General features: G+C 38.4%; 1 protein-coding gene across 4 annotated transcripts; it reads left to right on the top strand.

Moving 5' to 3' along the window:
• Positions 1-22,205: 22,205 nt before the first annotated feature.
• Positions 22,206-36,722, top strand: LOC149154621 (ran-binding protein 1 homolog c-like). Of its 4 annotated transcripts, none has more exons than XR_016262720.1 (5): positions 22,208-22,613; positions 23,406-23,506; positions 36,036-36,122; positions 36,216-36,308; positions 36,491-36,551. XR_016262720.1 is itself a non-coding variant. In XM_089440219.1 (4 exons), the coding sequence occupies exons 1-3, from the start codon at positions 22,438-22,440 to the stop codon at positions 36,281-36,283; spliced, it is 345 nt and encodes a 114-aa protein (XP_089296345.1). In that variant the 5' UTR covers positions 22,206-22,437; the 3' UTR covers positions 36,284-36,308; positions 36,491-36,722. The 4 variants fall into 4 exon arrangements, 2 of the variants coding, with proteins under 2 accessions (XP_089296345.1, XP_089296344.1); XR_016262719.1 differs by having other exon boundaries at positions 36,481-36,551; XM_089440219.1 differs by lacking the exon at positions 36,036-36,122 and having other exon boundaries at positions 22,206-22,613; positions 36,491-36,722.
• Positions 36,723-72,089: the final 35,367 nt, after the last annotated feature.

Genomic DNA, 72,089 nt, shown 5'->3' with positions numbered 1-72,089 from the left:
GTGCCATATTAATTGTGTGGCAAATAATTCATATGTCATAAAATTATAATATAAAACATTACAATGTCTAGTATATTAAAAAAAAAATTACACAAAGGCTTAACTATGAGTGCAAAAGATTCCTAAAAAAAAATCTTTATTTTATATTTTTAAGTTATGATTAAAATTGTGAAGACAAAAGAGAAAATACTTTGACTATTCATTAATTTGCATTTTTTTAGAAACTATTGCGAAAGTTCATTAAAGTTTTGTAAAATTAAATATTAAACTTAATTTTTTAGAAATTGAAAATTATTTTTTGAATTTTTAAAATTTGAATATCTAATTTTTTTATTGTGGATGACTAATTTTATGTGGTTTAAAAGCAATTTTTTTAATTAAAATTTGTTAAAAATAAATAAAAATAAAAACCTATAATCGCCGCTAAGTGTCCTCATAAATTATTTTTCGAACAAAAAAAATCGAAATTTATGGTTTTTCATAATTAATATTTTTTCCAAAAAAAAAAAATTGTCATTATGTTTTGAGCTTTTACTAACCATGGAAACTGGTAGATTTAAAAAACAAAAGTAGCAATGCTGCATGTTACATTGGCTTTCCCCTTTTCTTCATTTTTTTCCTTGACTTTTATTATTGAATTGACTTGGTTCAATCATTTTCCTAAATAAACATTACATATATTATATATTTTCACAATTCAATTTTAAATCATGATGCAATATAAAAAAATAAAATATAATTCAACATTACAATAAATAAGGGCTACATAGTAGCTAGTACCTGCCGCATAGCTTAAATATAGCTTAATTAATAAAAAATAATAATAAATACAAAGATTTCATCACAAAAATAAAACAATATTGTTGAATGTCATCACCTAAAATTAAGAAATATGATTAATATTGTTTATATTAACATACATATATTATCCCCTGATCGGGGTGTGAGCTAGCCCCATTGGGCTTTCCCGGCCCAGCGTTTAATGTGTATCCATCAGTTTTTTCCGGCCACCTTACACATGCATGTTGCACTTGGAGAGGTGGCGGTTCACATGCTATTTAAATAACCTTGCTTGAGGGTGGCAACGTTATTATGAAAATTGTAAAGGCGAGATTTCCCTCCGGCTTGTTGGGTAAGTTAGTATGCGACCTTAGGTTTCTATGGATTTGGTATGAGATGGTGGTTCTGAGCAGCTGGTGGTGGTCATCTACTCTAGATTTTGGGAGTGCTCACTAGTATGTTTCAAGCCTTAATTTAGAAACTTTTGTTTGTATGGATTAGTTTATTCTCCCTTCGATCTATGAGATGCATGGGTCTGTGGTTTGGTGGGATTGGAATTGGAATTGCCTAAAGCATAGCCTCGATGGGTTTCTAGTTTGGGTTGAGTCTATCATTCGGTATATCCCTGTGTTTATAGTGTACGGCATCTAGTTGTCCCGCATTGTCTCTCACGGTGTCTGGTTGGTAGAGGGCTTTATATGTGGTGGTACGCCCTGCTCGAGTAAGAATGAACTAGAAATGGTTTGGGTATGTGGGAAATTTTGTTTGGTTTTAGGGTATGCAAGCTTTGCGCGAGATCGAAGTCGAGCCTTGGTTGTATGTAACCCCAGCCATGTCTTGTGTTGTCATAAGACCACTGTTAGAAGAGCCCTGGTGGACCTTTTTAGGGTCAGTCAGGACTTGTTGGATAGAGTCTATCAGGTTTAGCATTCTTGTTTGGTTGTGGGGCAATCATGGTTTCGAGGTTGGTATTGGTTTAATCCCTGTCATCATAGACTTTCTTTTGGGCAAGAGGGTTTGGTTTATGTAGTTTGGGTTCTCTGTATGGAGTCTTGATGGAAGGGGTCTGGTGGACGATGGGCTCAGCATAGCCGTTGGCTCAAATTTATCTCCAGTTCTCTGTGCAACCTTCTACTGATGGAATTGATAAACTATGGGACATGCCTGGATAATTCATAGCTCTTGAATATGGATGGTATGGTCAGTCAATTCAAGCCCCTTAGTGGGAAAAGGTGGAATATGGATCAAAGTGGCATCATTAATCTGTGTTTGCAGTTGCTTGACAGTAAAATTTAGATAGGGTTCCTTACTTGGTTGGTTCCATTTGATGTTGATTTAATAGGTCCACAGTATTGGAGTGACCCTTGGTAGCGTCGGGCATCCAAGCTGCTACCATGTTTGAGTCAATCTCCAAAGTTAGACGTAGAGCACTCTTTGTCAGGTAGCAGAAAAATCATGGTATGGGCAACTGGTACTGGTAAGAATGGTCATGGGGGGCATGGTTGTGGGAAGCAGAGGAAGGCCTCTACTTCGCCGACTAGTCAACCCAGCTCTTCTAGTGGAACGAGTCGAGGTTGCAAGCCCACCTCTCGTATAATTTAGGAAGCCACTCAAGCATATCATGATAGAGTTCAAACCCGGTCAAGCAACTTATAGCAGCTTAGGATGCTGAGATTCGACAGACCATGGAGGATTTTGAACTTGATATCAACGAGTGGCAAACTATGATCTCGGACCCAGACCACACTCATGGTAGAACATCTCAATGCAGGCAAACAATCCATTTGTTCTGGATGATGAAGAGCATTATGGCAAAAGATCTAGAGCAATTTCCTCCTAACATGCATTTGGCTCCTCAAGGTCACTCGGCTTACACCAAAGAATTTAAAAAAATATAATTTCAATTACAGTAGCAGAATAGTCGGCTTAGTCGAATAGATCAACATATCCCTTGCATACCCCACATAGAGCAGCCAGGTTCCACTGTGAAGGATCTTGCACCGGTGGTTTTAGCTGATGATCAGTAGTGAGATTGCATCCTTGCTTCTAGTTTTGCATGATATAGTTCCAAGTTTTTAGGCTTATTATCAGTTACGTTTATGGTTATTTAGAAAATAGGAAGAACAAAGACTCTCAGGATTACATAGCGTGGCTGGTTAGACTTCTTTTTTTTTTATGGAAGGCATATTTTGCGGTTAGGTGGCCAACAGACCTGGTTTCCCTCTTGGCAGGTTGAGGCCACCTAACTCCTAGATATATGGCTGTAACCTGCTTTATTTTCGAAAATTAATGGAAATGTACCACCAAGCTTACAAAAAAAAACATACATATATCTATGTGTGTGTGTTTTATTTTTATTAATATATAAAATTATTTATAATTAAATTTAATAAAATATGTTTTAATATAATAACAAGTCATTTTAAATTAAAAATATTGTGAAAAAACTATAATTGATGAAAATAAAGATAATAGAAAAAAAACAAAATAAAAAATCAAAAAGTTAAATTAAAAAAAAAACAACAACAACAACAAAAAACAAAAAATTAGTAACTAATAGAAATGGAAGTTGCTAAACAACCCATAATAAGACTTCAACCAATCACCTTACAAATAAATAAATTTAAATAATAACAAAAATTGAGTTCCTAATGTTAAACTATGCATAAGCATCATAAATTTTTGATCAAAGATAAACTAATACACAGTCAAAGGCAAAACTGAATGTGTTATACCATGGCACGTATAATAAGATTTTCTCTTTTGCCTTCACAATTTTAATCATTATTTAAAAATATAAGATAGAATAAAATAAAAATTAGCAATTTTTTGCACTCACACTTAGGCCTTTGTGTAACTAATTTTTTTATTTTAATATACTAGACATTGTAATTTTTTATATTAGATATTTTATTACATATGAATTATTTGTCACACAATTAAGACATCATGGGACACTTCATATTAATTTGAATTTTTCGACATAGAAATTCTACCATAGATTATTTATTTTTTGTTGAATTAGGATGAGTATAAATTTAAAGTTAAATAAATAGTTTGTTACAATAATTAGCTTTTTAAGAAATTATTTATTTTATTTATATCATATATATACATTATTTAATATAAAGATACCAGACATTGTATTTTCTCCTCTTTATTTGGTCTCATAAGCTAAAGATGGAATAAAATGTGCATAAGCACATTTCAATAAACACTTAACTTTTGTAACAAACGATAATGTTGGGGCTAATGTTTCATCCAAAATTATCTGTGCACCTATTTCTATTTTTCTCCAAGATTATTTAGGCCATTAATTGCATCCCTACAACATATTTAAATGTCTTTCATTATTAGATTCATGAATTTGTTCATGCATTTAATAATTTCTATCAATTACTTTTTGCATAAGAGGCAGGTACTAAGTAGCAGCGCTGGATATTAAAGTGATTGAACCAAGTTCATTCAATAATAAAAATCAGCAAGGGAAAAATATGAAGAAAATCAGTAAGGAAAAAAACAGTGTAATATGCAGCATTACTGCGTTTGTTTTTAAAATCTCTCAGTTTTCGTGGTTAGTAAAAACTCGAAATGTAATGGAAATTTTTTTTTTTTAAGAAAATATTAATTATGGAAAAATATTTCATCCCACTTACAGTGTTGAGTTACCTTATTGTGCAAATATTCCATCTATGGTCCTCTTCATTGCTACTTAATGCTCACGTTAGATGATGGGAGATTCATTAAGGCCCTCCTTCTAACAAGTCTTGACCCATCAACTTCAACACATTATCTGGGTTCGAGATTAGAGATCTTTTTAGTACCTTGAGGCTTGCATGCCTTGATAGAAATTTCTCTCGCCAATAAATAGTGTGTATACATCAATGTCCCTTGTTTGTTGGATCTTCTAGGTGGCTCGACTCCAACTCATCTATTCATACCTGGTAAGACATACTTGGTCATCTTGACTCTCATTGACATTAATGGTGAGTAGTCTTGTGTTGGTTAATGACATTCATTAATGAATGGTAATCGAACAATTTATTTATATGTTTGACATCAACAAAATTTATTTATATAAACAAGAATTATTCCACGATACGGATATCAATGAAGACTATATGATTTAAACAGCTTGCAACAATGTTCAAATAAATCAGATTCAGATTCCAAGTTTAGTAATAGTAGCTTGGTTCCAGTAATAAGAAGGCACAAAGATTCCAATTTCAAATTTCATCCATTATTAATAGAGCCAAGAGATGAAAAAGCAGATCAAATTCTTTCACTTCACATTCCATGATCCAATAGTAATAACCAAGATATCACAGATGCATAGCTTATTGACTTTTTAGGTAGGTGAAATTATGTTGTTTTCTAATCTTTAATCATTAATTCCTTGAATGTTAAAATATATGTATTTGAAAATTTTCCCATGTAATATTTCTCTCCCCATTTCCAAAACACAGAAAACACCTTTAGTTTGGCGGGGGAGGGGGGGGGGGGGGGGTGGGTGGGTGGTATCCATTACCATTTTTCATTTCCATATTCTATAACCTTATACATTTTTTACCAACATGCTTCTCCCATCTGAATATTGCTACTCTTTGATTCAAATATTGATATGTTTTGAAATATTCAGATTATGAGGAAGGATCGTTTCATGTATATGAACAGGTCTTCATTTTGAATGCATTTTTCAAGTATTCTTTGTTGCAGTAAGAAGAAGAGTAAAAGAAAAGTGTTGTCACACAAGAACCAACACTTGAAATACTTATATTTGTCACACAAGAACCAACCATAAGAGTTGTCACTTAGATCTCAAAAAAAAAGAAGACTCTCCAACACATCAAGATCTTGAGAAAAAAAAATAAAAAATGAAGAAGACTTTGAAAGTCTTGGAGGTATCTTAAAGTCATAAAAATGACTTGTTGACAAATATTACACACCTCAAGGCTACATAAAAGGGACTACAGAAAACAAGATGACTTCAATCCATGATAATCAATGCAAAGTTGCATGAGGACGTGCAACATCTTCAGTTGGGAGGAATGTTGGGCCTCCAAAATGTCATCCATTTCACTCTCTTTTCTTCCATTTTCCTTTAGTATTTACCATATTCCGCAACTCCATAACCATGAACTCAGACCATATTTATGATTAAATATAGCTTTAGACATATTATTTTCCAATACATTTATTTTGGTATTTTGAGTGAATTTATGGTTAAATATTAGAAAAATAACATGTACTCACTTATATCTAAAATTTGGATGAGTTTTGTGATGTGTGTAGGCCTATTTGAAGATTCTAGCATAGTCATATTTGGCCTCTAAGTCTCAAATTCGATTTTTCTCTTCAAACTTTTGAAGATTTGAGGAAGATTTGTGACCATTGATCAAGCACAACTAATGGAGAAGAATCATGGAAATTTTCATAAGTGTCTCATATCAAAGCTATGAGAGATTTGTGAGAGGATATGAAGAGATGCTACTTGCTAGATCTTAACACATGGTTGTAACCACATGAGATATTTGTGGATCTAGGAGAGATTTGTGGATCTACATTTATGAAATAATTATCTTAGTTTTTGTATAGATAGGAGTGTCTTCTCCTCTCAAAGTGTGTGTTAAGTTTGGGAATGCTAAAGCTCTGCTTATGATTGATGTTATGAATATTATTAATGTCAATCCTTTGATATGGTTATGATTTTATGATGAGATATTGTGTTTGATCAAATAGCTTCCTGAAATTTCCACCTCTCATGCACTCTAGGATGGCCACTTGATGAGTATGGGGTGTATTTTAATGTTTCATTTTTGCAAGATAGATTAGTTTCTTTTATGCTCATTTTATGCAATGTTTATTTCAAGTCCTTTGATTAGATTCTTTGTCGCCCATTCCATTTATGTTCTTTTCCATGTCAAGCACGTTCATTTTATTTGCATATAATACTTCATAGCATAGTTTTCATGCACAAGCATTCATAGGAAAATTATGGTTTTAATTTATGAATGAAATCTAAGCTTTGGAGACACATTGAGTTCTTGAATTGCTTTACAGTCTTCAATGCCTTCATAGATTAAATTTACAAGCTTTCATAGACTAGATTTACTCGCCTTCCTAGATTAACGATTTCCATGCTTTAATAGACTAAAGTTCAATTGCTTTCATAGATTAAGTTTACATGCTTTTATAGATTAGATTTACTTGATTTTGTAGATTAATTTTCCAATTCTTTCCTAGATTAAGTTCAAATGCTTTCATTAGATTAAAATTTCGTTGCTTTCCTAGAATAAATTGTCTTTGCTTTCATTAGATTAAAATATTGCCTTTGCTTTTACTGCTTGTTAGGAAAAATACTGAGAGGGGGGGTGAATCAGTATTTGAAAAGCTCACAATAATAAAAAAAATTTCTGAAATATGTACGCAACTTTACTAAACCCAATTTGCATATGTACGCAACTGTTGTAAAAGAAACTAGTGTATGCTTAGTAAACTTGTAAAACAGTAATTCCTTATCTATTAAACTTAAACCAGAATGTAAGAGATTTATCAGGCATTTGATAAGCAGTAAGTAGGTGCAGTAAGAACATAATAAAGTATCACACATAAGTAACACACATGAACACCAGGATTTAAGGTGGAAACCCAATGTGGGAGAAAACCATCGTTGTTGTCATCTCAGTCTTCAAACTTATTAATATCAAAAACTTCTTACATTCTTGTACTGGTGCAGACTCATGCCAGTACGTAGGTACCCACCTACTGAAGGCTACAACCTTCACTCGTTCTCTAGCTCCTACTGGAAGGGAGCTCCAACCCTCTGATTTGATGACCAACTACTATTGGTAGAAAGCTTCGACTTCCTCATTTGAAGGCTTAAACTCTCAGCAACATCTGTGGACCATGTTTCATAAATTTTCACACTGGATCCACCTGCTGTAATACATCACAACTTGTAGATCAACTGAAGCAAACACCAACTTAGCTCAAGCATAATAGTAAGATCATTGTAACCAGAATACATAACTGAACTCAAAATATTGCATCAACACAGAGAATCAACTGCAACCCTGATCATTCATATGCCAACATGTATATGCTACTTCAATTAAGGCAACCCATGTGTATACATGCTTTTCTATGGGCAACCTGCATACATATCTCAATATACTAAAAAATTGTAATTCTAAATCAGACACAAAGTTGACTAGAGTTATTCTGAAATATTTTGTTAGCTTACAGAACCCTCATACAATTAGCAGCATCAACAATCTTTTCAACCAATCAATATGTAACCAAATTCAACTTCATCATTCAATCAATTCTACTTCAAACATTATCACTCAACCCAGATCAACATGAGGACATTATTGACAGACAGAAGAGATACAGCAGCACTCATCAAGTTGATGATTCATTTATGAATAGAAACCCTTCCTTTATGTACATGACTTTGAAGAAATGAACTTGCATGTATACGCGACCTCACTGAGACCAACCTGCGTACAGATCTGCAAATTTTGACCTAAAATTGCATAGCTCTTTAGAACTTCAGAAAGACCTAGATCATAATATTCAGAGATAAAAACATGTGCCAATACTTAGATCTAGTCAATCCATGAGCAGATCATACAATGAAAATTCATTTCAGGTCTCATGATCCTGATCCATCATTTTATTCATCGGTGCATAATTATTTCATATCTATGTGTCAACTATGGCCCTTACAATGAAAATATACTTCAAATTGAAGTATTCATTAAAAACCCTTTCACATGCACACTTAGCACTTTGATCTTCACCTCCTTATATAGTTAGAGCCTTAGCCAATACCATGAGTCAAAACTACACTAGTGTCGGTGGTAATCTTGGACGGGATCAAGTAACCATTACTGTGCTCAATATTGTGGGCTAAAGCTCCGCAAGTTACAAAAAATTTATTGAAGACAAGTTGCTACTTAAAAAGGGTCCAAACCTTTCCTTATGTCCATTCCTTGGTGCTTATTCGAATTGTTGATCTAGGGTACTATTTGCTTGGTTTATATTTTAGTTTGAGGATAAGCATTGCTATTATTAGTTACCAATATTATGGGTTGTGCATTCTTCATATAAATACCATGTTTATGATTATTTAAGACTAAGTGGTGGGTGTTGTTCATTTCCTAAGTTTTACCAGTCATCTATACCTATGTATCCAAGGGGAGTGTAATAATATTATTTGTTGTTATATTTCTCTTACTATTGTTGAATATGCTCTTTTAGTGGGGTTAAGTTCCAAATTCATTTTGGGGATAGTTAGTGAGCCCATCGACAGGCTAAATCCATCTCTTTTTATTTCCAAGACTGTGTTTTTCCATCAAAACTAAGGATCAAGTTGTTGTAGCAAAGAATTATGGGTTTATCATTGGATGGGATATTGTTATTCTAAAGATTATAATGGGTTGCTAAAGTTGTATCAAGTTTTTCTTTAAATCTCATTGAGTATTGTAATTGTCCCAAAGATGTTAATATAATAATTAATTGCCTGTCATGTTAGTTACTTCTATAAGTGTTTTACCTTATTTGCCAATTGCTGACAAAGGATTGAAATTGCCCTTTCTAACTTGGGTAGAAAATGTGACAAATATTTGCATAATTTATTGGAGGACCAAACCTTAGCTAAGTTTTTATGGTGGACAAAATACCAATACCTGAAGATAAGAATTTAACTGGAGATCTCTTGTTGAAGCTTCTGGTAAATATCTACCAGGTTAAGTCTCTCCTTGAGACTGAGATATTCATGCAAAACACATTCCCTTTTTAGAAGCTGAATTCATTACTATGAATTACATCATATGATTAATATATATCATTATACCAATTTGTGTGATTCTGAGCAATTTCTTTGGTATAGACCCAATCATTTCACTGAGTCTATTTGTGCCCTGTATCTTATTATATAAGCCCTGTGATATTTACATAATGGTTATGTTGGGGTTAGGTGCATGTTGTGATTAAGAAAGATTGCTACGAGTTGTTATAGTAGTATGTATAACATTTCTATTATATTTTCATAGCCTTGTATATGTTGTTTTTAGTACAATGTATGTAGGTTTTAACCCCGTACAGAAATTACCTGCATATGAATTCTAAAACATATTGTTACACAAAATATTGTCACCATGACTATTTGCAGTCAGTATGGGTCTATCATCATTCATACTGTCCTCCTTAGCAAGTCTCAAACCTCAGCTCTTCATGTCAAGCTTTAAAAATGAGAGAAAGTCCTTAAAAATCAATAAAGCTCTGTTTCCGCACTTTCTCTTACTGTTACCTGCGGTCCCGCACACCTTGTTCATGTTACTGCGGACCTGCCCACTCTGTCTCTAAAGGAGTGGGTGCGGACCCCTGTGAAAGTAAAAAAGGTGCAAGTTTATTCTTAAAAAATCACTTGTGGTTAATTCTGGATGATTCTAGAAGGAATCTTGACGTGGATGGTTCGCTCCTAGGTGGTTCTTGCATCCCAAAACTAACGGAGCTAATCCCTTGATGAGAGGAGCTTATCCCTTTGAAGGAGGGCTTTATCCCTTTGAAGGTGGACATAGTAACTTCCCTCCATTGCACTATAAATTAAGGCATTGGGCTGGTTGCTAGGGAGGTTAGAAGCTGAACATTTTTTAGGGTAAATGTTGTTGGAATTGAGACTTCCTAGTTAAGCTTGAGAGGAGAGATTACATACCTTTTGGCTTCATTGGGAAGAGAGTGAAACTTGCCAAAGTAGAGGAGATTCTTGCTGGACCCTGGGAGGAGCTTGTACAGCATCAAGGCACCAAGGTTGTAAAGTTATTCTTTGATTAAAGTTAATACAATCATATTCATTTTTCTCAACAAATTGTCTTGTATAGTTTGTTTCATGAATTCCTTGATCATCATAATAAATATGCTTTATTATATTGGATTTTTAGGTGCTATTTAATGTGTGTGCTTACTTGTGTTTATAGATTCCGTACAAGGGAGCTCATTTGGATCAATGGAGCGTGGCTTCCACAAACTTGCACTGTACCCAAGGTAGGCCTAAAACACTTGTTTGCCTTTACTTATAAATTGCATATTTAGAGAAAGATAGAATTTGTTTCGTTTGCTTGTCGCTAGATATCATTAGATACTAGAGAGGTCGGTCTTGTCCGCAAGAACGACTTATCCGGCTGACAAAATGGCAACTCCGCTAGGGACTTGAATTTTTTATTTTTCCTTTGCTTTTACTTTGACTTGAGAAACTGTGTCTTTGTTTCTAGTTTTTGGCTTGAAGTGTGTGGGATTGGGTAGGTTTAGTAGATCTTGAATTATTTTTTTTTCATACTTTTGGGAGAGGACCGCACCCTCTGCTTGTAACACAGTATGGACATACCCACACTTTTGCTTTACACACAGAGCGGTACCGCACCTGGGTAAACTGGCGGCCTGCGGACCTTGTCAAAATTTTGAAAAACTTGAAATTTTCTCATTCAGTCAGCTTAGGTTTTGTTTATGTGTTTTTAGCCTCTTCCTAGATCTGCATGTGACTTGTCAGGAACTTTTCTTAGGTTAATTCCATTGGCATTAGGGTTTTAGGTGAAATTCCTAGAAGTTTTGTGTGCCGGGCTTGATTTTCATTTTGGTCTTGTAGTAACTCAGAGCTTAGAAGCCTTAGAAACCTCAGATCACCTTGGTTTTTGCTAGCCTTCTTATGAGTCTGACCATTTTGTAAAATTTTCCTTTGTTGAGGAATCCATCTTGTTTTTTCTCTTTGCGAAACTTCGAAAGGACTCGTGTTGAAAGTTTTGGATTTCATTTTTAGAAAAGAAAACAAAAATTGGTTGTTTTTTGACTGATTTGTGATTCTGGACAAATTGGTCCTTAGTTTGCTTATAACTAAGTAAAACATCCTTGAAAAGAAATCTTGTAAGCTTTTACTTCAAATAGCTTTTTAGAATTTATAGATCTCAAGATTAGATTTTTCAATAGTTTTGAGTGTTTTATAAAAATAAAAAATAAAATCTCTTTTGAAAAAGTTTGTTTTGTAGTATTTGAGTGTTTGAAAGAAAAGGGAAATTTTCGTGAACATAACTAGTTGTCTCGTTTTTTAGTGTATTGGAAAAGACAAAAAACTCTTCTTTTGATTTGTTTGTTAAGGAAAGATTTGTTTTTACAAGCATTTGCATTCTCAACTCTCTCTTTAGCTAGAAATTCATTGAAGGGAAAAGATTGCTTATCATCTTAAGTGCATTTTTTAGTGATTTGGAGTCGAGTCTTCACACCATAAGTTTCATCTCCGCACCTTTTGACTTAAGAAAAAACCAATAAAAATAACGCTTAAAGTAAAATCTATCTAGTAATCTTTTTATTTCTAGGGCTCTTTATCACCAACATAGCTTAGGCTAGTATCTTGGAGTAGGGAGTAATTAACTCTCCAAGATAGTAAAACAAACAAGTAGCTGTATCTTGCGGTAGGAGATAAATTCCAATTGTTACATCTATGCTCTGGGAAAGCTCCTCTTAAAGGAGAAGCATGAGATCATATCTGAACTAGTGTGGGAATCAATCCTTCCTCATTGGGAATGATAGAAGATATTCACATATTAAAAACGGTAAACCTCGGATTGACCATTATCGAGGAGCCTGGGGTCACTTGTTGGTAAACCTTGGATTATGTCAAGGAGCCTTCAAGGGGATTGAGCTTGCTACTCTGCCCTTGCGTGCGTATCGGATCGTAGACTGTTCCCCCAGGTATATTTGTTTCCGTTGGTAACCATAGTGACCATATTCTATAGGATTCTTTCCTAAGGTGACGGTGGAGGGAAGATCCCACTGTACCTGGAGCAGACGTCTGCTAGACTCACTTGGATTTTCTGGGGGGTTCTCTTCACTCGAGACGATTTAGTGGAGAAACTTGTGCCAGTCTATTCATTAAGCAGGTTGCCAGGGTAACTGTTCCAACCGCCATTTCTGTATTGAATTTTGCGACGTTCGATTTCATCACCAACTAGTGTTTTCGGTACGAAAAGTTATTGTTTGTGTGTGGTTTGATCTCCTAGATTCTTTAGGCGTGTGTTTCAAAATTGTTTGGTTCTTTAGAGACTTTAGGTGGTTTTCATTGAGATTTTTCTTTGTTTGCGTGTTAAGTAGTTAAAATATTTAATCGTGGTTGAATTACTGAGGAAGTCCCGTAGACTTTGGGGCCGACCTCCTGAGTTTTCACCGAGCCAACTTGAAGGGCTTCGAGCCCTTGTAACTCCTAGTGACAGTAGAGTCGGGTCACCTGAAGAAGGAGAGTCTTCTTTGGTTGTACATCCTGATTACCAAGTTCAAGCACCAGAGTATATTTTAGAACCTGTTTCATTTTCTGAAATTACTGGTAGTTTTTCTTCTACTAGTGATTTAGCTGAGGAACCTGAAATATCTGAACCTGAAACTGAACCTGCTGCTACTCCAACATCAGGATTTTCCTCTCCAACTTCCAGTGGTCCTGGTTCACCCAGGGTAGAAAGAGTCATTACCCAAAATCTTCCTTCTGGACTTATTACTATTGAAGAACTTGTTACTCCGGAAGAAGGTATACCTATCCCTGAAAATCAACCAGCTATAGAACTTAGGGAGCGTGAATCGATCTTTTACAGTCCACCTAGGAGGGACGCTTGGTATCTTTCATTGACCAATTTTTTGGAAAACCCGGGACTAAGTTTTTCACCACCTCGCATTCCTTTTCACCCAACACCTAGGGGTTATTATCCTCCATTAAATATGTCAAGACAGTCGTCCATGTTTTCTCAATCTCCAGAAACCTTTTTATACGGTGATCCTTCTATTCCCTCTGGGTATCAGTCACTTACTAGTACTTTTTCGGGAGCATCTCCTCAACCTATTGAACAAGGGTTATTAACTGGTAATAACAGAACTAAGCCATTGAGTGTAGAAGATATTCTTATGATGTCAAGTACTATTCCTAATCCGCAACCCCAAGGTGGCCAGTTACCGCCTGGGGGGCAGCCTCAAGGTCCTCAATTATTGCCTAGGGGGCAACCTCAAGGTACCCAATTACCGCCTGGGGCGCAACCTCAAGGACAGTACATACCTATGGGATAGTACATTCCTCAAGGTCAACCCCAGACTGAGTATGTACCTCAAGGTGAACCCCAGTATCAATATGTACCTCAAGGTCAACCCCAGTATCAGTACGTGCCTCAAGGTTATCAACTTCAAGGTCAGTACCCAACCCAAGGTTTCCAACCACCTTCCGGTCAATAATTTGTCCAAGGAGCTGGAAATGTACCTTTGAATTATCAACCCTACCGTCAACCCGGTTATCACTACAACAAAACCAGCGATTAGCATCCCTTTTTACTTCTTTTTTTGCATCTAGAGCCCATTTTTGGTGCTATTTGCATCCATTTATCAAATATGGTGCAAAACTTGACACAAAATTTGCATCAAGTTTTGCACCAAATCTTACACCAAGTTTAGCACCAGGTATTGCAATAGGTTTTGCACCACGTTTTGCACCAAATTTTATGCCAAGTTTTGTGTCATCCTTTACACCAGGTTTTGTTCCAGGTTTTGCATCAAGTTTGGCACCTAATTTTGTTTGACATACTTTTGCATCCTCATTTGCATCCACTTTTTGCACCTACACTTGCATCAACTTTTGCATCGACTTTCGCATCCTTTTTTGCATCCTTTTTTAAATCATTTTTTGCATCCATTTTTTCATCCATTTGTGCATCCCTTTTGCGCCAAGTTTTACATCGTGTTTTGTGTCTAGTTTTGCATAAAATTTTGCATCTACTTTTGTTGCATCCACTTTGCCCTCTTGTTTGGCATCCATATTTACATCCTCTTTTGCATCTATTATTGTACCCACTATTGCATCTAATATTTTTGTGCCACAATTAGCGCCTAGTTTGGCACCTCCTTTTGCACCCACTTTTGATTATAATTTTGCATCCACGTTTGCATCCTCATTTGCGTCTAGGTTTTCATCAACTACTACATCTATTTTTGCATCCCTTTTTGTATCCAATTTTGGATCGGGATTTGCATCGGGTTTTTGTCTCGTTTCGCATCTACTTTTGCATCGACTTCTATTGCATCCACTTTTGCACACAATTTTGCATCCACTGTTGCACCCATTTTAAATTTCACTTTTTGCATCCCTTTTTACATCTTCATTTGCATCATACTTTGATTCTTTTTTTGCATCTATCATTACATCCACTTTTGTTATGCCACAATTTGCACCATGTTTTGCACTCATTGTTGTATCCACGTTTGCTTCCAATTTTGCATCCATGTTCACATCCTCTTTTGCATCAAATATTGCATCTATTTTTGCATCCACTTTTATGTTAGGTTTATGCATTGGGTTTTGCATCTCGTTTTGTATCTACTTTTGCATCTACTTACATTATATCCATTTTTTGCATCCAATTTTGTTTTGCCTGTTGCATCAATGTTTGCTTCCACTTTTACATCCATTTTTGCATCTTATTTTGCATATTTTTTGTCTATTGTTACATCCACTTTTGTTGCACCATATCTTGCACCTACCATTGCAACCACATTTGCTTCCACGTTTGCATCCCCTATTGCATCCACTTTTGTTTCATCCATTTTTGCATATACTTTTGTTTCCGTTGTTGCATCCACATTTGTTTCACCACAATTTGTGCCAAGTTTTACACCTACCATTGGACCCATGTTTGCTTCCACTTTTGCCTTCATGTTTGCATCCAAGTTTGCATTGACAACTGCATCTACTTTTGCATCCACTTTTGTGTCAGGTTTTTCATGTTGTTGTGCATCTACTTATGTTGTATCCACTTTTCGTCCAATTTTATTTCTATTGTTGCCCCCATTTCTATGTTCGCTTTTGCATCCCTTTGCCAACACTCATCATATTTTTTGCATTGATGATATTCCTTATGGCATTGACAATTATGAACAATTGATGACAATGTCAATAATATTGACAATGATGAAAATGAAGATGATGGCGATGACATGAATTGTGATTATGATGATAAAGACGATAGTGGTTACAATGACAATGATGATGATGGCAATGATTATGATGATGACGATGCTAATGACGTTGGCGAATCTTCCCAATTTTAGATGTTGTCATTGTCATAATCATAAGCATTATCTTTGGTGTCATGATCATCATTTTCATCTAGGTCATCATCAAAAACAATAATGGCATGAATGATGATGATGCATGATTACAACAATGTCGATAGAAATTACATTAATGATGATGATGGGGATGATAAAAATGACAATGACGATGATAATGGTGGTGATGATGATCATCATCGATCATCTGTCAAAAATAGAGTTGTTATTTCTCTTACGTATATCAATGTGTCCTAAACAACCCTTTTCTAGCACTGATCACATTTTTTGGGTTGATGATATTTCTTACAACATCTACAATTATGAACAATTGCAAACAATGTCCATAATGATGATGATGATGGCATGAATGGTGATTATGATGATAATGTAATGATGGCAATAACAATGACAAGGATGATGGTGATGATGATGACAATGATTACGATAATGAGAATGAACTTACAATCTTATGGATTCGTGAACAATTACTAGTTTCAATACCATCTTCTGGATACGTATTACTATCATACTTTTTAAATTTTCTGTCTCTCTTGAGGTATGTTACTATAATGGTGTTGTCAACACTAGAAAGATATCTTGTTGTAATGGTGGTTCTAATGTTAGCACTAGCAAAGTTTAGTAGGGAGGATGCTACTACAAGAGGAATTCCTTCTAAGTGACTATGGCATTCAAAATGAGGCTTTATGGGCTGCTTGTTAACACATGTTCTCATGCTCATATAAAATTAATGTGAAAAGTTGCTTTAATTGGTTCCCATGCATAATTGATATTGATAATGGGGTGGTATAAAATTGTAATGGGCATATCCGTTAGTTAGTTATGATGGGTCAACAACATTGAAACCATCCAAGTGACAATTCACCTTGGAACAATCGTCGCTCGTGCGAAAACACGAAGTTTATGTAAATGAAAGTTGTGATTGTAGTGGAATTAAAACCATCGAGAAATATCAAAGAAGACGCTGCCTACCAGTTTTGAAAGACAACCAAGGCATTGAACAACTATTTGCGTTAGGATGTAGTGAGGGAATCGAAGGAAATTTGGCAGCCCTAAGTTGCCATTACTATTGCCAATCACACATTCAATAGTAACCATAAAAGGTAGCCACATATAAACAAAACCTCGAGGTGTTGACAGTCAGAATCTATTGTAATAGCTTTGACGTATATATAGTTTTGTGTTTAGATGAGAATGAAGTGGGCTTCATCCAGGGTTCGGCTCAATCCTCGTCCATTCCATGCAGTGGTGTTTAATTCGCCAAGCAAGAGAATATTACGTGAGTGTTCAGAGTTAAATCAACAGAAATCAAGGACGTGTGATTGTCAAATTATTGCTCCTCCCTTATGATTGAGCGCTTGATGCGATGGTCATTATCCTTGGGTGATACTTTTATTCCCCATTTTCTATTGAAAAAGTAGCGTTTTTCTTTTCGATTATGATAGGATTGGATCATGAACATCGGTTTGGGTGGATGTAGACCCATGTTTTTTTGTGGTGATCTTCAAATGTCTTGAGGATAAGAAAAAAATCCTTGACCAAGGTCCATGGTTTTGGGGATGAGTTGGTCTTCTAGTGAAGCCATGGTTTCCCAACTTCAATCCTCTCACTATGTTGCCGATGACTACTCTAGTATGGGTAAGATTCCCAGTTTTCCCATTCACTTTACCCATCTAGATCTCTTAGAAAAAGTGGGCAATTTTATTGGAAGATTCGTCAAAGTAGACAGGGAAAGACTTTTGAAAGGCATTTTCACCTATGTTTGCATATGTGTTTAGGTAGATCCCAATGAAGTTTTGCGAGATAAAATTGAGCTCAAGTGGATGGGAATTGTGTATTCTAGTTCAGTTATTCTGAGCTTTCAATGGAAAATTTTGACTCTATTTTGGCTTATAGGCAAGATTTCATAAACTAACGCTCTCTATAAATGGACTAGACAAGGTTGTGCTCAAAATTTTGTTTAAAAAATGGCAGAGTTTGGGAAGAAGTTCTTTAAGTTAATGGATCAGCATTCAGATGCATTTCGAGTGGTTTGATTGAATGATTTCTGTCTCAGTTCCGCACATTTAAAAGTTTTGGAGAATGGGAATTGATAATTCTGGTATTTGATGGTGTTCTATTCAAATTACATAGAAGAAGATAGAAAGCTAGGGCTCACAACCCCTACCTAAGAAATTCTGGTATTTGATGGTTTTCCCCCGACCAACCAATTGTTAGGCTCACAACCCGGCTAGGCAAGGTCAAGTTTAGGAACAACCTAGCTAGGCGAAGTGAGAGAGTACCGTAGTTAAGCGCTGTAGGGTCAAAGAGAGAAGGTGAAGGGTTGGATGCCTCACCGATCAATGGGCTAAAGTAGGGGTTGGGTGCTTTGTCAAGCCCCCCCCGCTTCTTATTCACCAGTGTCGTGTCGAGAGCAAGGAACATTCTGGAAAATTCAATATTAAGCATCAATCTGCGATGAAACAGGGGATTCCTCTATAATCGGCTATGGGCTTATCTAGAAGGGCACCTCCTGGCCTTATGACTGGCATCTACACCTCCTTCCTTCCATATGCTAAGGTCAATGGTGAAGTGGGTCTAATATCTTGCTATGGAACTTCATGCATGGACAAGGAATCAATATCTACCTACTATGCCAAGGGGACTATTAGAAGGGTACTAAATAGGACCAAAGACTATTGGCTATTGGAATGGCTAAGTTATACTAGATCTAGATCTTTATCTCGGTAGAGAAGAGAGTAAAGAAGTGAAACGTAGAGATGCGAGTATCATATGTCTAGACGAGTATAATATGTATAGAGCTCGAAGAGAATGAAATTCTCTGAGAGCTAGCCATGGCTCAAAGAGCCTCTTTTTAGTTGTTGAATTTAATGTCGATTGCTTTCTCCTTTCCCTTATTTCCTCTCTCTTATTCTTTTTTCTTTTCTCCTTTCTCTTATTCCCCTGTCCTTTCCCCCCTCTCCCTACCCGTACCCCACCCTCGCCCGGACGGCCCTCAAGCGTGCCTTCCCCTATCCTCGCCCTATGATCGCTTACCGCTTATCTTTTTTCTTGAACTCGTACCTTTGATGGCTCCTCCGGAGAGTGTTCCGTTCTCCTGCAGTGCCGCCCCTTACCTCTTTCAGAGTAAGATAGACTTCTTTCTTCAAACAAGTAACAGTTGTTCGAAAAAAAAGAACAACCAACAACACCCAAAGTACTCATACCGACTTTCTCTCCTACCGAACCGAAGCAAAGCGTAGGTAACCGACTTTCTTTCTCTCGATACGGCAACCGAAGCGAAGCGTAGGTAACCAACTTTCTTTCTCTCCTACCGAAGGTAACTACCAAAGGTAGGCATTCATCTACCGAAGGGAGGACGACAGGTAACTGACTTTCTTTCTCTCGATACGACAACACAACTACCAAAGGTAGGCATTCTTTCCGGCATCTTTCCAACTCTTGCTCTTACCTCTCTTTCCAAAGGAAGGAAGGGGGGTGTGGGGGGAAGGAAGGATCAGCTTCCTTCCCACCGCCAATGAAGGAAGGGGGTTGTAAGGAAAATATTATTAGTGCCAAATGAAAATTTATGTTAGGGATGCTTTCACATAGTTAGTTTTGTAATTATTATAAACATCACATACATAACAACCACAAATAAAAAAAGTATGTAATATATAAGAACAAAACTAATGAAGTTGTTAGTACTAAAATGAGGCATATACCATCACATGTAATCTTAGATATACTTAGTGTGAAACACCATGACATCAATGTCTGAGCAATTTGTAAATGTGCTACAAGGGCTCAATAGGGGGCTAATATTTATTTGATAGTCACGTTCTTGGCTTTGTTGCTTCATTTGAAGGAAGGAGGACACTATTGAATTATTTCAATTACATGGTTCACACCTTCCAAGTATTAGTTAACTTGCCTAAAAAGGTTCCTAACACAAGTGATCAATGCAAATATCACCCATAGGCTACTTTTGTTCACAAAACTTAACTCTCCCACTTTATTTTTGTAAAGACCCACTAATTCAAGTGTAGCCATGGTAGTTGATGCACGACCTCATGTGCACCAAAAAACATCCCATAACCAACCTCCTCGAACCAAGCTTACCCTTCCACTCCTAACACCAAAATGTGCAACACTTATCATAGGGTCCAAGGGGTATTGTCCTTGGTGGCCTCTCATCACTATTGATAACTAGGGTTGAAATGTCACACCCCATGCTTGTGAAACATCTACATCATTTGGCACATTGAATTCCATCCATGCGCACCAAGTTCTAATATGCATGCATGCTTATCCTATATCTGCTTATATTTAGGAATGCCAACCATGACATAACCATTACAATATCTTTCTTCTTATTCTTCTTCTTCTTATTACTATAGAAAAAAAGGACCCTTTTGTTATTCACGAGGAAGAAAAAAAGCACAAACATTGACAAAAAGATTGTAACTTCTGTCATTACAATGGGTTGCCAGAAGACAAGGCATCACGACCCAGAAGAAGAGAAAAAGAAGTTGTCGTAAAACCAGGGTTTTACAATTTTTTTTCTTCTGCAAATTATAAGACTGACTAGAAATGACAATAGCATGCAACCAAAAATTGTAGAAAGTGTATTATACAACCACGAAGAGGGCCCTACTATGAGAAAAACAAAGACAGTGACTAGAAATGACATTAGCCTGTAACAAAAAATTCCCGAAAGTGTATTATACAACCATGAAGAGGCCCCTGTCAAGAGAAAAAGAAAGACATTGTATTTGAGGCTAATTGAAAGCTGAATGTAGACTCACTTGAAATTTATAGTAAGCTAGTTGATAACTAATTGAAAATTTGACTTAAAGCTGATCCATATTAGTATATGGGCATCGAATGAGAACTTTGAACTGGGTTGCCAACTAATTCATCATAATATATGTAACCTGTCTCCAGACAAATAATTCTTTTTTAGAGAGAATCTACAGTTGTATTTAGCTCCCTATGGATGTGATGGAAATTGATTTCCTAGAAGTGGTTCTTTAACTCCACAATTTTGCTTTTCCAGGAGGATAAACTTATAACTTCCTACTATGCTTTACTGTCATTATTTTTTGGCTCCATTACAATATTTGTATGTCAACAACATGGCACACTACAACCAAGAAGATGAACAATTACATCATTAAGAGTTACAAAACCATCTTGCCATCGAATAACCAACATTAATTAAACAACCATTTAACAACATAATAGCAATTACACTATATATATATATATATATATATATATATATATATATCACATTACACGTATAAATACCGCATTTCAATAGAAGTTAGATGAATTGCGCTAGTCCCAAAGTTTTGCTTTGACTTGAAATTAAACTCTTCTTCACTTTGTGATTTTTGTGTTATCCACTAGCATAGACCCATCTTAAATATAGATATAATATGAGCGGAGAGGGATCCAATTTCTTCATTGGCAATTATTTTTTATGAGCAAACATTATTTAAATGTTTTGTATTTTTTTTTTTTAATTTTTTTTTTTAAATTTATTTTGGCCGACACTAGCAAAATTTCAACTTTGATGATGGACAAACATCGTTGTAACCATACTAGGCTGTAGAGTGAGCTTGGCATATTCATATTATTTTCATCCTCAACATTGAGGATTGTGTAAAGCTCAGTGGAAGATGCCCCTTGGAATGATGGACAAACATGGCTGTAACCATACTAGGCTGTAGAGTGAGCTTGGCATATTCATATTATTTTCATCCTCAACATCGAGGATTGTGTAAAGCTCAGTGGAAGATGCCCCTTAGAATAGTTTTGATGCCCCCAAAATGACTTCCATTCTCAACCCCTCCCCATGAAATTTGAACTTAAGACCTCGTAACAACTAAACCCCATACAAACCAACTACCCTACAACTTATCATGGATCAACCACAACAATACTTATTATAATAATTTAAAACCAATATTTCTAATTACTTTTCCATATTTATCTCATTTACAAACCCCTCAACCCCATCCCATTATTATTACAATAAACACAATAATATATCACCGAGGAAAGAGTTCAAAATTGCGAAAACAAAAAACGCACAACAACCTCTGGTCCCAACATGACAACATGAATGAAGTAGGCCTCTCATGTTGGAGATGATTTAGGGGTTATTCCATGGCCTTCTCTCCCTTTGAAACCCCCCAACCATCCCTGTAATAATTTATTATATTATCTTTAACGATGCTACTTTTACTCTCAATCTTTAACAGCTACCGGCCTTCCCTCTTCAAAACCCTTATATAGAGTGTTTTCTCTCCATCGACCTCAAAAACCCTTATATAGAGTGTTTTCTCTCCGTCGACCTCTTTGCCCTTTGCCTTCAAAGCATTTTTGCACAGTTAAATCCTTTGTCCAAAATCCTCGGGGTTTCGCATTCGTGTCTGATATTGGGCGAGTTTCTGGCATATTTTGGATCCATCGATTTCATTCGAGCCCTCCCTCTGTGCACTATCTGGTATTGGGATGGCTGGAACTCAGGAGGATCCTGTTCTTACACGGGCAGTAGATGACGATTCGAGAGAGAACGAGGATGATGCCGGAAAGGAAGAGGACACTGGAGCTCAGGTTGCACCCATTGTTAAGCTTGAGGAGGTTACTGTCACCACGGGCGAAGAAGAGGAGGATGTCCTTCTTGACATGTAAATTTCTTAATCCATGGCTATTTCATGATTTTGTTTTCTCAGTTGAAAGTTGTTTTCATGGCCTCTTCGGTGGCCCTTTTCCTGTGCACATAAATGGGACCTTGACTATAAGGAAGATGCATTTGGGCAGTTATTTACTTCTAATTTTCTCCTTTTTAGTAAGATCTGTTTTTATCGGGTTCTCGATGTTTTGTTCGCCTGTTGATGATGATCAGATTTGTCATTTCAATGGGGTGCTGAAGAAACTCTATGGTAGATGCATTTAGCGGGCTATGGTTTGTTTTATCGGGTAATTAGGGTTTTGCTTTTCTGTGTATTTTTGGTGGGATTTGATGCGCTTTGATGGCGAATTCGTTATATTTTGGATTCTTCGCAAGATATTGCATGAAATTCTGAACACCAGAGAAAATTTACCCGAATATTGATAGTACCTTTATGGAACTTCCTGAGATATGAACACATACTGAATCATCAAGTTTGCTTTGTCTTTTCTGCTCTCAATACTGTTGAACTCCTTCGCAATGTTCTGTAATCGGAAAAACAGGGAATTCCGGAAACAACAAGTTCTGAATTCAAACCACGGGAGCTTTAGGTTTATCTTAGGGTTTAGAATTGAGGGTTTGTCATTCTTTCAGCGAGCGTTGATCATATACACAAGCAATATAAGCTCCCTTTCTATTTTAAATTAAATACACTTTCCTTCATCCAGTCATGCTTTTTGTCTTTCCATCGGAATAGTGGGGATGAAGCTTGATGAACTGATAAATGGGATTGAATTTCCACTTGCAGGAGTATGTTGTTGTACTTGTCTGTCATGGAAAGCAACAGGATCAGGCAAAGAGAGATCTGGATGCATTTCTTGGCAATCACAGTGGTGCATTTGTGGCATGGTATTTCAGTCTTTTCACAAATTTCTGTTTTCTCTGTTCTTTTGAGTCAGGATTATGAGGGCTTATTGCTCTTATATCAGCAAGCATAGAATAGAAATAACATGTTAGACTTTTCCAATATAACATTCAAAATGTATAATGTTTCGTATCTAACGGAGATAGGTTCATTTGACCAAATAAAACAATGCACATTATCATATTTGTCTTTACTTCACAAAATTCCAAAGTTTCCTCCAAAGGGCTATAAACAACAGCATTGCAATCAAAATAGCTATCTTGAGGTGCAGATGAATGGATCGGAGGCAGATATTTCTCTGGTCGACAACAATTAATGGTAATTCTAGACAAGATAATCTGTACCCGAAGACACATTTTTCAAGACAAAGTTGCGTTTGATGAATTGCAGTTATGTTTAATTTGTTCTTTAGACACTTCTTCAAAGAGGTAATGCTTTTGTCGTTTGCAAAGGATTTTTTTGATTTTATTTTTAAATTAATGCACATATCCTGAAACTAGGATTGTAAGGTGCTTCTGAGTAGAATATGAGAAACAATGCTGGCTATATTGTGATATCATAAACGCTCACTTACATGTATTTACTTGGTGGAAGCAAAACAAAACAGAGAAAATTAACATTGCGCAAGAACATCGGGCCGATCAGTTTCCTCAAACAGTTTCCTTTCATGCTTTATCTGATAGTCTCACTTGGTTGAGTTTTCTTATTTTGTAACCTCTTGCTTTGCTATAATATGATTTTGCACCTGAGGGCAACCTTACTTCCAGACTTTTTTCTTTTGAACCAGCTTCCTCTTATCATGATGGAGCAATGTGCCCAGATTTAGCGTTATAGGGAACCATTAGCACCTTTTTGTAGAATTTCTTTGAAAATTCTGCAACTGCTGTAGTGAACAATTCTGAAACTAATTTGTGACACCAAGACACAGAGTTTCTCTACTCTTTTGCAGCGGAATAAAAAAGAGTTAAAAACACATTCATACAATACAATAACACAGGATTTTTCTATGGAACCCTACATGGAAAACCCTCTGCTAGCTGTAGATTTTTATTGACAAAGTTGAGCAAATAAAATTAATTACAAGGAAAACTGTTTCACTACAGAACAAGGTTGTTCTTTCTGCTGACACTTAGCTGAAAACTGCTTGCAACAACCCTGTCCTTAGCTCCTAAATCCTTGTGCTGGCCTGCCCCTGTTTCCTTGTGCTGGAAGCCTCTATTTTCTAGTGCAATAGTGGCCCTATCTTCTAGGAATTACTCCTGATTTCTAGCGCACACTAGCATGGATTTTCTCTGCCAAAACTCTGTGCAGAGGCCTCTCCTTCACGCTCTTCCTAGCTCTGCCAGCTCACACACAAAACTCGCACTCTATTGTTTGGTCTCACAACCTGTAAAAAATTAATGTCTGCTCATGCTGTAGCCCACCCAGTTTCAAATTCTTGCAAGGTTTAATGCCCAAAACCCATCAATAGCATATGACTGATATACACATCATTTTATCATTTTCTGCATTTAACTTGAAACAACATAGAGGTACTCTACATTTCACTTTCAGCTGATAAGAGAAAAAATAAGGCAAGCACACACATGAATTTTACACTGTTTTTGGTCAACATGATCCTAGAAAAACCCCGCAGCGGGGAAAACCAGTTCTTCTAGGAGGATTTTATTTTGTTTCTTTGACGAAGCATCACTGAAATCCCATTCTCAAACTGAGTTCTGAACTGTCTTCAACAAATGTTCATGTTGAAATTACAGTCCTCTGAAATGCTCCTTCTTCTTAGGAATTCAAGCCACACTGACAGTCACAGGTTCCTTGAAACTCGGGTTCATCACAGCAAATATGCACAGGTTTTTTTATCAGCGTTTAACCTCCCTGGAATTTGAGCAAATACACTCCAAAACAGCTCTCTAAATATCATTGATATACCACTAAAACCAGGCTTGAGATTTTTGCTGGTCTTGGCCCAAGAATCTCACTGTGTCCCACATAAATACGCTGGCAGAGAAATATGCTGCTAAAACACTTGCCTACGGTGAGGAGTAACCAAACTTGACTCCTAATAAGCCTTTGACCTGTGTGCAACCACTGGCTGTGACAGTCTTCCAAAATTTCGTGCTCCCTTTTTAGCTTTAACTCGGCCTTCTAGGGATTTGATTAACTGTGGTCTTGTTCCTAGTTCTTGCTGTAGAATTTCTTCACAAAAATTCTCTTCCTCCTATCTCCTTTCCTCTCCTCAATAGTTCTCAAGAGGATTGAATGAAGGAGCTCTTCCTTGCTGCCTCCAAATGCAAGCTCCACAACATGGTTGCGTTCTGCTCTGATTTGAGTTCACCTTGGAACACAGCCTCCTCCTTTAGCTGTCTCGATCTCCTCTCAAGCTTCCCTACACCCTCCTCTTTCCTTTGAGAAGAATAATGAAGAATCATTCATTTCCTTTAACTTCTGTTTTTCTTTTGAGAGGGAAACCTAACCCTAAAGGCTAAAGATCAAGGGCTGAGATTAAATCTCAGCTAATGAGATCTATAGTTGAGATCAAGCTCCCATTAGACCCCTTTCTCATGATGACCCCTCACTTAACCTTTTAATGTTTTAGTACCATGGTCACTTTGTCGCTCATAAAGTGAGTTTTAAAATATAAAGGTTACCTTATTAACATAAAGTGGACTTAGTACTTTACACAAAGTCACTTTAATAACCCATGTGACTTTAATAAATTAGAATTACAAGGTACACAACTCATAAAAGCTTCTTTAGCTCCTTGACATTAATAAACACATAATGTCACTTAGAGAAAAGGATATTAATGTGTATTCCTAGGCCAAAAGGATAAATTCCTAGGAAACACTTCCTTGGTACTATATTCTCAACACAATGTTGTGCTCACAAAATAGTGATCCATTTTTGTGCCTTCGTCCTCCTTATAAGCAATTCACATCAACTAAATTTGGCAAGTTTATTTTTTGAACTCGGTCTTGTGATTGACTAGTTAACTGAGTCTAACTGACTCATGTAATTCGTCTTGCCTCAATTTAGAAACTGAAGCTCACTTGCTTGTCCTTTGCCAAAGATAACTCGCACTAGGAGACAAACAACTGAGCCTCCAACTATACACATGAGTTAAACTGCTTCATGAACTCGACCTAATTTTTAGGAACTCGTCCTAACTTTTAGGAACTCATGCATGCTAAAGACATGAGTGCTTGTGGTCTCTTTGACTAAGGAACAAGTCAAAGAAGACCTTACTCGCTTCTATTTTCAACATTCCCTCTTAGCGAGAAAGGTGCTTTTGGAAGAACCTCGTCCACTTGGATCTATCTCCAATACTACCACGTTCTCCGTTGTTGCAGCTTCTTCCACTGAACTAGAAGACTTTGCCTTCTTTTGCGGAACCTGATAAGACCTTTTCTTTCCCACCATGCTCTGCGAGTCTATCACTTCAGTCATAAGGGCCATGCACCCTGTGTACCTTTGTGGCTGCTTCCTTTGGTTGAAGGTGATATTGGAAGATCCAACTCTCCCTTGATCTCCCTTAAACAAATCCTTTGCCCACTTGGCTCAAACTCTCCCTATGCTGGGAGTCATTGCTTGAGTCGCTGCCTCGACTCGCCTTCGGCTATGCTCCTCATCATCTTGTTGGTTGGCCCAACTGCCAACTAGCTTATACTCAAATTGAGATACTGGCTGAGGCTTCATCTTGAGTAGCTTCTTCTCAGGTACTCTAATCTGCTCTTGCTCTAAGGACTCCTTAGACTTAAACTGAGATATTGGCTGAGGCTCCATCTTGAGTAGCTTCTTCTCAGGTACTCTAATATGCTCTTGCTCTAAGGGCTCCTTAGACTTAAACAGACATATTGGCTGAGGCTCCATCTTGACTCTTGAGTAGCTTTTCTTAGGTACTCTAATCTGCTCTTGCTCTAAGGACTCCCTTTGGGTTTTGCTCTCCTCAACCATCAATTCTCTACTCTGAGCTCTCCTTGCCTTGCTGCTCAAGGTTGCACTTGTCTCTACCTAGAACTTGTAGTGATTTTTCATCCTCACACCTATCTGCTTCTTACATCCAAAAGCTAAGTGCTGGAGGTAAGCCTTACCTTTGCTGAAAATGACATCATAATCCTTGTCCTCAAGGGTAGTTATCCAAACAAGATTCTGCTTTAATCTTGGAACATAAAAGACATCTCTGAGATGGAGGGGATTACTTGACTCCCTCTGAAAACTGAGAGTACCAATTCCTCTCGATTTGAAACTACACGTCCTTCTCCTTCAGGTGTCTAAAATTTTTCTTTTTTTTGGTCATGTGGAAGGATGCTACCGAATCAATATACCATACACTGCTGTCTGTTGAGCTTGGCATGCAAGCAATCAATGATAAATATTTCTCGAACTGGGCAAAAAATGCATCTAGCTTTGCTGATGTAGCTACATGATCCTCACTGGACTCGTTCTTTCGCTTAGGACACTTAGTGGCATAGTGTCCAAACTCATGGCAATGGAAGCACTTGACCTTTCTTAGATCCTTTTACTTGCCCTTTTGACTAGACTCGACCACTCCTTGGCCCTCCGTGCCCTTGGTCTTGCTACTCTTGCTTGTTATGGAAAAGTTCTCCTTGTCCTCTGTCTTCATCGATCTACCATTTTTGGTCCTTCTTCGGATATCTTCCTGAACGTAGTCAGTCAATAGCATTTCCCAACTAGGAAAATTATCTCTGTCATTGACAACATCCTGGAACCCATACCAAGACTTGTGAAGTCGTAGAAGAGCAAAACTCACAAGGTCATGCTCTGGTATACTCATGAGTGAATTTTGACAAATACGTGACAATGGACTCATCCTTGTTCACCTAGATACTCCTTAGCTTCTCCTTAAGAGCAAGCTTCTTGGTATCGCTGGTACTCTGATATAGATCTAAAATAGTTTTGAACATCTCATAAGCTGTCTTCTTCTCATGGATATGAGGAAATATATGATCTCTGACCCCTTCTAGAATAATCGTCCTTGCCTTGATATCATTCTTAGTATGCCGGGTCAACTGTTGGGGATCTTGTAGTGGTGGTATAGCCTGCTTCACAAATTCGCCCACCCCATTATCCTTCAAAACTATCATGATCCTCCCTTTCCATGAAACGAAGTTTGATGCTCCCTCTAAACAGTTATCTGCTCTCAAACCTTGGTACGCCGTCCTGCTTTCCCAGAGAGCTCTCCAACACCTGCCCACTAATAGCTTAGTAGTCCTTCACAAGAGGCTGTACTTAGGGCACAATAGGGCAACTTCTAACAACCCTCCAACCTGTACACTTAAGCTGCCCACACAATTGTCCAATGGGACCTCATCCACTTAGTAGAACATCAACTTGAGAATAACATTCAACATACCTTAACCAATAGAGACTTCTTCTGCTTCTCTAGGTCACACCCCTGTGCAATTACCTGAAGTTTTCGACCCTCTGATTAGGGCATCTTGCACCTACGTCAACCCATAGTTTGTTGCCTCAAAACTTTGCAAACATTTCTCCACAGGTTCCTCTTCTATGCGTTAGCTCTTGTCCTCTTATATATTGTTGTTCCAGCTCCTTAAGAACATAGACCAACCCTAAACTAGGGCTTAATCTCTCCTGTAACAACACATAAAAAACTTGGTCTGTTTTGCAAGTTGTTTGCACCACAAATAATGCACAAAAAGACTACCCAAAATGCTCCTCTTGCAAGCTACTTGCTCCTGCCTAACTTGGCCTAATTAGTTACAAGAAAAACGAACCAAAACCAATCCTCTTCTCCACTTTGCTAGGCTCCTTTGGGCTATGACTATTTCAGGGAGATTCTCCTTATGATGTTGCACTAGGATGTGCCAATCAACTTGTGTTGGTATTTATTCTGTTCCTTGCTCCGATACCATGTAGAATTTCCTTAAAAATCTTGCAACTGCTGTAGTAAACAATTTTGAAACTAATTTGTAACACCAAGACAGGATTTTTGTAGGGAACCGTACTAGGAAAACCCTCTGCTAGCTATAGAATTTTATTGAGAAAGTTGAGCAAATAGAATTAATACAAGGCAAATTGTTTCACTAGAGAACAACACTGTTCTTTCTATTGACACTTAACTGAAACCTGCTTGCAACAACCCTGTCCTTAGCTCCTAAATCTTTGCGCTGGCTTGCCCCTATTTCCTTTCGTTGGAAGCCTCTTATTTCCTAGCGCAATAGTGGCCCTATCTTCTAGGAATTACTCCTAATTCCTGCGTACACCAACAAGGATTTTCTGTGCCAAAACTCTGCGTATAGGCCTCTCCTTCACACTCTTCCTAGCTCTGCTAGCTCACACACAAAACTCGTGCTCTCTATTGTCTTGTCTCACAACCTTGTGCTCACAAAACAATGATTCAATTCTGTGCCTTCGTCCTTCTTACAAGCAATTCACATAAGGTATATCTAGCAAGTTTATTTTTGAATCTCGGTCTTGTGATTGACTAGTTAACCGAGTCTAACTGAGTCATGTAACTCATCCTGCCTCAATTTAGATACTGAAGCTCACTTGCTTGTCCTTTTCCAAATATAATTCGCACTAGGAGACAAACAATTGAGCCTCCAACTATACGCACGAGTTAAACTGTTTTATGAACTCATCCTAATTTTTAGGAACTTGACCTAACTTTTAGGAACTCGTGCACGTCAAAGATAGGATTGCTTGTGGTCTCTTTGACTAAGTCACAATTCAAAGAAGACCTTACTCACTACTATATTCCACACTTATATATATATATTGAAATGTGGAAAGAAATCATTATGAATAAATGAGCAAGAACATTTACATGACAAACATAAATGACAAGCAATATTCCACCATCACTTAACCCCAATGTGGGGAAACTCTTGATCAATTCTTCTTATATTCTTCAATAATTCAGCAGAGAGAGAGAGAGATATTACAATTTACAGATCTGATAATTAATGACAGCGGCAAAAGAGACCTAACCAGAAAAGTCATTGCTGGTCAACAGGGCAGATTTGACCCTCATAAATTGGTCAACTTCAGTCAACTTCGGCCTCCAAACAACAAGATGAATCAACCCTCAAAAGAACCCAAAATCAGCGCAGTCAAATTTGGTCAAACAACCAACCTGTGGTTAGCCCTAGCTGCAGTCAACGTTGGTCAAAGTCAATGTTTGGCCTCAATTTCTGTGCCTAGAAATGCGGCTTGCCCAAATAGAGATAGCCCCCACAAAACGTAGTCAAAGGAGGTCAACTCATGTTGGTCAACGCTTGGTCAAACTGTCCAGAAATTCGGTCTCTTGAAATTTCGGCCTCTTGAAATTTTGCTTTCCTGAAATTTCAGACGTGTGGAGAGAGAGATGCCTAGAAATCCGTACCCAATGAACGAGGAGAGAGAGAGAGAGAAGTGTGAAGATGAGTGTATCCAAATGAGGCTAAGGCATCATGTATTTATAGCAAACGTTGAGGATGAATAGACGTGACTGTTGGGCTTCTGAGCCTACATAAGTTTGTTGGCCGACCTTGACAATTTGTCCATAATCAAAGTAAATTCATAACTTCATTTGTACATGTCAGAATCGGATGATCTTTAGATCACTCCTACACCTCTCGGAGAGAGGAATCCAAGAAAAATATCAGTTGTCATAAATAAGATGACCCATGTGGAGTTTGGCCCTAGTTGCCGATTTTAACATGATGAAACTACGTAATCCAAACTTTAAAATATGGTATGAAAAGCTTAGTGTGCCCAATCATTGATTTTTTGTTTGAGGGAAGGGTACAGTTTTGCTAAGGCAATGATAGAGGAGTCAAATAAGCAATATCACTAACATTGAGGTACATAAAGCACTTGGTGCTTTTGATTAATTGCCAATCCTGAAATCTCGAAAAATGTTAACTCTGTTGAATTTTGAATGGGATATGAAGTTCTACTTTCTCGATATGAAGTTAGAGGAGATGGGAACCGCTTTTAAACATCTCAAGACAATGAATGGTAATGTTAAAAATTTAAGTAAAGGTTTTACTTTAAGACTTTAACATTACCATTAATTGCCATCATTTTAACGCAAATTGAGAGTGAAACCCAGTCTTAAATAAATATTTCTAGTGTATGAAGTTTCTAAAAGTCTCATGAATTCATAATTATCCTCTAATTAGTTATTAAAACAAAAAAATGTTGTTCCCAACATTTAAATCAAGGCAAAATCAAACAAATTTCATTTAGAAACACGTTGTACAGATGTTGAAATGCATTTCCCATGTGAAATATGTTTCATATGAATTGAAATGCGTTTCTCATGTGAAATATGTTTCATATGAATTGAAATGCGTTTCCCATGTGAAAATACATTTCATATGAATTGAAATGTGTTTCAAGAGCATTTTAGTTGTGTTTCAGTGACTCGATATGAAAACGCAGCTGGTATGCAGGGGCGGGCCATGTTTCCTGCATCATAGATACCTTCTCATATTTGGAAATTTGTTTTTGTGGCTGATCAAATGTGTCGTTGGTTCTTCTTCACTTTGTTGTTCCCTTTGATGGGTTGCCTAGTCTATGATTTGATAGATGAGATGTCTAGTGGTTGTGGTTGCATGGTATAAAGGTTGGACATAAAGAGCTCCTCCACAATCTATGATTTACATGTTTAACAATCCTTTTCTTAAGTCCAATTATATACAAAATTACAAATCCTAGTGCAAGTGAAAATACGTTCTTCTTCAATGTTGCTTTTGTCAAACTAAACAAACAGGAAACAATTTATTTGACAGGTGGAAGAAGTGATAGGCTTAGAGCAATTGAATTGTAGGCCATGCTTCTTGACAAATTGATGAACAGATGTCTCCTTACTTGAGATTTAGGTTGGCACCATGGCACCATCCTGTCCATTATACACTAATCTTGTCATTATCTTCTTCACTGTGAATGATTGGCCTGTTCCCTGCAAATAGATCTGGGCATAGAGGAGCCAATCCAAGAACATTAATCTCTAGCACAAGACAATATTAATGATCTAAATACCTAATCCTGAAGCTTGAGTTTGATTTTTCTCTACTGGTTTTGAATCTCTGATTGAGAATCTCCCACTCGTCATTATCAAACCTTCTCCTTCATCATTGGCATCAGCTGCACTGCTGAGGTACTTTGGTTGGTTGTCATTGGACTTGAGAGCTTGAAGTTTCAAATGATTATAGTAACAGACAGCCAGAAAAGCCAGTCCACACCCACTCAAGTTTATGACTGTAACCTTTTCATTTATTACAGACAAAGATTATGTTATGAGCAGCCAGTCCTTGACAAGACCAGCAACATTCATAGTCAAGGCTGAAGTCTTTCCTATCAGAAGAAATACTGCAAGATTAAGAGCCAAGGCACAAGCAGAAATGTCATGTAATCCAAATCAAAGGAAGAGACCCTGATTATCAGAAATGGGTATTCTACTAAGGCCCAGGGGGTGCTGAGAAAAACAAGGCAACAAGGAGCAACAAAGATGTGATGGGATTCAACTTAATCCCTTTTGATGTTCGTGGAATTTGTATGAGAACCAATTGGGTAGTCTCACATGCAACTGCACTTAACTGGAGAATCACCTCCCATGCATTCATCTTGGCCTCCCCATAAGCTGAAATAGTAACTCCAATGGATATGGCCAACATATTGGCCTCGGGCTCACCTTTATAAGCTTCTTTCTTCAGGGAAACCACAATCAAATACATAGCAATGGGAATTAGAGCTTTCAGCATTTGAAATAATGATACTGAGACTCTTACAATAGCAACAGCCAGTGTTGAGTAGAAGCCCATGTGAATCATGGTGGGACTGATCACACTAAAGTTGTCAAGCAATGGCAACTCCAATGGATATGGCTAACATATTGGCCATGGCCTCACCTTTATAAGATTCTTTCTTCAGGGGAACTGCAATCGAATGCATATCAAATGGGCACAAGAGCTTTCAACATTTGAAATATCGATACTTTGAGAGACATGCACCAAGGGCTGCATCATTTAGGATTTGTACTCAGTTTAGGTGTCATATTCAAGGGGAAGTTGTTATGCTTTCCACCACTTCATAGATTGTTAGAGTGATGAAACAAAAGAGGCTCCCTCTTGAGGCTAGATTATGTCATTCATATCAGTTGTGTTGTTGATGTCCTAGCTCAGCCAGGTCTTGCCAAAACTCTGTTGAGGTTCAAAATTTATTATAAACTGAAATGTCTTCACAAGAATTGACCTCATAAAATGCCATAATCACAAGATATGCCATACATGGCTGTGATTATGGCTCGCAAGACCCTTAGACTTTGAGCAATGAGGCTCGCAACATCACTTATGATTATGCACTCTACAATTCTGTGACCAGCTGAATGTCAAGCAATTGAACCGCGATTTAAATCCTATTTTGTCAGCAATAATTACTATACTTTGTCTTTATTTAGTGTAGAGAACCAAGCACTTATTCTGCTCATCTATAGAAGGGACAATGGTTGTTTGCCTATGAGGTATAAGGAAATCCTATCAGATGTTTTGTATTTTCGTATGGAATTGAATCATACTCCTGCACACTGTAACATTCATATATATCAACCTGTAGAGGCTTTAATAACACCTGGTATTCTGGTTAGTGATTTTATTGGACCTCATGTGCATATCCTACATGCACAGGATGGACTATTCATATGTTACAGGGTATTATTCTTATTATTTAGGGTGCACATCTTCAGGTGCTCAAGAACGATTACTAGAACAGTCAGTTAATTCTGCAATTTAAAGGATGAAAAAGGAGGTTATAGGAGTCTAGTTTTGGTTCTCATCCACAATGTCACACTAGTCTGCCTGGGCATGGTTCTCATGGTTTAATAGTGACTTGAGGAGTCATAATACCACAGATCACTAAACACGAACAGCTAAGGTAGCCCAAGGACAATAGCCATCTTTACACATTAATTAACAGGTCTTACATTAATTATCCTAGGGGGTTTTAATACTTCCAAATGCTTAAAAAACAGTTAGCAGAGCATTCACATTACACATTCCAGCAATCTTTTCTATAAACCAACCAAATGCAGTCAGGAGAGCCCTCCTTTTAAACTATACAACCTTATTGTTAGTATGATCAACCTTATTTTAATATATAGTGTGACAAACCGTATGTGACAGGCAGGTGGAAAATTTTTCTCGCAATTGACTAAGCGACGTCCTGCGAGCCAGACTTGAGACGGAAACCCTCGTCAGAAGTATATGCTTGGCTCTTTTCCAAACAAATGAAGAGTCAATGAGGTTTTGTGTAATCACTTCTGGTATCGTATTGGGTTATTGTTAGAAGCGATAATTGGATTCGGATTCTCATCGAGTGAGTTGTTCTGCTTTCTCAATTTGAGAGGGTTTGTTTGGAGGGAAAAATGAAAGAGGACATACGAGAATAGTGAGGGGAAAGATGCAGAGGAAGAGGATTGAGAACATCGCCAGCAGGCAGGCTACATTTTCCAAACGTAGGTGGATTGCTGAAGAAAGCTTACGAGCTCTCGGTGCTCTGCACTGCAGAAGTTGAACTTGTGATTTTCTCCCCAGCAGGAAAGCTCTATGAACTGTTTTTTAGTGCAAATCCTACTATTTTGATTCTAATAATCATGGCTATGCAAACCTCATGAGATTCTTACTAATAACCCAGGTGGTGCAAGCCCTAGTAAGCTCGATGTTGAAAAACTTAGTGTAAAACCTCCAAATCGCTGGTTTTGTTGTAGTGCTTATTGGAGAGTATATAAAAAATTTCACACCTTTTTATGAGATATGGGAGGAAAACATGTTAAAGATTTTTAATAAATATAAAATTTCCAAAATGATGCTAGTTACGTGTGATTCTTTTTTCATTGTTTGTGATTATGAAAAATGAAACTCGATGTTTTTTCATTAGTGCACACATATTTCATTATATAATTGCATATAGAAAAATCATTCCAGAGCCGATAACAATAAAAGTGAAGAATTTATGGTCCAACGTTATATTTAAGGGAGATGTTTAAGGATGACGTTTGAATTTTGTTTTTCATTTTAAGACATTTGGAGCAAATATTAGGAAGGACTTTGAGAAAGGATTGTCCTTCATTTTCGAAAATGGAGTTGTTCCTTTCCAGCCATATGCCCCAAGTGACCATCAAAGGGAGAGCTCATATGTTTTTTGGATGTTTTCTTTATAGCCATTTTTTTACACATATCCATAGAGTCCCCATGCCATTGATGTGAATTACTTGTTCGGTTTTTTTTAACCAACATTTTTAACCAAACAAGAAAAATTAAAAAAATGCCTCAAGATCAAAGACTGAAACAAAGACCTATTGACATACCTTTTAAAGTATGGAAAGAACTTGTAAAATCATATGAGAAGTTGGATGCACAAAGAAAAGCCGGCAATGAGAGCATTCAGGTATTGAATTTTTCATTAAACATTATTTAGAATGTATTAATACTTATAAGTATCTTAGACATGTATTTGTGTGAAAATAAATTGAATTGGTTTATGTTTAAGGACAAGGCATCCAAGGCGAGGTTAACCAAGACAAAAGTCACTTATCGTAGTGGCTAGAAAGGTTTAAAAGCACTGATAACAACCTTTGTAAGTATATTAAACATGTGATATTTTTTTAATAAATTTTGTACTAGAAGAAAGTCATTGTTATCTAATTTCTCCCTATTTACTGATTGATAGGAACTAAAATATGGAAGACCTCCAAATCATTTGGAAAAGGAGGTGCTGCAGCAAAAGAGATGGGTTGAATTTGTTGTTTGGATGGACTCTATGGTATGTAATCTTAGTTGGATTTCCAATATACTTTTAAACCATATTTTCATTTTATTTTTTAGTACTATTAGATATTATATCTTACCTCATTTTATGGTTAACATTGTATAACAAAAACATGCGTTGCGTTATGTAATTAATACTAACATGTAATATTGATTTTTTTTGTCAGAATGCTATAGGTAATGATTGCCAAGACGATGATCCAAATTATGTTCAACATATATCAGGAGATGATGAGGATGAGGATGAGGATGATGGTGGTGAAGGAGGAGATGATGATGATAGTTGCGGTGTTGGTGATGATGTGGATCAGAGTAATGAGGATGGTCAATATGATCATGAGGATGATCTTGGTGGTGGTAGCTATGCATGCACATGCATTGTTTTTTATGAAGAAATTATTGTGTAGAATGACATTGCTATGTTTAGATGGGTGTTGTGAATTTACCCTATATCAATGAGACATTTTGATTTTGTAATCATACGATGAGTTTGATTTATGTATGTTGTTAATTTATCGTAGAATAACGATATTCATGAAATATTTTGATTTGTTAATCATATTTGAATTTTACTTGTTTTGATTAAAAATAATACTGATTTTATTAGTATTATGTTGCTATTTTATACATGTTTTGAAAATTGTTAATGACACATTGTTATTTTTTTGGATGGATGTTGTCAATTTCTCTTAAATTTCTTTACAAATGATTTTGAATTGTGATATCTGCTTTAATGATATTTAGAAACTATCATATATTTCACTATGAATCTATAAAGGGGGTCATATATGTAAAGAAAAATATACTCTATATAAGAAGTCAAATGCGGATGTAACCATGGATGCAAAATTGAAAGTAAAATTGGATGTTAAACTAGGAATTAATACAAAAATGCAAACAATTGACATACAAAGTGTTTTAAATTAGAAGTGAAAAATTGTGCAATAGTTGACACAAAGAAGGGAACAAAACATGGCATACAAAAGGATATCAAATTGGGCAAAAACAAGGACACATAAATGGGCACCAAATTAGATGCAAAAAAAGACAACAACTAGATGTAAAATAAGATGCAAAGTTGAGCGTTAAAAAGAAGCAAAAAACGTTACAAATTAATATGCCAAATGATGATGCAAATAATGGTGTAAATTTGGGATGCAAACTTGGGTGCAAAAAAGGAAAAAAAAAAGATGTAAGAAAAGACATAAAACAAGATGCAAAATGGGGCTGAAAAAAGGTGAAACCAAGGATGCCATATTGGATGTAAAAAATGATTCCTAATCACATGCAAATTTAGGCTCGAACTCAGACACAAAATTATATGCAAATGTGGACACAAAATGAGGCAAAAAAAGATGCAAATTTGGATGGTGAAAACGATGTAAAACTAGACACCAAAAAAATGCAAAATTGGATGAAAAAGTCAGTGTAAATAATGGTGCAACATTCGACACAAGTAGACACAAAAAAATGGTGCAAAAAGGGGCATAAAATAGCTTAAAATTGGATGCAAAACTTGGTGCAAAAACAAATACAAAAGTAGACGTAAAAAATGGCTCTAAATTGAATGTACCATTAGACACAAAATAAGATGCAAAGGTGGACACAACACATGACTCAACATAAGATGCAAATATAAATGCAAATTTGGATGCTCAAAATGATGTAACATTAGATGCAAGAGATGGTGTTAAAAATGATGCAAAATTGGATGAAACAAATGACGCAAAATATGGTGCAAAATGAGATGGGAAAAATGGAGACAAATCAAACGTAAATGTGGATGTAAAAAATGGTCCAAAAAAAGATGCAAAAATGGGCACAAAAATGGATGCAAAATTTGGTGCTAAATCAAATTCAACACATGGTGCAAAGATAGGCACCAAAGCTGGTGCAAAAATAGAAGCAAAAACTAGTGTAAGACTAGATACAAAACCTGGCGTAAGACTAGATGCAAAAACTGACACAAAATGGATGCATAAAAAGACGTCAAATTGGATTCAAAATACAGTGTAAACTTGATGCAAATGATGGTGCAAAAATGGAAGCAAAGAATGACACAAAATAGGAAGCAAAAGAGAATGAAAAATAGATGCAAAAAATGACACAAAACTAGAAGCAAAACCTGTCATAAAATAAGATATAAATCTTGGTTCAAAATTTGACGCAAAAAATGATGCATAGTTTGGTGTAAAAAATGATGCAAAATCTAGCGTGAAAAAGGATGCAAAATCAGGTGCAAAAAAGGACGCTTTAAAAATTGTACAATAGAGCCAGATTTAGCGCCAGGTTGCTCATCACAATTACAAAAAAAATGCACTAAAATCTGGCGCAAAATCTGGCGCAAATCGCTGGTTTTGTTGTAGTGTATGGTCCTCAATATTCTCAACCTGCTATGGGTCCGTACCCCGGAATGAACTTAGTGTGGGATCCATCTCAATCTCAACAGATCTTGCAACCGAATGTGCAGTTGTCATCTCAATCTGGACAACCCTTGGTTTCTGGTTCAACCCAGCAACCTGTCCAGTCTACTATTCAAACTTCTGCACCTTCTGTAGTTTCTCAGCCTGGGCCTAGTACGCCTCGTACTCCACCTCAAACGACTGTTGCAACTGCTGCAACATCCGTTCAATCTACCCCACCTACTTCTGGAGTATCGACAGCTCTGGTTTCTACTATTCCTGTATCAACTCCTCAAGCATCTTTACCTTAGTCTAGATCCACAATTCAGACTTCGGTTCAAATGCCTGTAGGACAACCTGGTCCAAGTATGGTTGTCACAAGTCAACCTCAATTTACTTATCAACCGTACCAGGGACAGTACCAATTTGGTCCTGTTGTGCAGCAGCCAGTCTATCAGTATCAACCGTACCCTGGATATACATATCAGCAACCTCAACAACCCCAGTACGGTCTAGTTAATCTTGGTTTTCCGGGAGGATATAATATCCCAAATGCAATTCCAATTCCTAGTTATCCTGGATATCCTCCTCCTGGGGCTGGTCTCATGACCCAGGGTTTCAGGGACCCTAATCGTCAGTTACCATTCATTGCAACTTTGGACTTGCCTAACGTGTCGCGCCTTACGAACGATCCAATTAACTATCTTCCGTTTTGGCCACCAATGCCGAATAATTGCCTAGTGATATTCCTAAGTTTGAAGGGAAATTAGGAGAGGACCCGTCGAACCATGTGATGACTTATTACCTCTGGTGTGCATCTAACTCCATTTCAGATGATTCAATCCATTTAAGGCTTTTTCAACGCACTCTAATTGGTCTTGCGACCAAGTGGTACATTGAGTTACCGCGAGCCACTTTTTATAACTTTAGTCAGTTAGCTACTTCGTTTTTAACTCATTTTCAGTTGCCAATCAGATATGACAATGGCATGGAATTATTAACTTCATTAAAACAGTCAACGTCCACTTACATTTCAGATCACATTCATGAATGGAGATGTCGACGGTGTTTAGTGAAAGTTTTTATCCCAGATCAAATCTTAGCTGAATGGTTTGTCAAATCTTTATCACTAAAAATCACTGAGGATGTAGCTAAGGCAGGAGTCGTTACTGAAGAGTAAGTAATTGCTCAAGCTCAGTACCTTGACTTATTTTATACGCAGTCAGGTACGTTACATGAGAAAATCCCCAACCTTCCTTAACAAAATCAAATAACTGCAGCTCCTTCAGGGTCTCATGCCGTTGATGGTATGATTGGTACGGTTAATACCAAAAGTAAGAAGAAATCTTCCAAGAATTCTTCTCCTATCATAACTTTACCAAATTCCCTGACAGGAGATTCTTCCGCGGAAATTTCTGCCGATATTCATGTTGTAGAGTCATCCACGGTAAAATCAAAATCCGGCAGTAAAAATAAAGGGAAGAAGAAAAATAAAACAGATAAAAATTCGAAAGAGAAACCGGAAAAAATGGAATCAACTGATGAGAAACGCAAACCTCGTTATCCTTGTCTCATTTGTGATGAAGAGCATTTTACAAGAGACTGTCCTCATCGCGCAGAGGTTACGAAAATCGTCAAAGGTTCCCAAATGCCCGCTGTTTTGAAGGATCCTTTTCCTAGTCAAGACAGTAAGATGATAGGTTCTTCCTCAAATGCCTCCGAAGAACCCATAATGATGATGTCCCATGTTAGGATTTCGACTCGATCGCAAGATTATGGAAATAAAAGTCCTGTTGGTGGTAAGGAAGCAGAATCTTCTAATTCGAACCCATCAACTTCAACTCCCGGTTCCGATCCACTACAGATCGAGAAACCTAACCCAGACTTAGTAATCAAACCGCCCGCCAAGGGTATACTTCGAAAGTCAACTTTCAATCCACATGTGAGAGCGGCTCAGAACTATAACATTGTTGAAGATTTGGCTATTTCACCTTCAGCAATGTCGGCTTTGGAGGTGCTGCAATCATGTCCAGCACAGCGTAAATTGCTATTGTCGGCTATAGGAGCTGTTGACATTCAGGACTTGAACCTTATAATTTTCGATCTAGAAAATAGTACACCTCGCTTACCTCATCAAATGGCTTTCTAGATTCCAGTGTTAGTAAAAAACAAACCTTGTTATAGGACTGTGATTGATGAGGGAGCCTCAACGTGTATTATGTCGATCTAGTGTTGGAGATCGCTTGGTTCTCCTACACTTAATCAATCCCCGATGATTCTAAAGGCCTTTGATGGCCGTGGGTTCCATCCTTTTGGCATTCTATAGGATTTACCTATAAGGGTAGAAGGCAAAACTGTTAATCTAGATGTGGAGGTGGTTGATGCCCCTCTAGATTACAACCTTCTCTTGGGTCATAGTTGGTCTTACGCTATGACAGCTATTGTTTCATCGGTCTTTCGGCTTATAAAGTTCCCTCATAATGGAAAGATCGTAACTATAGACCAACTAACTTACTTTTCATCCAACCCAGCCTCTTCTGAAAGTATTCAGCATGTCGGCAAAACAACTATCCCGTATAAGGATGTTGGAGTAGGACTAGTTAAAGATTCTGGTTTACTAGGAACTTTTCCTTTTCCTCCTATCAACGCATCGTCTTCTACTGCAACCATTCATATGATTTCGTCAAACACTATTGTTTATGATGATCCTTGGATCGTACCTTCCGAATCTGAGATAGATTCATTTGGTGATGTTATGCCTTTGAGTCCATATGAAATTGCGTATCAGGCCGTGCAGTCATTTTCCGACCCTTCTTCAACCGAAATTGACTTAATGAATGTGGTCCATGAAGAATCACTTTCAACATCAAACTCAAATTCAACAACGTTTTCCGAACTTGTTCACACTGATGAGCAAATTCGTGAAATCCTGTGTGTTGATGATTTACCATGGGAAGATCTTCATCATAGATCTTCGTTTTTGAGATTGATCGCTTTGAAAATGATTTTTCATCTATTTTTATGACTGATTATGTCAAGGAACCTCAGAATCCAATGAAAAATCCTAATTCTGAGTTAAATTTGGGAAATATTTCTCGAACTATTCCTATTGACATTTCTGTTAAGCCTGGAATTGTTGAAAACATTCATATAGGTGCCTCTTGTACGCAAAATGAAATTCAAACATATAAGGCCCTATTTCAAGAATTCTACGACGTGTTTGCCTGGTCATATGAGGAAATGCTAGGAATTGACCCAGCAATTGTTGTTCATGAAATCAAAACTTACCTAGATGCTAAACCTGTCCGGCAACGTTTGCGTCAGATCCACCCACGAAAAGCTGCTGCTATTAAAGCAGAAGTTGAAAAATTACTTAAAGCAGGTTTCATTTATCTGATTCTGTTAACAGATTGGGTATCGAATATTGTTCCCGTTAACAAAAAGCAAGGAACAATAAGAATATGTATCGATTATAGGGATATTAATTGAGCCTGTCCAAAAGACAATTACCCAACTCCTTATCTCGATCAAATCATTGATGATTGTGCCGGCAGTGAAATATTCTCCTTCATGGATGGTTTTTCCGGATACAATCAAATAAATATTCTACCTGCTGATCAACCAAAAACGGCTTTCATTTGTCCATGGGGGACATTTGCTTATTGCAAATTACCTTTTGGGCTCAAGAAAGCCGAAGCAACTTTTCAAAGAGCCATGTCTTACGCGTTTCATGATATCAAGCACATTGTGCAACCCTATCTCGATGATTTACCTGCTCATTCATTACATCAAGCTGATCATCTCATCCATTTACGAGTAATCTTTATGAGGTGTAGGCATTATCAAATTAGGTTGAATCCACACAAGTGTGTTTTCTGTATAGAAACAGGTCGGTTACTGGGGTTTGTTGTTTTGAAAGCCAGCATTCACGTCGATCCCTCGAAGGTTGAAGCTATTGTCAAATTGCCTCCTCCTTTGAGTCTTCGCCAACTCCAAAGTTTGCAAGGGAAAGCAAACTTTTTACGTCGATTCATTCCTAACTACACCGAGATCACAAAGGGTTTTACCCGGTTGTTGAAACATAATACTCCATTCTTTTGGGATGAGATAGCTGACAAATCTTTTGATGCACTAAAACACGCATTGACCTATGCACCGTTACTGCATCCTCCCAACTACAACCAGGACTACTTCTTATAGCTCGCCGCCTCGCATTCCACCATTGGAATGGTGTTAGTTCAGGAAGATGAATTTGGTAGTGAACATGTGATATATTACCTTAGTCAAACTTTAAATCCAACTGAGCTAAAATATTCACATGTGGAGAAATTGGCATTGGCAGCTGTTCAAGCTGTCCAACATTTTCATCATTACATTTTACTACGCAAAACTACAATAATTTCCGATTGCAACCCTATGATCTATATTTTGACCAAATAATTGCTAGGGGGCAAGTACTCCAAATGGATTGTGATCCTGCAAGAGTTTGACTTAGAATTTGAAAAGTCTAAGTCAAAGAAATCTTTAGTTTTTGCGGAGTTGATGTGTGACTTCCCGTGTGCTGACACGGAAACTGTGGTGGAGGAGCCCATTGCGGACGAATCCTTGTTTCTAATCAGCACTTTAGATCCATGGTATGGGGATATCATAGTTTATCTCCAAACCCAATCCTTTCGGCCAGAAATTTCAAGATCAGAACGTCGAAAAATACGATTCCAGTCCCAACAATTCAAAATTATTGGAGATACACTTTATCGTCGTGGGGCGGACTCTGTTTTCCGACGTTGTTTAACTCATGAGGAAGCTGAAAGGGTTCTAAATGACTGTCACTCTAGAGCGTGTGGCGGTCATATGTTTGGGTTTGCCACAACCCAAAAGATATTGCGTGCTGGCTATTTCTGGCCGTCTTTGTTTAAATATTGTATTAACGCGGTCCGAAAATGCCACAACTGCCAAATTTTTGATCGAAAGATGCACGCTCCACCCGCTCCTCTCCACCCTATAATTTCCATCAGTCCTTTTGCCAAATGGGGTATCGATTTTATTACATGTAACCCTCACTCGGCCGGGGGGCATGCATATATCATCCTTGCGGTAGATTATTTTACCAAGTGGGCCAAGGTGATGCCTACATTTGAGGCAGACGGCAAAACTGTTGCGATTTTCGTGTTCAATCATATAATTGCTAGGTTTGGTGTTCCATAAGCGATTATCACTGATCATGGACATCATTTTCGAAATATTATGATGACTGAACTTACAGACCAACTTGGCTTGCATCACGATAGTTCAACTCCATATTATCCACAGGCTAATGGTCTGGTTGAAGCCATCAAAAAAGTGCTAGTCATCATGATCCGACAAATCATGGGGATTCATAGGTCGAATTGGCATAACATGCTATTTTCAGTGCTTTGGGCATATCGAACCTCAGTAAAAACGTCAACCAGTTTCACTCCTTTCCAACTAGTTTATGGTCTGGAAGCTATGCTACCCATTGAATGCGAAATCCCGTCATTGCAAATGGCCATCGAATTACTTCCAGCCACTTCCGAAGAGGAAAAACGTTTGTTGTACTTGGCTCAGCTAGATGAGAATCGACGTGATGCTGCATTAGCAATTGAAACTCATGCCAAACGTATTAAAGCTCAGTATGATCGAAATGTTACTCCTCGTAATTTTTCGAAAGGAGACCTAATCTTATTGTATGATCAAGCAAATGATAAATTAGGCGCTGGAAAATTCGGACCCATGTGGCATGGTCCTTATGTTGTTAAGCGAAAGCTGGCAAAAGGGGCCTATGAATTGGTAGACTTTGACGAGGTCTCTTTAGGTAAACCCAGAAATGGTCTTTACCTGAAGAGATATTACGCTTAAATCTGGGTGTGGAGATTTTTAGTTAGGTTAGTTCTCTTTCTAGTTGGTGTGTCTTAGATTAAAAAGTGTGCTTAGCTTAGAGAGTGTTTTTTGTCATTATTCCTGCTTATCTTGATTTTACTCTTGATATTGCAGATGTCAACGTCTCTCCAAACATACATTGGTTTTGTTGATGGTGCTTGTCGTAATACACGGAACATTTCTTCCGCAGCTTGGGTTATCTATTCACCCTCTGACGAGTTGGTATCTATGCATGGGGTAAGCCTCGGTCAAACAACGAACAACATTGCCGAATATAGTGCAGTGATTGAGTTATTATCTGAATCTATCTCATTTGGGATTCGGAGTTTGATAGTGAGGTTAGATTCTGAACTCGTTGTATTATAGCTTAATAGAGTATATGCCATTAGAAATCCAGTGTTATTGAGATTATTTTTGAGAGTTCATCTCTTGGAACGTGAATTTGACTATATTGAATATCAACATATTCCAAGATATTTAAATACATTAGCAGATGCGATTGCTTCTCGAATGTTAAGTAGACATTTGCAATAATCATACAAGTAAATTTAAAAACATTCCATAACATGTTTTACAAGATAAGCCGGTAATAGTGATATAGTATAGCATAGAAGTGTGTCAAATATACATCGTATTCGATCATAGGTTGAAAAACACCTTATGATCGGCAAAAATGATAGTACAAAAAGCAAAAAATGTTATATGAGTCTACAACAGGCGATCATCCTATCACTGGTGATGATCACGATAAGAAACCACTGTACGGGCCACCCTATAAAGGAACCTCCTGAAAGGTCCTGGGACCCCAATCACATAGCGCTGTAGCATAAGAGGAATGTCATCTATGTTGGTCTCCGGAATGTCTGCTGTCAAATGCTCTAGATGACTCTCCAATTCGGCCAAGGTCTCTATAGATTTGTCCTATGGGGCTGGTGCTGCTGCAGCTGGCTATTTCCTCTCATAGGGCCGGAGAGTGGCTAGTCATCGTGGACCTACATCTGCATTTGAAACTTTTACTATCAATTTTGGGATGAAATAAAAACAAAAAAAATTAAATTAGGAAACGTTGAAAATGATTTTACCTGAGTCATCCCATTGCTCTCCTGGTGGAAGAGCCATGTCTGGGTCACCACGATAATCTACCCCAGCATAAGGAAAGTCCTGAATAGCAAAAACTTGGTTCTCCAACCAATGAAAATACTCAAGAGTGAATCGAACGACTTCTGTTCCCTCCTCAGGATGACGGGCCATAACTGCAACCCAACGCATCAGTTTGGGCTCTCGAGGAAGTCCAGCTCCAACAGTAAGATGTTGTGGGACCAACATTGGGACCCTCTCCAGACCAAAGCTCACAACTAAAGCACCATATCCAAAGGTCTTCAGTTGTTCGTTCTTTGCTCTAGTCAGTTGGCCTTTTATATTAGCCAACACAGCCTCGCACCAGTTGAAGATGGTGCCTCAAAAGCAGTCTACTGCCATCCGCATTTGGGATCCAGTGGCTATATGTAGTGTTGCGCTTCTGCAGAGCCTGGTAACAGTAAACGTAGTCACTTTGAGTTCAGGAAGGGAGATGGTTTTGGTCGTTACAGAACTCTAGCCGGAGGCTATCGACAGACTGGCCACCTGGTCTAGTCCCAAATAGAGTCAATTGTTCACCTCTCTTAGGCAAACCAGTCAAAAAGTAAATGTCTTCTGGCTCCATTTCGAGCTGGTGGCCACCAATAAAGAAACACTGGTCCTGTATGTTCCACCTGTCTACCAGCCACTGCAAAAAGTCCACTTGGGCCCTCATGCCAGGTATGGCCCAGAATTTATATAAACCGCATGCCTTCAATGCATCAATCGAACGTTGATGATTAATCGTGGCGAGACCCACATCCTCGTGCTCCCGTTCCCTCCAATCAAGCATGATGTATACCCTACATTCAATAAAAAGGCGGATTAGAATATCTAAAATCAAAAGTTTTGGGTGGAATTTGAAAAATTTAGGTTTAAAAACCTTTGCTGCGGGGACCGCACCCTCTCTATTAGAGACAGTGTGTGGGTCCGCACTCTGCCTTCACGGCAGGTGTGGACCCCTGACTTTTTTCCTTTTACGAAAAAGTCGGGGTCCGCAGGTTTCCTATGTTATGCCTGTGGACCCCCGCGCGCGGGTTTTTAACCTAGAAATTTCCTAAAAAACAAAATAAAGCCCTAAAAATAATTTTTAAATTGATGAAATGAAAGAGTATGATGATGTGGATTACCTGGAGGAGACGGTGTTCGATTCCAACGAACGGATTTTCCACAATCTTCACGGGAAGTTTCTGACCAAAAGCTCTCTTTTCTCACTTTGAAGTCAAACGGTAAAAATGAATTTACAAAAGCCCTTTTTATAAGCTTTTTTGAATAAATGAGTTTCTAATTTGTTTATTTTTCACTTTCAAGAGGTAACTTTTGAAGCGTTTTTGTCCATTTTAAACAGGTATGAGTAATGTTTGAGTTTTTGTGCAGGATAACAGATTTTTTAGATAAAATTGATCATTTTTTACAAAAAACATTAGAGTCACCTTTAAGCTCTTTTCTGACTCCTAAAACATGAAAAGATTGCCGAGTTTTTCTTTTTAAGCTCGTTAAAACGGAACTAAAAAGATGGTCCACTTACAGCCCTTTTCTGACCGTAAAAACATGAAAAGATTGCCAGATTTTTGTCGTTTCAAATTCGATATTGGTTATAAAATGACGTGTCATTGGTCGCTTTTTTACTTTTTCAGATCAGAGGCACTAATTATGAAAAGCACTCCTTGGTCGTAATGATCAAGCAGTTCTGTCAAGTATTATTTTATACTTTTTCGGGCTTGGGAGACATAAATTTACGAAAAAGGACAACCATGGAGTTTTCTTAAGTTTTTTCAGACTCTCTAAAATTGAAAAACGCCGAGTTTCTCCTATACTGGACTCGTTAAAATCTAACAGTAAAGGACCTGTTCAATTACAAACAGGAACGGACCACTCCTTCTTAGGGTTCGAATTCAAACTAAGTTGGACTCATCCGAAGGATGAGCTTATAATCAAGCAAATGTTATCCTCCTCAAGCTTGTTAAAAATAAAGAGGTACTTGCCAGAAATGGTGGGGGAAAAGAGAGAAAAATGAGCCTATTTGTCATACTTTGTGTCTCAGAAAACCATTTAACCACTCTTGAACACGACACTTTTTATTCACCTGGGTTGGGAAATCCTTTGCCTAACAGTTGATCAAACCATATTGAAAGTCTTCAACCGGTTTCTGGGTATTAACTTTGGGTCAATTGTCACCAAACCATCTGTTGTGTCGTTATGTGTTCAAGAGGTCAGTGCAAATAAACCATTTATCTACAAAATATCTGTCATCCATCTTGACCATCCGTGAGTCAGTCCTTGCAACTATATTTCTTCAAACTTGATCTATGATTTCGTGTTGTGGGCTTGCCTACGACGGATTGCTTTCTATCGACTTCAGCTCATTATCTAGAAAGATGATCTAGAAATCGTCAGTACCTTGGGATCTGCATGCCTCAATGGCAGGTTTCTCGTCTTCGACGATAGGTTGCATCATTGACCTTCAATCAAAGGATTCCGTGACATGTTCGACATCAACACATCTATTCACATTTCATGGATTGTACTGAGTACTTTGAGAGCCATTGACATTACTGGTGGTTTCTCTCACACTTGTTAACAGTTTACATCATTGACTGGTAATCAAGTGGTTTCTACCATGTTCGACTTCGACACATTCATTCACATGGATAGAATCATACTATTTCGGGAAGTAGAAATCAAGACCCTGGATCTAGTTTCCACCATCTAGGCTGCGAGGAATTTTGTATTCATTATATAGTGGACTATTCATAAACAGATGGTTGTGTCCATACTTTGTCTACATGTGTCTATACTTGTGATGTATTACAAGATCATTCCTATATCAGAGCAGTAGTTAGTTTTCTAGTTAGTTTTGATCTAAGTATGGGAATGCCTACCTCAGCGATGATATGATCTCATATATATATATTTTGCATTGAATGCTTTTACAGGTTCCAACCGGGCTCTCCATAAGATGATCCTCGAAATGATAAAGTACTTCACTCTTCTTAGATGATAAATGAAATCCTCATCTACTACAAACTTCGCACTTTAGGGGGCAATCTGTTACACAAAATATTGTCACCATGACTATTTGTAGTCAGTATGGGTCTATCATCATTCATATTGTCCTCCTTAGCAAGTCTCAAACCTCAGCTCTTCATGTCAAGCTTTAAAAATGAGAGAAAGTCCTTAAAAATCAATAAAGCTCTGGTTCGGCACTTTCTCTTACTGTTACTTGTAGTCCCGCACCCCTTGTTCATGTTACCTGCAGACCTGCTCGCTCTGTCTCTAAAGGAGTGGGTGCGAACCCCTGTGAAAGTCAAAAAGGTGCAAGTTTATTCTTAAAAACTCACTTGTGGTTAATTCTGGATGATTCTAGAAGGAATCTTGACGTGGATGGTTCGCTCCTAGGTGGTTCATGCATCCCAAAACTAAAGGAGCTAATCCCTTGATGAAAGGAGCTTATCCCTTTGAAGGAGGGCTTTATCCCTTTGAAGGTGGACCTAGTAACTTCCCTCCATTGCACTATAAATTAAGGCATTGGGCTAGTTGCTAGGGAGGTTAGAAGCTGAACATTTTTGAGGGTAAATGCTGTTGGATTTGAGACTTCCTAGTTAAGCTTGAGAGGAGAGATTACATACCTTTTGGCTTCATTGGGAAGAGAGTGAAACTTGTCAAAGTAGAGGAGATTCTTGCTGGACCCTGGGAGGAGCTTGTACAGCATCAAGGCACCAAGGTTGTAAAGTTCTTCTTTGATTAAAGTTAATACAATCAGATTCATTTTTCTCAACAAATTGTCTTGTATAGTTTGTTTAATGAATTCCTTGATCATCATGATAAATATGCTTTATTATATTGGCTTTTCAAGTGCTATTTAATGTGTGTGCTTGTTTGTGCTTGCAGATTCTTTACAAGGGAGCTCATTTGGATCAACGGAGCATGGCTTCCACAAACTTGCACTGGACCCAAGGTAGGCCTAAAACACTTGTTTGCCTTTACTTATAAATTGCATATTTAGAGAAAGATAGAATTTTTTTGGTTTGCTTGTCGCTAGATATCATTAGATACTAGGGAGGTCGGTCTTGTCTGCAAGAAAGACTTATCCGACCGACACATATAAAATAAACAATGCGAGAGAATAACACATAAAACACATATACACAAATATTTTCCCTTGGATCCCAAAACCAGGACTACCAGCTTGATTTTTCATTATGTTCCTTTCAATGTTACAATACATATTTATACATGCCAAAGCATCCAATACCATGGACCAAAAACCATCGCGTCCAATACCATGGACCGAAAACCATTGCGTCCAAAAAACATGTACGAAAATCATGCACAAAACCATAGGTGGGTCTGCCCAACCTAACATAGGTTCCAAAACCAAAATTAGTTGGGTTACGGGTACACCTCAAACCCCATGTGACCCCCCCTCTAACCCCTTGGTTAGTTACGTAGGCTAGTCATGGAAAGAATATAACACAACCCAACATTCTCCCACCTTTTGCTTTCTTTCCACAGGGGACCACAAGAGAGCTTAGTCATTTTTCCAGCCCTGAAATGGCCAATGTCTCTCTACACCAAGAGAACTTCTCAGAGTTCACAGATTTTGTCAATGCATCTACAGTATTCTTCAAAGTGTCCACCTTTACCAGCGACACCTTTTTGTCTTCTATCATATCCCTCATAAAGTGATACTGAACATCAATGTGCTTTGTCTTTGAATGATATGCAAGGTTCTTTGCCATGAGAATTGCACTTTGGCTGTCACAACCTATCCTTATAGCTTCCTATACTAACCCCATACTTGAACACAATCTCTGCAACCAAACTGCTTCCTTGCTTGCATGAGTAGCTGCCATGTATTCTGCCTCTGTAGTTAATAGTGCCACTATAGATTGTTTAATACTCATCTAACTGACTGCACCTCCAAATAGGTTAAACACATACCCACTTGTAGATCTTCTCTGATCCAGATCTCCAGCTCAGTCTACATCAACAAAGCCACGAATATCCAACACTCTATCTAATCCTAGTCTTCCTTGGTGGCACAAACCATAATCACTAGTTCCATGCAAATACTTGAAAACCCACTTCACTATTGTCCAATGCTTCTTCCCTGGTTTTGACATAAACCTACTCAATACTCCCACTGCATGTTCAATGTTTGGTCTAGTACAGACCATTGCATACATCAGGCTACTGACTGCACTTGCATATGGAACACAGGACATGTTCTCTTCCACTTCTTGTGTCTTGGGACACTGTTCAACAGATAACCTCACACCTACAGCAATAGGAACCTTCACCGGTTTACTATCTTGCATATTAAACCTCTGTAGTATTGTTTTGACATACTTCCTCGGGTTTAACCAGAGCTTTGTCTTTTCCCGATCTCTTTTAATTTCCATGCCCAAAATATACTTTGTAGCACCAAGATCTTTCATGTCAAATTTGGAGGACAATTGGGTCTTCAAATCCAGGATAATTTCTTTGTCATTTCCAACCAGCAACATATCATCCATATACAAGACTAGATAAATAAACATGGTCACCAATTAATTTAAAATACACACAGTGATCTGCTTTGCTTCTAGTGAAGCCAAGTCCCCGTATAAATGTATCAAATTTCTGATACCACATCCTTGGTGACTGTTTTAACCCATACAGAGACTTCTTTAACTTGCATACTAGTTCTTTCTTACCCTTCACCACAAAGCCTGTAGGTTGCTTCATGTAGATCTCCTCTTCCAGATCCCCATGAAGAAATGTTGTCTTCACATCCACCTGTTCTACCTCAAAATCAAAAGCAACAGCAACGGATAAAAGTAATCTAATAGAAGTTACCTTGGCAACAGGAGAAAAAATATCACTAAAATCAATTCCCGGCACCTGGGAATAACCTTTTGCTACCAACCGAGCTTCGTATTTCTCCACTTTTCCTTCTGCATTTGTCTTCTTCTTGAACATCCATTTGCTATCAATGGGTTTCCTTCCAGCTGGCAACTCCACCAGATCCCAAGCCTCATTTTTGTGCAAAGATGCCATTTCATCAGCCATGGCCTCTTTCCAGAGTTTTCCATCCTCTGAATCTACTGCTTCCTTCACAGTTCTAGGATCATCATTCATAATAGATAAAGAAAAATTTGAACAAAAAGCAGATGGACTATACCTTTCTAGCTGCCTTCTTTCTCAAACTGATCTTTTCACGGCTGGAGTTTGTGGCTCTTCATCTTCTGATTCCTCCTTTGCTATAGAGTCTGATTCTTCCTCCTTTAGCTCAAACTCTATCTTCTCAGGTTCCTTTAGTTGGACTTCATGTTTAATAACATCTGTCACCTCTTTGAACACCACATCTCAGCTATACACAACCTTCCTTGTTACTGGGTTCCAAAGCTTCTAACCCTGTAAACCATCCTTATACCCAATAAAGATGCACTTTTCAGATTTACTATCCAACTTGGTTTGTTTCTCCTTTGGAACATGTACATATGCATCACATCCAAATACCCTCAGATGTGAAAGAGAGGGCTTCTTACCAGTCCATACCTCTTGTGGAGTCTTATCCTCCAATGCTAATGAAGGTGACCTATTGATCAGATAACATGTAGTATCCACCAACTCTGCCCAGAATTCCTGTCCTAACCCAGCACCACTGAGCATGCTTCTTGCCCTTTCCATCAATGTCTTGTTCATTCTTTCTGCGACTCCATTTTGTTGAGGTGTATATGGAGTAGCCTTCTACCATGCTATACCACACTTCTTACAGAATTCTTAAAATTCCTTGCTACAAAACTCTCCACCATTATCTATCCTCAGCGCCTTTATCTTCTTCTTTGTCTGATTTTCCACGAGAGCCTTAAATTCTTTAAACATGTCAAAGACATCAGATTTCTTCTTAAGGAAATATATCCATGTATTCCTTGAGAATTCATCTATAAATGATACATAGTACACAGACTTACCCAGTGATGGAACCTTCACAGGTCCAAACTCATCACTGTGCACAAGCTCTAATATCTGTTTTGCCCTCTTACCACCAAAGGGGAAACTCACCCGATTCTGCTTCCCATATACACAATTTTCACAGAAATTAGCTATTACTCATACCTTCTACCATACCTTTACCATGAAGTATTTGAAGGCCTTTCTCTCCAATATGTCCAAACCTTTGATGCCACAGCATGGTCTTCTCTCCAGAGACCACTAGAGTTTTTGCTCCACTTTTAGGAACCACAAAACTGTTGCTCCCATCAACAACCATGCTACCTTGCAGCATGTATAGAGTTCCAATCCGAACTCCCTGCATCAATACCAATGCTCCCCGAACCATCTTGCATGTATCCTTCTCGAACATTGTTTTTACACCCCACATCATCCATCTTGCTTATAGAAATTAGATTTCTAGCCAATGCAAGAATATGTAGAACACCCAGAAGTGTTCTAACTATTCCACCTTGCAACTTCAACTTTAACTTTCCATGACCAATGATTTTAGCCTTCTTGTCATCCCCCAAGAAGACATCACCACCATCATATTTCTCATAGTCGCAGAACTACTCTCTATGGGGAGTGAAGTGAAAGGATGCACCTGAGTCAATCAACCATGCCTCATGATCTACATGTGCACTTAAAGAAGCCAAGTACATATCCCCACCTTCATCTGAGGTGGTTTTCGCCTCTGCAGAAGGTGCCTCATCAAATCCCTTTCCTTTGTCAGGAGCTTTAGATTTATAGTCGCTTTTGAAGTGGCCTTCCTTTCCGCATTTCTAGCACACCACCTTTACAGTTTTTCCTAGAGATTTAGATCTCCCTCTAGATTTAGATCTCCCACTCGATGACTTGTTTTTGTTTCTGTTATGGGATCGTCCTCATATAGACAAGGCATCACCATTCTGGCTCTCCATATTTTTCCATCTCATCTCCTCTGTCAGTAAGGCTGAGACTATTTCATCAAACTACAAGGTAGTTGCATTGCTACCTATTGCAATAACCAGACTATCCCATGAATCTAGTAGAGAACACAACAAACTGATGCACTTATCTTCATCTGAAATTTTAATATCAACAGATGTTAACTGACTTACCACAGTATTAAATGCATTCAGATGCTCTATCACCGAGTCTCCATCTTTCATCCTTAGGTTATACAGGTTTTTCCACAGGAACATTTTATTCACCAAACACTTAGATTGGTGCAAAGTCCCTAACTTTTCCCACAAAGCCTTCACCGTAGTTTCCCCTGATACATTCAACAATATTGAATCTGAGACACACAATCGTATTTTTCTCTTTGCCTTCTGATCCAACTTCTTCCATTCTTCATCGAACACTCCCATTGGTTTAGTACTTGGATCTACCATGATCCACTAATCTTTATTCACCAACAGATCCTCCATCTTGAGTTTCCACAACTCAAAACTCTGACCATTAAATTTCTCGATCTCTATCTTTCCACTGCTCGCCATCTTCTTTCACCACCAGAATCGATCTCACAGATCTCCCACTGAACAGGGTCTACCACAAGCCCGAGCGAAACCCCTCAGCAACAAAGGCATCCCCTTGAAGCCAAAACAGCTCTGATACCAAATGTAGGTTTTAACCCCATATAGAAATTACCTGCATACGAATTCTAAAACACATAAAATAAACAATGTGAGAGCATAACACATAAAACACATATACACAGAGATTTTCCCCTAGATCCCAAAACCGGGACTACCATCTTGATTTTTTATTATGTTCCTTTCAATGTTACAATACATGTTTATACATGTTGAAGCATCCAATACCATGGACCGAAAACCATCGCGTCCAAAAAGCATGTGCGAAAATCATGCACAAAACCATAGGTGGGTCTGCCCAACCTAACATGGGTTTCCAAAACCATAAAGTGGGGTTACGGGTATGCCTCAAACCCCATGTGACCCACCCTCTAACCCCCCGATTAACTACGTAGGCTAGTCATGGAAAGAATATAACACCACCCAACAGTGTATTGCTTACATGGTTAAGTGGTGTACCTTGTAAAGTGTTTGTCAAAACCTCTTAAAGGTGGAATAAAAAAAGAATTATCATGGATGATCCATCAAGGATTTGGGATGACTTGGCCAAGGGCCAATAAAGGTTGGATGAGTCATTAAGACAACTTGTAGCCATCAGTGCTGACCCTCGCACTAGAAAAAATTTGATGAGGATATTTTTTAAGGGTCTAGATCTGGAAAGGATGAGGAGCCAAATCAAAAGAAGACTCTTGAATCCCCAAGAAAGGGCATAAATCATATGAGAAGAATGAAGATATGTTTCACATGTTAGGAACCAGAGATGTTAGATCACAAATGTAAAACATATAGAAAAGTAGAGGAGACTGCAAAAATTGAAGAAGAACACGAAATGGAAAGGAAATCAAGTCAGTTGATTGTGGAAAGGGAAGGTGCCATGGTTGGACAAGATTCGCATGAAGAATGATCTAACTTGCATGATCGTGAGGAGGAGTATGACCCTAAAATCCTGAACTACATCAGGAATATCACAAGTCTACTCTTATGATAGTGTTGGATGAGAGGGATTCTTCTACTAACACTAAATCCATTAACTTTCATGAAAACACCTTTAAGGAGCGTGAGTAGTTCTGTGAAGTTGTCAACAACATCCCACCTATGCATATAGGTTTGATGGTTGAAAACGGTGAGAAATAATTTGATTCCATGCATGAAGAAAACCCAAAATAAGACACTCAGGAAGATTTGAGAGTTGAGCCTCTGGTGGTGATCCACCTTTAAAAACACTCAGAGGTGCAACGACATGAGGAAGATGATATGCATAGTATGAATGTTGGGCCATCTTCAGAGAGCCAATTGAATTCTCAAGTTAGAGCTGTTCGAGGGAGTTTTGCATCCATCTTTGAGGCCAACCATTGATGAGATGCAGACAGATGCAGAGACAACCAATAGGGCTACAATTCCTTCAAATGATAACTACTAGCATAATATTGATAATTTTAGGACATATCTTATGTCATTGAAGAAGAAGATCCAGACAGTCTAAAGCACCATCTTGCAGTAGAATAGTCACATTGAAGAGATTAGAATGAAGTGTGTCAAGCTAGCAGACAATTTTCCTAGCATTGAGGGACGGTTGAGGTTCATAGCGTGGTAGCAAGAGGAGTATACCTCAGAGATACATAGAAGCCCTCTCCAAGAGTATATAGATAGGGTTTATGGTACTGTTTGCCCACATCTATACCTTGGAGAGAGCAGGGAAAATTCCCCTAGGACGATCTTGTTGGTTGATCAGGAAGATCAACAAGAGTTGAGCATCAAGCAGTATCAATATAATAAACTTGTTCTGTATGCAGCTATTTAGGCATTTGATCCTTCCCAAGGGTTGGATTAGAGAGAGGTGATGAGTTGGTATTTAATTGATGGAGTAGCATATATAGTCGAAGACAGAGAACAAGTAGATCCATGGGATAGGGGTGCAGATGACTGGCCATGGTGGCATTGGGATCCAGGAATCCGATGGATTGGTGGGACAGTCCATTCTTTAGTGATTATGGTCAAGATAGCAGGCAATCCGATTCTTGCTCAGGCTGACACATGGGGGATCACCGAAGTATTCATCACATGGCGTGGAAAATTATTTCTCATGATTGGGGCCCACCATGCAATGATAGGAACCAGAATTGTTGAGTCTCTTTGGCAGGTTGGGCCTAGCCTCGAGCATCACATATATTATGGCTGAGAATTATGGGAAAGGAGGCTCTAATGCAAGCATGCTAGGCAATCAGTGATGACCACATTGTCACAGGGTCAGTAGGATAGTATCCTTTTTAGATGGGCGTGGAAAACTAACGTCATAGTACTTGACAGTCTGCCTACCCTTAGGGTTAATCTAGGTTCAACAAGGGGAGATCATTCTGAACTTCCATTGGATTTTATAATTTGTTGTTGGCATGGCAGAATTCACTGGCATGGAGGGATGGTCAACAGGAGGATATTAGGGGCAGCTCATGTGGGCGAGGATTCCTCTCTACAAGATTTAGATTGTATCTTCAGGAGTCCACCCTTGGAGTGTATGATATGGATGACACAATAGAGCAACAACACAAGGAGATGGTTAGTACTTCATATTATCATTATGATCTACATATTGATGGCATGCAAGAGACTACGAGTACCTCTACCAAATTGGGAAGTGGAGCAAGAGGTGCTTCATGTTGATCAGGATGGCTGAGATCCTAGTATTGAGGGGCTCCTTCATCGCAGGGAATTTCTAGAGACAGAGATGACTCAGTGGCACTTTTGGAACCTGATATCATTTTCATTAGCCATTTGGGTCAACTAACAGAGAGGGAGCCTATTCAAGCATTGCTTGAGGATAAGAAATTTTTAGCGTCGAGGACTATAATATCCCAAATTTTGATTTTCTACATTAGAGACAATTTTAGAAAGAGGAGGCATTTTCGGCATTAGGACTTAGGAATGAAGGAAAATTGCAACTCTAGTGAAATGGGGGTAGAACAAGAGAGAAATTCAACTAAAGGAGGAAACTCTCACTCTTGGAAGAGGGAGAAAAGAGGAGGTGCGAGTAAGGAGAGAGCAAGAGAGGGGGCCACCAAGGGGACAGAAGGGAGGACAGAAAATATAAATAAGGAGAGGAGGCCTTCATTTGGATCTTTTAGACAATTTTACTTCTAAATATAAGTATTCTTGAGTTGTTTAGCTAAGTCAACCAGTGTTGTTTAGCACAAGGAATTAACAAGTGAGAATTCCTCCTCTACCTTCAGTGGACTTCAAGTGTCACCTTGGGTGAGTAGAGAGAATTCCATCTATGATCTTTACAGAGCCACATTTCAGATCATTTCAGCTGGTTCATGCTTCACCTTAGGCCCAAAATATATATTCGTGGGGTTGAGTGGAGCTAGCAAAAGGGGTTCCTTGACTGGAGCCTTTGCAAGAGAGACATCTACCTTGGGGGCAGCATTCTCAGTGGATTTTACAAGGCTGGAAGTGAAGTATTTCTTGAAGGATGAATTGCATCATGTTGGGCTTGCATAGTGGTTGAGAGAGTAGGATATTTAAAGAGATAAGGACTAGAGGAGTTAGGGAGATCTAGAGTAAAATTAATGCAGGAATTTGGGAGGCTTGGATAGGTGGAATTAGGAGCATTCTACAGTAGATTCCTTCTAGTAGTGTGCATTGGTGGCCTGGCTGGACAATTCGCATTAATTTGGGGTCTCCAAGATTGTCGAATCCACGCCAAAACCCTTACTAGGTTTTTGTGGTTTTGTAGTGAGGAAGTCACTCCTAATTTTGCAAAATTTTCTAAGCAAGTTTGAGGTATGAAATCTTAGTTCCATTTCAGTAGGCAGTAGTAGTAATATTTTGAGCCAACACGGGGATTTTTGGTGGAGGCATTTCATCACTTAGGCATCTCACTTCCAACCTGGGTTATTCTTTTCTTGTTGTAGCAAGCCCAAGTTCCTATTTTTTTTCTTATATGTACTCCATCCCATTCAAAATTAATAAAATGGCTCAAGAATTTAGCATATATTCTCTTTTGCTTTAATTTTTTTGCACTTGTACTTCATTTCCTAGTTGTTGTTGTAATGCATGTTTTCTTAATCACTTAATATTTCCAACTCAGAATATTACAGTTTAATGGTAATAATTATACATTTTGAAAAGTAAGAATGTGGGCATATATGTGTCCCTTGGTGAAGATGTTTGGGTTGAAATGGAGAATGGCTATGAAGAGCCACATGTAATAGCTAACAATGAAGACAAGCTTGAATTTACATTAGATGCCAAATCCATTAATGCTATCCATAGTGGGCTAAGTAAATATGAATTTGTAAAAGTAATGCATTATAATACTACAAATGAAATGTGGGATAAGCTAAATAACATTCATGAAGGAGACGTTAAAGTGAAATTGGCCAAATTACAAGTTTATAGAATGCAGTTTGAGTCCTTCAGAATGAATGGTAATGAAGACGTAGCTAAGTTCTTTCTTATATTTAATGAAATTTTTTATTAGAAATTAATTAATAAAGCAATGGAACACATGAAATATTGCACAAAATTAAACACATAAATTCATAAAACAAGAGAGACACAGATATATGTGGTTCACCCAATTTGGGCTACATCCATGGAGAAATAGCCAAGCCTTTCTTTTATATTATCCGTCAAAATGAAGAGATACAACCTACAACAAATCCATTGTAATTTCCTCTTTTCTCTCACACAATCTCCTCTTTCTTTCTCACATAGAATAATAATCCACAACCGCAATACAATTTCCTCATATAAACCAAGGGTTTCCTTCTAGGGGAAAAACACTAAATTAACATAACTTTTACCCTTAGATCTTTCACCTAATGGAAAACCTAGATTAACTACAAAATTACAATATTTTACAACGCAATTTTTATCCAAAAAAATCTTGAGGGGGAGCTACCCCCCGTCAAGGGGGGGCTCATAAAATTGTTGTCACCTCCCCTGGATCCCTTGTCCGGTGATCCTACGGGCAGCGTTGTTGCCCTATTACGAACAAGGGCCCAACACATCTAAAACGATACCTCTGAATCAAGAAGATAATTAGGATCCACACCCAATATTGTTAATGTTATGAAGGGTCTGATGAAAAATTAAGGATTTTACAATAGTTCAAAAAGTGTTGAGATCATTCCTTTCCATGTTTAATCCCAAAGTGTTAGAAATTGAAGAAATGCCTAATAATGAAACCCTAACAATGGATAAATTATTTAGCTCAACTGTAACAACATATGAAATGAGAATTACAAAAGGAAAGTGAGCCACAAGGGATGCATTATTCACAGAAGATAAGAAATATACAAAAACCAAGAGTGCTCATGTTCAAACTCAGATAAAGAAGAAGAAAAATTTGTGAGAAGACTAAAGAAAGGGATTGGTAAGTATAAAGGAAAACTTCCTTTTAAGTGCTTTAATTATGGAAGAGTAGGCCATTATGCCCCAAAATTTCCTTTTAAGAAAGAAGAAAATAGATCAAAAGGTAATGAAAAGAACAATTATAACAAAATGATGAATGAGAAAATATTTAAAATAGAAATCTTTTATACACAAGAAGATAGTAGTTCCTCTGATGATACAAATGAATCTTTTGATGAAGAGGGAATTACTGAATTCATTCTTATGGCACTAGAGTCTCAATATGAAAAAATTAATGAGGGTGAGTTGAGTGAAGAAGAAGAGGGTGAAGTTTAGCTTGAAGGAGAGTTGATTAGTGCTCTAGAAGAAATTGCCAGATTCAAATAAAAAAATAGAAAACAAAAGGAAATTTTGATGAAATATGTTAAAGAAAATCCTATGTCCAAAGAGATACTCTAATTAAAATGTGAATTAGAAGAGTCCAAAAAGGTTGAATACATCCTACTAAAACAGTTGAAATAGAAAGGCAAAGAATGTGAAAAGTTAGAAGAAGAAGTAGTTGCTATGAGAAAGAAGCTAGAGAAAACACATATTGAGTTAAATATGAACCTTAAACACGTTAAGGGGTTTGAAAATTTGGATGAGATATTGAATGCTCATAGATATCCTCTTATGAAAGTTGGTTTGGGTTATGAAGGAGAAACTAGTAAGAAAGAGACAAAGGATAAAAATACCATCAACTTCATTAAAGTTGTCATAGGATACAATGATAAAAATCAACGTCTAAAGAATAAGGATGCCAGCAACACACCTCTGCAAGGTAACATTGCATCTTCACAACAACAAAAGATAAATCTGACTCAAGAGCAGCAAATGAAAAATCCTACTCAGCAGCGGTATACTAGAAGACTTGACAAGAAGAAATTAAGATACCAAAAACCTTATTTCTTCAAAAGACAAATTTATTAGATTCCAAGGACACCATATTCACAAGCACCAAATATTCCCATGTATGAAAATTTATTTTATGGATATTATTATTCGTGCAAAAAAATTTGCCACAACATTGCCAACATAAAATCATATATTAGAAAGAATAAAATAAGAAGTCAGGAAAAAATGAAGTTAGGAATATATCTGTAAATGGAATAACAAATAAGTAGGAACAGTAATCCATTTTCCCTATTTTTTGATGTCGCTAAATGCTACCATTGCCACAACTTTGTACATAAATATTATGAATGTAAACTTAGAGACTTCATACCACAAACTCAAGGTAATACGCCATGTACTCGGGGCATTGGAGCCTAATTTTTCCATTGGATCCTTGGACATGTATCCCTTCCAGAGTGTTGTTCTCCCATCTGATGAGAACCTCTTGGAACCCATGCCCTCTTTTGGTCTGTGATCAAGGGATTTGGAGTAGAGTTCCCTGTCCCGTGTCAAGCTCCTTAAAAAATGAAACAAGCGATTTGGAGCAGAGTTCCTTGTCTTGTGTCAAGCTCCTTAAAAAATGAAACAAAGGCTATGAGGATAGTTCTTTTACTATGTCAACCTCATTAGAAAATGAAATAGGTATCCATGAGCATAGGTCTTTTACTTGATTCAAGCTCGTTAAAAAATGAAACAAGGTGTCATGAGAAGAGTTCTTTTACTTGTGTCAATCTCATTAAAAAATGAAACAAATCCCCTTCCCATTCGAGTCTTTGATTAGATCTCGTAAAATCCCAGTCGATTCTTTCACTTGATCTCGTAAGTGAATCTTCATTCCATCTACCTATTAGTAACTAGTAGTCTTATTAGGTTAATTAAATGAAGCTTGGGGGTCATGTACCTTGAATTGAGTCATTATGTTGGGGGCATGCAAACTTATTTCAAGCATAGTTTATCTTTGTTTCAAGCTTATGAAAAAATGAAACCAAATCCAAGCATAGTTTATCTTTGTTTCAATATTGTGTAAAAATGAAACCATATTCAAGAATACTCAAGCATAGTTTCTCATGTTTTAAGCTTGTGTAAAAATGAAACCATTCCCACTTTACATCTCATGATTGTCGTTGTTATCAACTTGTTTTTGCTAGATGAGCCTTGGTAATTTCATTCCATCGTCACCATATCTTTGGCCGATCATATGATTTCACTTGGTTGTTTTACCCTTGCTTCAGGAACATCTGCAATGAGTGGTCTTATTAGCCAACCTCTTGACCATTACATGTTTTCAGTTGTTCCATCATTACCAGAACTAGTTTCTATCCTTTTATACCACTCGTTCCTCTAGGCAGAGTCATCTTTTAGCTCTTTTCTAACTCTTGAAAAATGAAAACATTGCCAAGTACTTGTCTTTTCTAACTCGTAAAAGTAAATGAAATAATGTCTACATAGTATATATTTAACACTTTTCTGGACTGATTTAGACTATTGTATGAAAAAGGAACACCTTAGTTGAACATGGCTAGCAGGTTCTCTTTAATATTGTTTTCTACCTTTTCGAATTTGAGAGACAAATTAAGAAGAGGGACATGTTGGAATTTTCTTTTTTTTTCTCTTTTTCAAACTCTCTAAATATGAAAAAGATACCAAGTTATTCTTATGCCAGACTCTTTAAAATTAAACGATGAAAGACTTGTCGCCGTGATGAGCCCAAGTTTCTCCTTCCTAGGACACGTAAAACTTACTAGGATGGATTCACCCAAAGGGTAAACTCATAAGACAAGAATATGGTATCCTCTTCAAGCTTGTGTAAAAATAAAGAGGTACTCGCTAGAAATAGTGGGGAAAGAGTGAAAGTGAAACATCTCTTATATAGGCAAAGTATCACTCTTGAACATGACAGTCATCTGTTTCTCGTGTTTGGTTTGGGATATCCTCACTTAGTCAATTGTCCTTCCAAGTTTGGGTAATCCATTTTGCCTCTCATTTTATTATTCCACTTCATCATTATGACCCTTGGTCATATGCTGAGTAAAATGCTACCACACTCTAGAGTCATGTCACCGATATGTTCAAGAAAAGTCTTATCTGCAGTCTATTACCTATGCATTGTCTAACTCTTTGCGACAGTCTTAGATCCTACTCATTTTGTTCCAATTTATTCCCTGTTTCATTTCGATGATGGGGGATTCATTATGGCCCTCCTTCGATGGGTCACTGCCTGTCGACTTCAGCTCATCATCTAGGAAGATGACTTAAAGACTCCCTTTCAGTACCTTAGAGCTTGCATGTGACAATATGTTTTCACTATTGACCTTCGATCTGGTGATTCCACAACTGTTCGACATCAGCTTCGTTTTCACATTCATGGATTATACTGTTGTACCTTAAGGACCATTTTCATTATTGGTGGTTCCTCTCATGCCTGTTAATGGTCCACATCATTGGTCAATAATCAGGTGGTTTTCTAACATGTTCGACTTCAACACATTCATTCGCATGTTAGAATTCATACTTTGATCGGGTTGGGATGGAGCACAAGACCCTGAGTCTTGTCTGATATGACTTAGGCTACGTGGAGTGTTGGGCATGGAATCCCTACAAGGCATGTTTTGGGGCTCAAAGCCCAAGTTTTGACCGAATTGTGTTGTAAAGCTCCACGAATTGTGGGTGCAGAAGTATGTTAGAGTCACAGGGTTGTCCGCCCTAGTTTTGTAATGTAATGTCGGCCTACCCATGGTCTGTGGACCATGGGATTGTATAAATAGAGTGAGGCTCTAAGTGTAAAAGATAGCGAAGAAGTAGTAGAGAAGCAAGAGTCTAAGTGACTAAGTGTAAAGTGTGTCTTTGGGTCGTAGAGTAGGAGAAGGCTCTGTAGCTGAGTGCGTGGACCCCTACACTTGAGTGCGTAGGGTGGAGTCGAGTCTGTAACCGAGGAAGAAATTAAAAAAGAGAAGTTTTATCATAATTCTGTGTATCTGTTATTAGGTTGATGGATGTTTGATATGATTTGCACATATATTGTTTATTTACTGTGCGCACCTGTATGAATGGTTTATATTGTTAAAAGCACTCAAGTAGGCAAAGATAATTAACTAACATTGAAATATCAGTAAAGTCTTGGGTAATAACGTAGAAGCGTAGCATTCAGCCCTTAAGTAGGGTTGTGCAAAGGCAGCATCTCAGGCTGTGAGGTACGAAAAGTGCATGAAGTGATTTCCAGACAGGGTCAAACTGCAGACCACTTGAACTCATTAGACATCTCCAGGGTGCGGAAACTTGGTTCTAGAACCCTCCCATACTACTTCGGGTGAGACCTCAGTCTGCTCTCTGTGGACTATTGCCAAAAGGGCTAGTAGTACCAGGATTTGTTTGGCTAAATCAACTTTGAACCTGGGTCAGGCCCCAATAAGCCAACAAATGGTTCCATTGCTAGGACTAGGATCTGCATAAGAGATGTCTGATGTCGTATCACTGGAATCCGATAAAGAAAGAGATTGAAGAGTGGTTGGATAAGAAGATTCACAAGTTCGTGGCACAGGAAAATAGGAATCCGCGAGTATCGGAGGAAGAATGGTTAGAGTGCTACTTATATAAGGAAATCCACGAAATTTTCTTTGCATCCTTCCCCTCTGAGTTGTACGAGTGGATTGCAAAGTTAGCAGACAGTCAGGGAAGGTGTAGGCTCGACAAGCCTATTGTGTGGACTCCAGATTTGGTGTGCAGACCAGAAGCATCAGAATATAATATCACGCACGTTATGGATCATTGGCTCAATCGGATTATAGTAGGGTTTATCACCGAGTTCATGGTAGATACTTTAGTCATCTACAGCGAGGTGGAACAACACTTCCTCAAAGGACCGCAAGGTAAGTACGTTAAATCTTTGAATGCTTGGACTAAGATGCTACTATGTGAAAAGTGGGTTATGTGAATAAATTGATGTTTGGGGCTACGTGAAGTGGGAGGATCTATAGAGAAGAAGGTAGCGCAGAGATAGAAAGTAGCCCTTTGATTTCACCTCCGTGAGAAAGCGAGGAAGAGCTCGCAAAGGTTTCACTAAGAAGTGCAATCAATTTGATAAGGCAACAAATTCCAAGAATACCACTTCCACCTACACCACCACCAGTCTCACCATCTTCAACCCCATCTTCACCCACACCACCTCCGCCACCTCCACAATTCAATATGGCAAGTGAAATAAAATTTCTGGTGTTCAAAGGAGTAGGGAATCAAGATCCGGACCAATTTTGGTTCGTGGTAAAGGATATATGGGAAGCGTAGGGAGTCACAGATGATAATATAAAGTAAGCAATGTTGGTTAGCGCCTTGCAGGATTGCGCACTGACGTGATACATTAATAATTCCAATGATAATCCAAATGCAGGGATCATGGATATCCAACCTGCGCTAAAAAGGGAATTTAGTAGGCCAAAGTCAGAGACACAGTCGATTATCAGATTTAAGGAAATCACGATGCTTCTAGGTGAGACCCCATGGGAGCTGGATCAGAGACTAAAGGGTATGATTCGTGAAGCCAACATGACCTTGATGGATGGGCAACACTGCGCATGGTTTGTAGTGTCACTAACGTCGCATCTAAGGACCACGCTGTCACAACAGAAGCTATCCACCTAGGCCGAGGCCTTGGAGATGGCAATGAGACTTCACTAGACCCCAATTCAAGATCATAACCTGGGAGTCCAATAGATCCACACACAGTTGAAAAACGTGTGTCTTGAGATGCAGAGTTTGAAACAAGACAAGACAGCTCGCCCAGAAGTGCGTGAGGAGGTATGGTGCGTAAGGTGTAAAGGCTAGGGACATGATAAGGACCATTGTCCATTCTCGATTAACTACCTAGAGGGAGGAGGGCCAATGCCATTGAGACCAAAGGCATAAGTAGGACCGAGCGCAACACCTACATTATGGTGCGCGATTTGTCAGATAGGAGGGAAGCATGCTACAAATAACTGCCATCTATTATAGAAGTATACGCAAACATCCTAGTAGCTGTTCTGTAATTTCTGTAGGTCAGTAGGCCATGATGAGAATACCTGTAAAAGTTATGAACTGACGATGGACTAGACTCCTACCTACATAGTTCAGATCGAAATGCGAGCCCTTGATCAAAATGCAGGGATGGTGCACACTGGATTTCAGGGGTGCGAACGAGGTCGAGGTGGAATGGGGTCAAGAAGTGGTCATGGACAGTTGATTTGTTACAATTGCAGAGGGCCAGGGCATTATGCCTGTAATTGTACAAATCTGACGAGACCATCATGCTTATATTCTACCTAGTTTGATCATGAGACGGAGGATTGCCCCACACTGATAGCAAGGTTGCGCGATAAAGGAACACTCCAACCTCCACCAACTCAGAACCTACAAATGATGAGGTCTAAGCCACGCAAGGAAGACCCAAATGTAAATATCTTGCTCTGAAGTGGTATCACGATAGGAGATGATAAAGGCAAGCAACCCGAAGAGAGTGCCTGTGTTCACAAGGCTCCAATGAAGAAACCATAATTTGATTTGGAGAGTGCTAAGGAGACATTCATGGAAGCTAAGAAGAGCTTCACGGAGGCCTCCACTTCAGGTAGTAAAGACAAATTGGAACCAAAGATGGACCCATCAATGCTCACTACCTTTTGGGAGACATGCATGAAGCTGTTGCGCGACAGTAAAGCAGTGAAGGGGCTACAAGAACTCATCACTAGATGTGTTGGATGAAGAGAACCGTGCGTATTCTGGAAGCTTGGGAAGTACACAATGCGAACAGGAAGAGAGATGATATTGACCGCGCAGATCGGGGAATATCAAATGGACCAACTGATTTTGGATCTAGGATCGGATGCGAACATCTTGCCAAAGCAGACATGGGAGTGCATGGGCAGGCCCGCGTCGTAATGGTCTCCTATTTAATTGCGAATGGCGAACTAGCAAAAGCTCCTGCCAATGGGAAGATTGCAGGGAATAATGGTAGATATCGAAGGTGTGAGCGCGATTGTAGATTTCGAAGTGATAGAGATTGTTGATGACAGCAATCCCTATCCCATGCTACTAGGAATAGATTGGACCACTGATATGAATGGAGTGATAAATCTAAAGAAGCGTAAGATGATTTTTGAGAAAAATTCACTACGCGTAGTGGTACCTTTAGACCCTACGGAAGGATCACACTACATAGAGCCGGTGCGTGACTACGATAGCGACGACGATCTAGACTGTATCTATAAAATAACTGTGCAAGAGCAGGACTGGATGAATGCAATAGCGGATGGTAGGATTTTGTGGGAGCGTGAAAGCTCTTGCACCTTAGATTCGGATGAGGAGATAGAACGATGGCAGCACTAGTTACACGAGGTAACCACACTCAACTGGAACATGATGATAAGGTCACTGCGATGCGTGGCAACAGAGGTAAGAGATCTACCTATGTATGATGGGTTGACAACGGTGGATGATTTCATGAACAAATTTGAAAGAGAAGTGCCAGAATAGTAGCATTTCAACACTTTGAAATGGGCACTGAGCACAACGCCCACAAGATAGTGGGGTACGTATCAAAGGAGATTTGAGGACTAGTGCGAATGTAGAAGGATGATGCTCATGCGGTTTGAAAGTCTCCGATGTGGATGAAAGCAGGGGATGATGGATGAAATATCCTGTGTGCCCACCTCTCCAGATGGGTACAGGCATATGGTATGCAACCTGCATGAACACACACCGTCCTCGTGATAGGAAACAGGACCAACAAGCAAGAGCGGGCAAGACGAGGGCATGAACGATGAAGTATGACAAGACCTAGTGTGCCGAATGTGGTTCAATAGGTGAGACGCACTGACTAGGACTTGCGCGTACCAGTGATTCTATGGGCTTATAGGACCATGTGCAAAAACTCGATTGCCCGGGCACTTCCGACACTGACGTATGAAGCAGATGATGCAATCCCTATGACACATGCAAAGCCTAGTTTTCACGTAGCAGCACCTGTAGATATGATGGTTCACGAATCCTGGAAAGAAGGAATCACACAGCTGCAAGAAACAGAACACATGGGACTTGAGGAAGAAATCCAACAGGGAAACTTTAGACTCCGCGAACTTGAAAAAGAAAGGATACAGTTAAGGAAGAAAAGCACTTTGATGGACACAGAGGTCAAGAAGCTGGAGAACGAGATAAAGGAAGAGTTTCTCACCTAAAAAACTAGGATGGTAAGGCAAGGTGCGTACGATCATGCTGATAAGTTTGAGAACTATCGCCGTGAACTGGTTAGTTTGATGCCTTGGCTTGGACAACATATTGCTAAGTGTAGTGACCAGGGTAGCGCATTGCAAATAGTGAAGTGCGCGATGCCGACCACAACAATAGAAGGTGGGGATTCTCTAAGAACCGTGATGGAGGACAGGATGGAGCTCTACACAGGTGGTGCGACCACCTGACTAGCCAAGGGAAGGATAGTCTTAGCACTCCAAGCAGTTGGAAGGGAGCACGGGACTATAAACTATCCTTTCCGGGAGCTGCTTGATGTTCGGGATGTGTGTAGAAGCAAAGAGTCACAAGGTCTGTGACCGTTCATGGGGGGTTGTGCCGCCGTGCGAGTTGACTAGAAAGTGACCGTTGAAGTCACTATTCATGATGGGATGCTCGACTTGAGGCCAAATGGAGCTGGTGGTAGGCATTTAAGACGTGATTTATGGGCAAGATTTGGGAAAATATGCCACCAAGAAAGCATTAATGAACCAGAATTGGGGGGAACGGTCAAATTCAAATTCAAAAAGCGCTATAAAACACAAAAGGTTGCCTAGCAAACAACACTTGGTCATTTGCAAATTGAGCGATTAAGCAGAGCCCTAAGTATTGAGAGTTGAGAGTTGATTGAGCCCTTGAATTCACGAGTGACAAATTGCAGCACAACTATAATGAGAGCAACTAAGGATGGTCTGGGAATAGAAGAGGTAACCACTGATGAGGCTGTGCATGCCATAACTATGCAAGATGTTCTAGAAGATGTCGGGATTGTGGCAAAGATCCCGAAATCACCGCGTACGCCAAGACCCAAGAAGGATAAACAAGTAATGGCTCCCGTACATGTGTCCCCGCAGAACTTGCTGCGCAGCAAATTGTCGATGGAATAGAAGGGGAAAGCTATCACGATAGAAATAGATGAGGAAGAAGAAGATTTACAGGCCCTTATCATCACCGAGGAAGAAGATGAAGGCATGGAGGTAGATACTTAGCTGTTCAGGAAAAATGATTGCCTATCATTTAATTTGTCAACCCGGGGGTTTTGTAAACTTGTGAAGAATGCGCGCACTGTATGTGCTAGAAATTGTCTTTCAGTTTAGATCAATTTAACTACAAAATAATGAAAACCAGTTCATCTAATCTATGAAATCAAATAATGAAAATGAAATTCAACTAACCTGTGAAATCAAAAACAACTAATGTATGCTTAATTACTCCAGCATTCAATTATGAAGTGTTACCTTCTTGAGATGATGTGTAAGCAACTATTTATACTTTAACTTCTAATGTGACCCTAGAAAAGCAAGTAAAGTGTGCAGAAAATAACTCAATAATTGCATGTATCAAATATTCAACCATTCAATCTTGAAATATGATTAAATCAATTTCTTAGAATGATCTTTAGGAATATGAGTTAATGCAATTAAATAAAGATCTTAGAAGCAAATATAAAAGTATGAAAAAGTAAAGCTCAATGATTGCATAGGTTGAACATTCAATCACCCAATTTGAAGTCACCTTCTTGGCCTCATCCTTTATTCAATTATACAATGAATTGATGGTTTGATCTAAGAAAGTAAGTAACAGAACATAAAAGGAAACTAAATAACTATGAGCCCTTGCCTCAAACTTAATCCAATTAGAAAATACATAAATCTTTCCTATTGAAATGTTTTTAGAAAAGCAAAGATTACACAGTCATTCTAAAAGTAATACTAAGAAAGCAAATGAACTTTAATCTATAAAAGCAGTTAAATCTCACAATCATTAGATGACCATTCCAATGGTGTATGAGGATGGAAAGTGAAGAAACTCCATAAGCAAGAAAAACTAAATCTTCAAATCTCCAAGAATAAGCTCCAAATTCTCTATTAAAAACATGAGCATTTCTCCAACTTTACACATGCCTTTCAAAGGAGAAGGCTCTCCTATTTATACAAAAACATAAGAAGCTACCCTATTTAATGAAGATCCACTAAAATCTCATATAGTTACAACCAAATAGCTCATAATGAGACACATATCCCCTAAGTGTCTCATAGAGTTCTAATCCAAATAAGAAATGATGAGACACCTCATAGAGTTACAATCCAAATAGGACACATATCCTGCTTTGACCTTGATCCAAATCTCCTTTGAAGGGAATTCGAATTTGAGCATTGGAGGCCACATAAGGGTGCCTTGGAAGCTTCCAAATGACCTACACATGTCATGAAACTCAAGCTACATATATAGATACATGAAACCATGTTAATTTCCTAATTTTTAATCATAAATTCGCTTTAAGCACATAAAATAAATAACTTTGGTAAATAAGGATCCTAACCCATATATTTATGAAAATGGTGGCTAATGAAAGGTTATATAGTTATGGAGTTGCGACATGTGAGTGAAATGGTGGTGATAAAGGTGAAAGTGGATGTCATTTTGAAGACATTTTGGAGGCCCAACATCATCCTAGGCACTCTGCGACAAAACTACCCGCCTATGTCCCCCCACAAAAAGGGAAGGCCAAAGTCCCCAAGGACCTGGATGAGACCAAGAGTTTGCTCCATAACCCGCTCTCCCAGATGGCATTACGTTTAAAGGCACGCACATGGTCTGTGTGCCGACCATGAAATTTGAATATTGTGACCTCGCTGACTGTGAGAAGTTCCCCCACCTAGAGATTGGAAATCTCATGAAGTAGCACACCACAGGGGTGGTAACAACATTAAAGCCACGGAAATGGTTGCGCGGTGTGGAAAAGGTCGGGTTGCTGAATCTACTTTGGATGTCGCATTTACACCACCCACTAATAACCATTTTCGTCATCAGATAGCTGCTCTGCCTGGTGCATGATGGGTATTTATGGCTGGAGGAGCCCATCCCCATCACGGCAGACCTGATTCATCGTGTTTCTCAGCTTCCTTACAAAGGAAAGGACCCCGCGACCATATCAAAAGGAAAGAGCAGTGATTTGGTCCTCACGGAGGCCATGAAGATGAAGTACAAGCTAGAAAAGAAGAAGAGGGGTTACGCCATCTCCAGTATCAATGACAAAGCGTTTTGCGTGGCAACCCAAATTCTGGGAGGAAAAATTATGTCGAAGTGTCGCGCAGACGAGGTACCTATGCCGGTGGTCACACTGGCCGAGCAGTGTGCAGAGGGGGTCTAGTTTAACTGGTCTAAATTCCTCTACACAGAATTCTTAGAGAATTGTCACAAAGCCCAGGAGCAGGGTAAAACCTTCCACTATGCATGGCTATTGCTGTCCATAGTGCTCATAATAGGGGAATTGCCGGAGGATAGTCAATTCCCCACAATTACTAATGATTTACCGGAGGACGCAAAATACGCTTCGCTTTAGGCCATGAAGGACGTGACAAGGATACGTGACACCAAGATCTTTTGGTGCTTTTGGAGATGACCATCTGAATGTGGATCAGTTGTAAGCCACGGTTGTCGCCCACGGTTTACAACAGTCTGTAGAGTTTCACCGAATTCAAGGCAAACATGCATAACATCTTTATCAAGGTGCGCAAGGATCTAACGAAGCAGTGGATGAAGCTACCTTTTGTAGCCATTGACAACACCATTTTTACTATCTTGGAGGCATGGCCTCCAGAATGGTGCACCCCCATCATTACAGAACTTGAGAGGTCAACAACGCAGAAGAAGAAAGATGATGCCAAGCTACACATTGCACAGTTGGCCGAGAAAAGGCAGAAGGAAACAACAATAGCCGAGGTGTTGGTAATGCGGGAAGTGGCACAGAAAGCTGCTGAGCAGAAAAAGGCTGTAGAAACAAAAATAATTGTACAGGAAGCAACCGCGAAGTTGGGAGAGGGCCAAGCAATGCCCTGGCAGGGGCAGGAGGCAGAGGAGGTAGAAACAGAAGAAGGAGGCGCAGACCCACGGACCGCGTCCACCTAGCTGAAGTGACAACACCCAGCAAAGTGGGCAGGGCCATGGTAGAAGGTCAAGGCCTCGAAGTTGTCCATTGACCCGATCACCCTAACTGAGGGTGATCTACATGAGATTAGTGAGATGGTGCGCGATGTCACCAATGAGGCTCTTCAGGATTTCATGCAGGAGCACCAGACTATGTTTGGGGCCCTCAGAGCGCAGTTGCAGGACTTGTAGGTGCAGCCCCCTCAAGTTGGTACCCTTTCAACCAACCTCGCAGTCAGATCCACGACAATAGAACAAATGTTGCACGGGCTGATGACGAACATAGTCGTGTTGCCGAAAGGGGCTCTAGTGGCATCAAATGAGGACGACAAGTTG

This window comes from Pinus tabuliformis, chromosome 9 (genome assembly GCF_031772625.1).
Source record: "Pinus tabuliformis cultivar Carrire ecotype Pingquan chromosome 9, CPIR1, whole genome shotgun sequence".
Lineage (NCBI taxonomy): Eukaryota > Viridiplantae > Streptophyta > Pinopsida > Pinales > Pinaceae > Pinus > Pinus tabuliformis.
The sequence above is the reverse complement of the archived record's forward strand: the minus strand, read 5'-3'. Positions and strand labels throughout refer to the sequence as shown.

Coding starts and splice junctions, on each gene's coding strand:
- LOC149154621 (XM_089440219.1), top strand. CDS start 22,438: ATGGCTGGAACTCAGGAGGATCCTGTTCTTACACGGGCAGTAGATGAC. Junction 22,614..23,405: donor GAGGATGTCCTTCTTGACAT/GTAAATTTCTTA, acceptor TTCCACTTGCAG/GAGTATGTTGTTGTACTTGT. Junction 23,507..36,215: donor AGTGGTGCATTTGTGGCATG/GTATTTCAGTCT, acceptor ACTGATTGATAG/GAACTAAAATATGGAAGACC.